This window comes from Rhineura floridana, chromosome 3, assembly GCF_030035675.1.
Source record: "Rhineura floridana isolate rRhiFlo1 chromosome 3, rRhiFlo1.hap2, whole genome shotgun sequence".
In the NCBI taxonomy this organism is placed as follows: domain Eukaryota; kingdom Metazoa; phylum Chordata; class Lepidosauria; order Squamata; family Rhineuridae; genus Rhineura; species Rhineura floridana.
The window spans coordinates 2,504,459-2,576,547 of NC_084482.1; the positions used below are offsets into that span (position 1 = coordinate 2,504,459).

The window sequence follows — 72,089 nt, forward strand, 5'->3', positions numbered from 1 at the left end:
TCCCCCGCTCTCCCTAATCCAAACTTGGACCTGGCAGCCCTTCAGATAGATTGGAGTTGAACACATGGCCACCTTACCACCACCTGAACTTATTTACCTGAAAGGAGGGAAGCAAATTCTCAGTGCCAGGTTGAGCCCAATCTGTTGTTCCCTTTACCTCATCTTCCAAGGCATGTAGCCTGGATATAAGTGATCTAGCATGAGTGATGCTGGACACAAGTAATCTAGGGTCAAATCCTTTGAGCGACCGCATAATATCCACTCAGCTCCTGGTTCTTTATATATATATAAATTTTATAACATTTTCAAACATTTTATTACACTGATAAATGTAATATCAATTTTATTACATTTTTGAAAATACAGAAAAACTCAACAAAAATGAAATAGCAAAAAGTTAATACAGACTCCTGGTTCTGAATCTAAAAAGTTTATTAAGGTTTAAGATAAGGGGATGGGAGAAACAAGAAGCATAAAAAGCAAATAAAACAGTTCTAAACAATACCCTACTCTAAACAAACTTCAAGAGAATCAGCAACACAACTAAAAGTTCAATGGCAGAGTAAGAAAACCAATCCTTTTTTCTCTCTCTCTCTTCTAAGGTGACAGCATAGACTGGGATGGGCAGACTTCAGCCCTGAGGATCTACTCCAAGGTCTACCAACCAGAGCAAAGTGCAAAAGACATAACAGTTAAAATTAAAGAACCATAAAACCCTGAGCACATACCACACCTAGGAATTTGTTTTCAGTACTAGAACTGAACTGAGATCACAGTTATTTCTGAGATCACCCCTGGTTACCTTTCTTCATTTCAGCACCCTGGTTTAGGAGGAAAAAGTCATTTTGTTGCTGTTACTGTTAAACAGTCAGAGATTCTTGCTGATCTACTGCAAATGAGCCACTGATCTACCAGCAGATCTTTATCTATCTTCTGTCCACCCCTGAAATAAACTGTACCACTTCAGAATGCAGGCTGAGGACCATATTTGTGACTACATCCCTGTGTAAAACAACAAAGCAAAGTTCCCTGCAAACAAAAATCTAGTTCAGAAGTGTAGAGGCTGAGCTTGAACCTTTCTCCTTGATATGCTAGTTTCTGTCAGAGGATCTCTCTCTCATGCACCCCCCTACAGTCCACTTTACCCCTCAGGATTTTCCCAAGTCATTTTTCTGCTTGTGCAACCAGAATTAGTTCAAAGAAGCAGTTGTTAGAACATGAAGTGGTGGTATACCAGAATATTCATTAACAAATCCGATTGTGTCTCTTAGGGCTTGAACAGGATTTAGAGGTGAATTTACTACAACCAGGATATTGTTAGTATCTCCCAATTGGTTGCATATTATTCATGGTTTTACATACACATTTTGAAATACAAAAACAAACATTTTTAGTACTTCTTACAGTGGAGAAACCTCCCCTCCCTGGACAATTCTTTTAAGTCCATCAAGTTTTATCACTATGGCCATTTGTCTTGTTCTAAGAGTAATAGACAAACGCCCATATATAAATAATAATACATAATAAAAATAAATCATAAATAATCAGTAATTAGTAATAATAAGCTTACAGTGGTATAAAGAAAAAGGTGAGCCCTAAAGGTGTTGAACCAGACTCAAGAAGACAAAGAACAGTCAACGAGATGTCTTCTGGCTATCGCCACTCCTTGCATTGTTATCATAGTCAATATCAGCCATGCTAATTATGAGTTCCAAATCTGCATTAACTGAGTAGGTGGGTTTCTATTCTTCTCCTGAGTAATTTGTAAAGGTAACGAAATCAAACCACTGCCCCATAGCCTTTCTTTGCTTGTCTCCTCTGGACTTTTAATCTCAGAGTAATTTTTTCAGCTAAAACCAGCTGCCAAATGTTATCAAATCCAGCCTGGCTCCTATCAGTTCTTTCCAGTGCTTGTTAAGCGAGCTGCCATGAGTAAGTGTGGAATCAGTTCCTTATTTTTAAAATCAATATTATTACCCATAAACATGCTGAGCAGGGCCAGCTGGGGTGTCCTATGCAAGGGACAATTTATTCTTTTCCAGATTTCAGAAAGACCATGTATTATTCATATTTTAAGTGCATTTCTTCTCTCATTTTCTGTCCCACCTTCTCATTATTCACATATGGCACAAAGAGTGGTGACAGAGGCTCAAAGGCACTTTTGGACCACAGTCCAACTGAGGATGGCTCTGAATTGAGGATGGCTCTGAAAATGTCTTTTCCATTTTTTTCATTAACTATGCTATATACCAGTGATTCTCAAACGGTGCGCCTAGGCACACTGGTGCGCTCTAAGAGGTGGCTAGGTGTGCCTCAAATATTATGAAAGTATATTTTAAAAATGAGAAGAAACCCATTTGTATTGGGTAAGTAATAGTTTTCTATACTTTACTTTTATTCATAGTTTAAAATACATTAATATATTTTTAATTTTGTACACGAAGTGCGCCAGAAAATGTTTATATGTTTTACAGTGTGCCGCGAACCAAAAAAGTTTGAGAACCACTGCTATATACTATTGGACTGCCTTCAAGTCGATGCCGACTTATGGCGACCCTATGAATTGGGTTTTCATGGTATGAGGTATTCAGAGGTGGTTTCACCATTGCCTTCCCATTGGCCTTTTTCAAACAGGAGACTTAACTTGCCCTTGACTTTCCTCTCACATTCTTCATGTAAATTGTCTGGCAACGGTGCTGTCAGCACAAGATGTTGGGCAGAAATCCAAGGCCCTTCCCAGCAGAAGGAGCAGCAGAACCCCCAATATATCAGGGCTGGTATATCACGTTTTGAAGTAAGCAAGTTAAGTAAATAAGTTTGAAGTCAGTGAAGTAATACTAGCCGTGATGGCTACGTTCTTCCTCCACTGTTAGTTGCAGAGAATCGCAGGCAAGGGAGAGCACTGCCGCACTCGGGCCCTGTTTGCCACTGGTTGACCACCGTAAGAAAAGGATGCTGGACTATGATGGGCCTCTGGCCTGATCCAGCAGGGCTCCTCTTCTGTTGTTAGGTACACGCCGTGTAACGTTTAAGTCCAGTCAGAGTCGAAACTGAATGACTGAACTGCACCACTAGCCAATGAAGCGGAGGAGGGACATTTGTAACGTCAGCAAACATTCTGGCCAGTGTTTACGTTGACGCTGATGTTGACGTTACAAAGTAAAGTTGATCCAGGCCTGCTTTGTATTTTGTTGCTTCGTCTATGACAACAACCTCGTAAGGTGACACATTCCTAATGAAAATGCGTTTTTTGGGCGATGTATGACGTCACCTCTCACCCTTTCATTTTTTTGCAGCTGGATTATTACTATTATTTTAACAAAACGCAACAGGGTGGCCAAAAGACTTCCAATCGCAGGAGTATTTGAAGATACGACGAGCTCGTCTTTGTTTCGCTCGGGACACTTAGTAGCAATGCACAGCATCGGTCGCTAGAGGGCGCCGTACCCACACGCATTCTCTGCCCGTGCGCTACGTGCGGCTGGCGCTGTTTTTGCCCGGGGCTGTTCCAGAGCCGTCGCTTTGCTCGCCCGCCCGCCTCCCCTTCGCAGCCCACGCTTGGACTCGTCTCATCCGCCGCTAGGGCGGGGCAGCTGGAGTTGCACGCCAGGGTAGCGGCTGTTGTTATTGCTGCAGAAGCGGCTCCTGGGTTGGGTAGAGGGAGACGGATTCCTTGGTTGTGCTAGACAGCGCGGAAATGCGGGTGGGGAGCAGCAGCAAGACGCCTGGGTTCTCTGCTCAGTCCTACGAGGCTGCACGTATGTCTGTGTTTTGCTACAGCAGGAAATCAGAGTCATAGAAGCTGGAAGGGCGTTTGATTGGCAGGAGCAGCGGAGCCCACTGCTCCCCTGGCCCCGGCGTCGCAAGACTTCCAAACGGGTTCCACACTCTTGCACAGACTTCCTGAATGACCTTGGGCACGGCTCTTGGCCTCACAGAGGAGGACATTTAGCATTACGCTTACCGATCCAAGGCGGTCGGTTCCTAAAATTTCTGTGCAGGACTGAAGGCTTTGGCCAAATATCCCACGCACTTTAAAAAGGCAGTTCTTTCTTTCTTGTTTGCTGCTAGTTTGCTCCTGCTTTGGAAATTTCCTGGGATCTGAAATGCAGGTGGAGTGTCCGTGCTTAACCCTTTCCCTGCCAGCCGCTCTTCCCCCTCCCTTTCCAGACCCTCATTTACCATTCAAACATGGGTTTGGAGCAGGACAATGACCGGAAGGGAAGTTCCAGAGTAAAAGTGGCTGAATAGACAAGGTTAAGCATCCCGTTCCCTCAAAGAGCTGTCATGGCAATAAAGGAGGTGTTGAATTAGGGCCACCAAAACTTTATATGCAGCTGAGGTAAAGGCCAGGCCAGGCGCCCCAGAACACCACCGCTCTGCTCTGAGCACCAGGCCTTGTTGAAAGGGCCATCCCTCGTTCTTCCTGCCACCGCTTTTTCCTCCTTGCTCAGGCTGCAGCTCAGCATAAGTTGAGAGGCGGGGGTGTGGAACAGGAGGGATCCACTGCCAGGATAGCTCCATTTCCTCCAGGCCTATTTATAGTTGAGCTGTACACATCAAAAGGCTCTGGACAGATGGGGACTTCCTGATGGGGGCTGTATCAACTGCCGGGTGCCCTCACGCCACCTTCCCTTCTCTCCTCCCCTCCCTCCGCCATACACTGGGCCAGATGGAGCCTGCGCAATGCAGCATCATGAAGTAGGCTCAGGCTGAAGACAATTCCTCTCCCCACTTTGATTTGGTGGACTCAAATGCAATGTGGCTCATATGGGAGAACTTCCTGGTTGATCATGGCCCATGTTAATTCCTGTCAGAGAGGAACTTCCGTTCAGACGTTTATCCTCATGCATCAAAAATAACTTGGGCTGGCCTTGAGGATCTTTGGCAGTACTGGCCTTACACATTTGCATGCTTGAAGCAAAAAACCCAAGAGACGCCAACACCTCACCCCACCTTCGCTCTGAACATGATGAGCTCATTTGTGATAGAAGCATATGTGTCCTTGGTGTGCTCACTCATCCCACATTTATCTCTGGTGAAATAAGCATTGCAGGGTTTTGTAGTGGTGTTTCAACAACCTGCAAAATCTGGCCTCCAAAAATGGTAATCTGCTCTTCTCATCTCCAACATTCATAATGTACTCGTGCAATAAAGTACAGGAAAATATAAACACACACACACATATATATATATACACACACTCTTAATGGCACTGTAAATTATTCAAGCACATATATCCCATCTAGATGAAAATATTGCTGGAATATATTTCACTGTTCTTAGAACTTGCTCTCATTCTATTACTTACACTTAGCTATATTATTATCTGTACTTGTTTCCCTTTCCCCTTCATTGTTAATTATATTTTGATTGGTATTGTACTTCAAATAGCAATATTTACTTTTGGGGAAAGAAATTGTCATCTGTCTCCAGCTTTGGTCTAACATGGGGAATGCTTATAAGTGAGAGAGTGGTGTCTCTCGGGGGTGGGGGGAGGGATAAGTAGGCAGAGGCAGCCTGGCAACAAGGCAAGACGAGGCAGCTTCCCCAGGTAGTGGGTGGACCTTGAGCAACATCAAGGGAAGCCATTGATCAGCCAAGGGAAACAATCTGGTGGAGAGCCCCTATTGAGAGGAGAGCACAGGCATGATCCTGTCCAGTTTGTTTCAGGGGACCTTGCAGGGGACTCCTTGGTGGATGGTGCCCCATCCTTCCATTGGGATCTCCAGGTGCTACAATGTCTTGCGTTGATCTTGAGGGCTTTGGGCAGTTCTGCCCCTGGAAATTTTCAGGCCTGAAGCAAGAGGTCCTGGAAACCTCACTCAACCTCTTCCTTCCCAGTCTGAAGCTTAGTTAAACAATACATGACCCTGGAAATAGGCATGGAAGGTGGGTGGGAAATCTACTTTTTGTTTTACTCTCATGACTGGACAACTGCCTTGCAAAATTCAGTTAAGTGCAAAGTTTGAAAGATCGCTGTGTTTTGGTACTCATGTTTTGCAAAGTGCAAATTTGGTAAATCTGGCTTGAAATGCAAACAATCAAATTTCTCACCCGTCCCTGAACACGTTTTCTGGGAAGGGAGTGTGCCAGTGCTGGAGACCTGAGGAGCCTTGACATTTTCTTTATGGGTTATAGGGCAAATCCTTCCCCACCTCCGTGCATCCTTGATCATTGTTTCCATAGGCCAGGAAGGTAGACTAGGAGACACGGTCAGGTGTCTTTGTTCTATGGATTATTACTCAGCCCCACGATAGTTAATGTCTGCATATTAAAGGATTAGACTAATGGTGCCTGACAGCTGGTTCCTAGGTGTTACCTCCAGGGCTGAAACTCTGTACGAACGTGTCCTTTATCCAAGTGGACAGGCTAGCCTCCCTCTCAATAACAAGGGCTGAGCACCCATCAAGAAGTTATGAAGTCCTCTCTTTCCAACCCCTACATCAAGCTCCAGATGTCCTTGGCTCACCCCTCTTCTGTGTCTCTCCCCCCCCTTTTTTTTAATCAATACATTTGTGCATTAACATCCTGGTTCCACCATCTTACACCTACAGGCAGGGGCGTGGGTAGAGGGACCTCTTGGGTTGAGCGCCGGCTCTGACATGACTCAGAGCAGGTGGGATCATTGGCACCACTCCTTTCCTCTAATCCTTTAATTGCTCATGAAGCCTGGACTTGCTGACAAAGTGCATGATGAGGTTGCGTCAGGGGAGCAGGAAGGTTTACTGGGTGCCCTGCCTGGGGAGACACAAAGCGAGGATCACTTGAGGTGTTTACAACATGGGGGAGGAGGTTGCACTCAGGGGGATGCTGTCTTGCCTCATGATGTCACTGAGATGGGGGGGTGGGGGAAGTGGTGCAGCGCAGTCAGGGCAGCCTTCATCCTATTGAAGGCAGTAGGAATAAAATCCCACTCCTCAGATGGAACAATGTGGCTACTACCAATCAGGTTTGCCAACTGCTCAGACAAGAAGGGACTGGCCTGCTCCTCTGCCTTTAACAGCAATTTGCTGTGAAGAAGAAAAAGGGCAGGTGGAAGCTGTTTGTGGCATGGAGATGAACATGATCGCCCACTTTGCCTGCAGATCAAAAGGCTCAGCAACAGGTGCTGACATAAAAGTTGATAGTACTTGTGGCCAATTAGGGTTGCCCACTTTTCTTACTTGCTTTGCCCTTATATCTTCACCTTGTGAGCATCGTCCCTGCTACATTCCAACCATTCTCCCAAGGAGCCCACCCCATCACCACCACTTGAGCTCAAGTCCTTTTCTTTCATCATGGTAAACCAAAAATGTTGTTTTTAAGAAATAGCAGCTGAATCCTCAGGATTCTATGGAACTCACCCAGTCCCTCAATTGGGGGGGGGGTTCATGTTCTTCTGACCTTCCATCCACTCTCCCGTCATGATCACAGATGCACTTATTCCAACCCCACAAGCCAGAACTCAGGAGTCCTGCTCTCCTGGATGCCACACTTTTAATCCCCTAAACCTGTTTTCTTCCTTTTTTTTTCTACATCTGGAAATCGGAGCAAGCAACTGACAACAATTTAAGGGTAACTGTTTATTACCAGCCCCCAAATATGGTGCAAATGTCCTTAAAGAGAGTTGCAGATGAACGGTAAAGCAGAAAAGGTGTGGAGGTTTGTCTGGGCACTGCTGTTGTCCAGGTGAGGCGGCAGCTGCTTCCTCAGGGAGGGGTCCTGCCAGTCACAGTGTTCCCAGCTGCACACATGTAGCTCAGGCAGTGCCCCACCACAGCGGTGTTGGGAGGGAAATCCAATCCAGTGTCCTCGGGGGCAGTGCGGGGGAGCACTTAGCAGCAGTCGAGTCTCCATGAGGCCTGGGCAAGACTCCTGTTCCTGCTGAACTGAGCCAGTTTATCCAAAGCAACTGAGTATCAGCTCAGTAGGCACGGGAGGCTGAGCCCTGTGAAGGAAGAAGCCGGGAACTGTCTCTCCACCTTGCCACTGGCCTCCCTCTCCACCTCAGAACAAGCAAGATCGTACCTCCTCCCCTGCTCCCCCCCCCATTTTCTGTGCCACTCCACAGTCTTCAGTGGTGCTATGAGAGGCAGGGCTTTGCGGCAGACATCCAGGGGCCCCCTCAGCAGAATGAGCAGGAGGGGAAAGTGCCCATACACAGCAGGCTTATCACATTTGGAAGTCAATGAAGTAATACACATTGCCATCTAAACAGAGAGGCAGAGGTCCCAAATCTTTTTGGGCCCAGGGCTATATTTGGAAATCTAAGAAAATGTAATCATGGGCACCACCAAATTCCCATTTCACAGAAGACAAAATGGTAACGCTCAGGAAACCTCCCCGCTGCTCCAAACTGGCCAAAACACTATGAGCATCCCAAAACAGACAAAAGGGAGAGCAGGTAACCTCCCCACTAAACACCTTTCACCTCAATTAAAAAATATAAATGTTAGGAGGGGCAGAGGGGCCATGGCAAGCACCATGGGCAGTGCTGAAGATGCACCATGTAGGGGAGCCCAGCATAAAACATTAAGCCCAGAGTTTGGAATTCCCTAACTGCACATGCCTTTACTCCTGTCCTGCTCAACCAGCTCTCTTGGCATCCCCTTCCTGATGAGGCTTATCTGAGTGTTGTTGGGAGGGAGAGAATCGACCCCAAGTGGCGGAACTTAGCCACTGTGAACATGGCTGATCCAAACACTGTTCACAGGTGGGCTAAGCCCTGCCCTTTGCAGTCTGAAGAAGGTCTTTCGCCTTTGACTCAATGTTCCTCGCTTATTGTGCCCACCCACCCCTACCTCAAACACAGGCACTCCTCACGTACAGCAGTCGTGTACATGGCCAGTTGCCACACAGCACCAGATGGGATCCCGAAACACTCCACACAGCTGCCTCCATCCAGGCGTGGTTGCTCACCCACAGTTGGAAATCCCTGGCAATGTGATTCTGAGCATCAAGATAAAATCACATCACCAGGAACCCCAGCTGGCAGCGGCAGCAACAGCAGGGAAAGGGAGAGATCCAGGGGAACCCTTTGGGCAGCCAGAGAGAAGACCACAGAGAGAGCAACGTGTAACATGGGGAGGGGCTCCCCTTTTACCAGCGGGTCATGAGGTGAGCACGTTTTGCTTCTCGCACTCCCCATCCCCAAGTCCTGTATTCGGCTGCAAGCCATCTGTAGGAAAAGGGGAGATGGAAGCAGTGAGACACACAAGTATAACCCCCAACATTTTCTGTCATAAAATGGAGAAACTGCAGCCTCTTCCTCCCTTGGGCATGATGGAGCCAGTTAGTTCATGCAGGGCCATCCAAGCTGACTCAGGCTCTTTTCCACGCCCCGTGCAGCTCCCTGGCAAGGCTACCTTTATGGCACATGTGACATTTGATGGGTTGGAAAAGGTTCAGAAGTGGGCAACCAGAATGATCAAGGGGATGGAGCGACTCCCTTACGAGGAAAGGTTGCAGCATTTGGGGCTTTTTAGTTTAGAGAAAAGGCGGGTCAGAGGAGACATGATAGAAGTGTATAAAATTATGCATGGCATTGAGAAAGTGGATAGAGAAAAGTTCTTCTCCCTCTCTCATAATACTAGAACTCGTGGACATTCAAAGAAGCTGAATGTTGGAAGATTCAGGACAGACAAAAGGAAGTACTTCTTTACTCAGCGCATAGTTAAACTATGGAATTTGCTCCCACAAGATGCAGTAATGGCCACCAGCTTGGACAGCTTTAAAAGAAGATTAGACAAATTCATGGAGGACAGGGCTATCAATGGCTACTAGCCATGATGGCTGTGCCGTGCCACCCTAGTCAGAGGCAGCATGCTTCTGAAAACCAGTTGCCGGAAGCCTCAGGAGGGGAGAGTGTTCTTGCACTCGGGTCCTGCTTACGGGCTTCCCCCAGGCACCTGGTTGGCCACTGTGAGAACAGGATGGTGGACTAGATGGGCCACTGGCCTGATCCAGCAGGCTCTTCTTATGTTCTTATGTGCACTTAAAAATGCATATATGGTGTAAAGGGGCTGTCAGGACCAAACACATGGCTGCATTTCACATGGCTCCTGTTTAAAAGCAAAAATACCTGCTCACGGGTGGGTGGGGATTAGGATGGAGACTGTGGTGGGCACGGGGGGGGTATTTAACTCTTTCTCCCCTGCCACACTCCTGGCACAAAAATGCCCCCCCTCCAAGCTTCCTTGGGAGAGAAGCTCCTGTGGGTGCCAAATAAAAGCTGTGGGGGAGCAGTTTTAGTGAGGGCCACACAGGAAAGGATATACCCCCACATGCACCATCCACATGGTCCTGATGCGCCCCCACCATGGCACTTGCGGCCATAACACATCTAAAGTAACATCTACTTTGGTCCTCTGTCTCAGGGAGCAGGACTAAATGCCTGCATTTATCGAAAATGACCTGGAATGCACCTCAAATGCACAAAATAGCACCTCTCCCTGGAAGTCATATTAACCTGTGGGGGCTGGGAGAAAAAGGGGGTGGGCGCAATGTGGATAAGCATTGCCTGACCTTCCTTAAGGTGGCTGAGAAAGGGCTGCCGGAGCAGTCTCAGCTTGTTGGAAGGAGCCTGTGATTGCTCATTGCGCCATGGGGCAGGGGGAGGACTGCGTTTCCCTGTGCCCCAGAGCCATGTGAACCACAAATTGGCCAGAAGGGAAAAGAGCCCGGTGCAAACGAGCAGGAAGGGGCGGCTTCTTCCCCAAGGGAGCCATTTCTCAGCAGCCTTAGGAGGTGCTTTTTCTCCCCATCCACCCACCCCCTACTAGAGTTAACCCCCCCTTTGCCAAAGAGCCAACTTTCCCTTTTGCCTTCTCCTCCCAACCAAAACTGGAGCCATTGTACCCAAGGATGTTAGGACTGGTCCTCACATGCACGTTCATCGTGTGTTGACTGCAGCAGGACTCTTGACTTGCATGTATGAATGAAATAGCACAGATGATAATGACCACAGGCCGACTTTTTCCTATCCTCAAATCTCAGCTCAGAAGCAATACTTTTCTATGGAGACAGCCCACACATTCAGCAGAGAGAATCACCTGATGAGGTACACAGGCGGTGAGAGATGAAGTATTGTACATGTGCCTATGAACCAGCCATTACAGAAGAGTTGGGACCTTTATTAGGCCACTGCTGCAGGACAGTGGGAGGCAGCAGTTCAGCTATAAAAGGACTCAGTACTGATTACTGAGACGCAGCCACCTCTAGGGTTGAGGGCTACTTCATGTAACAGGGACCTCTTTTGTAGCATTGAAAACCAAGCCTGAGGTGGGTACATAATGTATTAACTTGTTAGGCAGCAGGGCTTACCCTTTCTCCAAGCTGAATATCTCCAAGAAGTGCAGAATAGCCCACTTGCTATTACCTTCCACCCTTCTCTTCGCCTAGTCTGCCACAGCATTTTGGGAGCGGTAATAATACTTCTGGATATTCTCCGTGTCTGCCATCTGTCGCACGAGCTATGTCTGAGAATTTCAGGGTATCCTTAACCTTGGGATAACGTTCTTACCCATATATTGGCTGTGTTTTTGTGTGTAAAGAATTCTGCATGGGGCCTCCCTAATTCAAGGGCCATGGAATTGTGGAGAAATCCAACATAGCAATTTAATTTCCAAGGTACACTTTATGGATGGCATAGAACTTGGAAACAGTGGTGCCTTCAGGACAGGCCTGTGGGACAGGTGTCCAGAACACCACTCAGCAGAATGTACACTATTACCAAGAGCTCTCCCCGCCTCACGAGGCCATTTGAAATAAGTGAAATAACAAACGTTACCATCTAAAGAGGGTGTCCTTGCAAGACCATTAAGTCCAGAATCTAAAAAAGACCTAAGTATACTACTGTTTCAGTTGTAAGGATTGGTGATGTAATGTACCTTCAGCTCTGAGCACCCTAGGGTACTTTCTATCTTCTGAGGGTGCTTCCAAATAGGTGTTTATTGTCGGACTGGTGCTGCACATGCATGCACATATTTCACAGCGTCCACGATATCATTGCCATCAAAATGCCAGCCTGTATTCCTTCTGGCTTTAATCCAGATTTATCCTTTCTGTGGAAAGTCCAATAAGTTAAAACTGTTGCCAACAACCCATTTGCAATTACCTGTTTGTAGTATTAAGCCCCCATTTGGAAGCACCCTAAGTATCATTACTGTTGAGTCCTGACAAATTCAGTAGGGCTTACTTCCTAGCAGGCCTGGCCTCGCTGTGCCTGGCAGCTGGCAAGGTCTACTGCTGATGCCTACCCTGGGTCCCCCTTAACCATTTTCCCCACCACTTAACACCAGGTGGCCACCAATTTAATTTCCCACAATGCCCTTAATCATCAGGGGCCTTGTGGGAAAAATAAATAGTGGTCACCAGACGCAGCATGCCAGTGCAATACCAGGGCAAGCCTACTGGGGGGGGTGTAGGAAGAAGAAGAAGTAGAAGAAACCCACTGGGGAGGAGGCTCATTGGGAAGGCCACTATCATGAGTATGGGGAGAGTAGAGAGCCCCCTCAACCCTGGAGCTAGCCTTGCTTCGTCATATTTGTACTAAGGATTGTAGCCAAGGGAGACAACTAAATTAAATGAGACTCACCAGAGGTGATGAGGTCCTGGAGTCTTTGGATCTATGGTGTCTTGAAGGAACCAGTCCCATCCCCAGAACTTCTCTGTAGAAAAAGAAGGAAGGCAAGAGAGTGATCAGCCCTCCTCTGCTACTCTGACATTTGCTTCGGATGTTGCAGGGACTTGACACACCTTCAGGGGGAAGAATTGGGGAGGTGGGCCTGCCTCATGTCACCCACTCCTCCAGCGTCCTGGGACAGCGGGCCAAGGGCAAGCGGTGAGCTCCTGAATCAGTTGAAAGCAGACGTAAAAAACAGAGCATTCAAGAGCACCAAGATTATGTGGCAGCTCCGGAAACTCACTTCCCAACTGGGTGGGGCCCACAGGGTTCAGCACATTTACCAGCTTGAATGTTCCCTCCAGGCTTGCTGCTGCTGCTAATTCATTTTGTACAAATTGTTCCCCTGCAGTCTCAAGCCAGGCCTGGTGCACCTGGGCTAGAAGAAGGCTCCATCACAGACTGGCTTGGCAAAGCTCATGAGCCAGAAGCATAGCGGGGCAGAGGAGGAACTAATCTTTATTTGGGCCCAGGGAGGGGACAGGGTAGCCAGAAATACTGAAGTACCGAGAGAGAGGCAAGTGCTTAGAATAAGGGGGTGCCCCAGGCCAGGGGGCGGAAGGGGACTTGTATTGGGGAGGGTAGGAGAGGGCAGGGTGGGGGGCTTCATTTTTTTCCATTGAGCTGAACTAAACCAGCAGCCATCTGGCCTAAAGAGACAAGGCTGGTAGTTCAGAGAAGGTTGCAAAACCCCAGCTACGCAGACGTTATGCAATATTCTCATTCCAGCCTTTTCCCCCCAAGCACGCACCCCTTCCCAAATAGTGTTCACTCTCAAATGCTGTTACCCCTGTACACGAGGATTAACATGGGGCGCACAGCCCATTGAGAAGTTATTGAGGTACCCTCCCCACTGAAAAGGGCAGGACCTACGCTACAGAACCTCCTGACGGGTTGTACTGTACTCCCCCCCCCCGAATCTGCCTGCCTGCCTGCCACTGCTGCTTAGAAGCAGTCCCTTGAGGGCCAAGGCACCTGTTATACACAAGGATTTTCTTTGTTCTAGATGAACGCAAGCTCCAAGTTCCTTCCTTGCCCTTACAAACATGACAGCTTCTTACGTACTTAGGCCATTTAAGCTCCCTGATATCTCAGAGATGCTTGAAAATCATGATACTACCCCATGCCCTGAAGTATCTTGAGGAAGAGAAGACAAAGAAAAAGGACACCCCCCATTTATTACAATTAACGCCCCATCACCTGAAATTGCTTATACTAATTCACTGGCTAGTCCTCCTGTCGGTTTAAGCCTTTCCCAAAATGGTGTCTTCCTCATCAGTCCCTGTCAATGGTCAGGATCAGGGATGATGGAAGCTGTGGTCCAACAACATCTGGAGGGTACCAGGTTGGGAAGGTTGGTTTACCCTGTTGAAAGAGCACATCTTTTCCCCCAAAGGCTTTACCTATTAGAATACTCTGCTAATTAGGTTTCTATGACAAAACCTGGGAGGTAGCCTTACAGGGAAGTTCAGTGGGTTCACACACACCCCTGCATATGCAGGTACCGAGTAAATCATGACTATTCCAGGCTCACCCAACTGTTTAGGAATCTGATGCAGCTGACTAGCAAGAAGCAGTCCATGTAAACCTGTGTGTACACACATGCATGCATGTACACAGGTGCACCCGCGTAAAATGGCTGCTGTTAAAAGTCACTGGATCTGTTTGCAATGGCAGCGTGTCAGCCAGCTGGCATTCCCAAATTGTGGGAACTGTGACTGATTCAAAGGCACAGACCTCTTTTGCTAAAACAAAACAAAACAGGGTATCCTCTTTGACTTGTGAGGTTAGTTTTGCCATAGGCCATGCATAACATGTAGCAAAGTTTTCCATTTTGAATTGATCCCAGAGCAGGCCTTTAACCCTTCCTGTGACTCATGCTCTCCTGCTGAAATCCCTTTTCCTTCCCTACCCTGCTGCACCCAACAACCATGAAGCTGATGGTTTGAACTTCCAGCCTCCCACATCTGGTCCTGCTGCCTTGGCCTGTAGACCTAGCCACAGCCCTCCCAGCTGAAGGTGCCTCATTCCAGGCAGCCTCAAGGCAAGCTGAGCCTGTTGGATGTTTCTTTCCTGTTTGCATGAAGCCTGCAAATCCTAAAGCCAGCCGTGACTCCTGGAGCTGTCAACAACACTGCATTTGCAAAACAGTCAATGCAAGGGTAGGAAGTAGCCGAGGCAGTGGAAACCAGACTGCCCTGCACTGGAACCCTTAAATACCACAGGGGACAAGCTAGCAACGTTTCATTGTGCAGTGGAGATGTCATATGAAGGAAAATATTATTCTTGCTTTACATACAATGGCCTTTTACTAGGCCTCTGGGATGGTTCTGAAGAGAGGAAGAGCTACCCATAAATGATTCAACTCCTTTCCAAAAGTTTCTGTCTCCTCCCCCCTCCTTCCTCCTCTGCTACCCCATTGCAGGGCGTATCTCTTCCAATAGTGTAAAGTGTGGGACAGATTGGAAAATTATCACACTATACTAAAGTGGAACCATTTTTCTCAAAGCACTTTTCAAAGAAGCTGAATGAATTTGTGCTTGTTCTCACATGGAAAGCTTATTCATAATCATTTCACAAATGAAAAAAATAACATTCTTCTGTACATGAAAAAACGCTCCTCTCATATCCAGGATTACTGCCTGACACTCTCTCTCTGTCCTCCCTCTCCATCTAAAGGCTTTTCTCTGCATGCTGTACACTGAATTCATTTTGCCCACCCTCCTGCCCTGATTTCAGCAGCAAAGAAAATATTTGTCCTTTTTTTGTGAAAGATATACTATTGCAACAAAACCATCTTATTGGGTAAATTGCGTGTGCTTTAATGGCCATTGTGCTTGTATTGCTGTCTTTGTGTTTTTAATATAGTCTGCTCTGAGAACTTTTGGGGAACAGATAACAAATTCTTTACCGAATGAAGAAATACGTGAACATGATCTTTACCAGCTACAGCATCTAAGGGCCAAAGGAGACAAGACCGAGTTCACTCAACTAGCAATTGAATAAATGGCTTTTAAACAGGCCTCCCATCTGGATCAGGACCTCAGCAGAGGCAATATGCTAAAGCCCCCCGCCTTCACCCACCAGGGTCCCAGTCTGGTTCGGTTGCCTGATTTTAAAAAGCCATTCATGCAGTTGCCAATAGTCTGAATGGATTCTCATCTGGTATGGCTCTCAGATGGTACCAAAAAATCAGGTATGCTTCTGGCAAATAGGGACCACTGGAGTGTGGTGTAAGTTTATGTGTCTCACACCACAGTGGTTTGTTTGTCTACGAAGTGATAAATTGTTTCTGTGCTGTACCACATCAGTCTGCAAGTGAAGGTTCACATGATGGAATGCCTGCACATAAAACCCTGCACATAGAAAGCTAGCATGTCAGGGAGAAGGCTAGATTAGAATCCTGCTCCCTGACATCGTTTTCAGTCTGGAGAGAGAAAGAGAGAGAAGGTGCATCAACTCTTAAGAACGCCCACTTGTACAACGAAGATTCAGGCTGGGCACACCAAGGTCAAAGCAGGTGTAGGCTCTGGTTTTTATCAGAATGGCAGTGGTGCTGCTGGGGAAGGGAGGGTTGAACCCCTATCATTTGCCCAATTGAGATTGCCTCCTTAACCCTGCTGGGGGGAATGGCAAGATGGAACAGTTTGCTTTTTAAAAAACTAAGAAATCACAGACATCCCTTGCCACATCTGTTTTGGGCCTCAGTCAGCTGGTTTGTAAGGGTGCTTCTGCAGGCAGTGTCTAGAGAAAGATCCACACCATCCTGGCTGCGCTGGCCTGTCTGAGGGGCAGCTGGAGAGTTACAGAGGGAGGCATGCAGAGGTGGAGGTGCACAGCTGGGAAAGAGAGAACAGGGAGGCTCTTGGTGGCAGATAGGAAAAGGTGGATGGCAGCAGTGGCACAACAGAGGCAGCAGCAAGGGCAAAGGAGGCTGGTTGTATTTTAGGAGACAGCACAGAAGCGGTATTCAGTCCTAGAGGATTTCCTTTTAAAAGATAAAAGTGTAATAGAGCCATTTGCCTCCTTCCCCCACCCGGCCACCATCCAACTTCCAAAGGCACATTGCTATCCTGCTTCAGAGCAAAACATGACAAAGGTTGCAAAGCACTTTGCAAATTAAATATGCTAAGGGAATGTGGACAGCAAGCAGGAGGGAAGGAAAGTTCTGTCAGTTTCAATCCTCTCAGCTTCTAATTTTTCCATTCTTAAATTCAGTTCTCCACATTCTGTAGAAATTTGCGGGTTTTTTTTAAAATCCTCATGAAAATTCTTCAGCATTTTAGTGAGAATTTTGCCTAATCAATACATTTTTGTGCGCAGTTTTGACTAATGTACACATTTTTGCAAACAATTTATCCTCTTAATATGCATGTTTATATGTTATTCTCACCAATATATTTATTTTGTGCACGCTTGCCCCTAATATATGTGTTTTTGTAAACACTGCTTGGTTGGAGAAGTGCACTGAAAAATTTGGGTAAGTGTGACTTTGGAAGGATGGCTGTGTGTTGGTTCTCATACTGTTTCAGAAAGTCAGAATTTGATCAATTCAGCTTTAAATGTAAACTGAATCAAATTTCTCCCCGATCTCTACTAGGCAGTGATGGGGAAAGGTTTCTTGTCACATTTTGCATTTCATTTGCCCCCAGAGCACGAAGGCCATGCCTCAGAGATATGTGGGGAGGTACACTCTCAAACCTGTCTTCATGGCAACATTGCTACTCAGTAGCACCTGATAAAATGGAAGCAGCAGCATCACCTGGAGATATGAAGTGGTGGGGAGAAAGCTATACCTGTTTAATTTCTGTCTGTAGCTGTTAAAGGTACAAAACCTTTTTGGCTACAAACGGTGACTGTTCCCCCTCTCCCACTTCAAATGACTATTCTTGGATAAAGAAAACATTTTGGCTATGTGCTTCTTAGCTCAGTTGTTTCCTTTAAGAGGTTAAAAGCATTCTGTATATGCTCAGAAGCACTCTGCTGGGAGTTCAAGCAGTTTTAAAAAACACAAGGTAACAACCATATTTGGTGCCAACACATCTCCCTATAGATACAGAGAGATTGTGTACCACACCAACAGCTACAATATAATTTAAAACAGAGATCATTAGGCTTTCATCCTAATCCGAGTTTACTGTAACCTTGGAGGGTTCGGCTCTCCTGGTCAGAAAAGGTGGAAAGAGTGCAATCAAAAGGCTCAGAGCAAGACGTGAAATGAGAGGGACCCAACTTTTATTGCTAGTAATGGCATAAACACCTCACTACTTTAAAACCCCACACTTCCCAGTGCATTCTCCTGTCACTTTCCATCCCACAAAACATCTGATTATTTATTTATTTGGAAGCAAGTTTTTGTGTGTAAGGGCACCAAAACCACTTTAATTGTGCAACCTAAATTTGCCAGTATGTGACTGAATTCCACCTACAAATCTGTGAGAGTCTGGAAGGAGCCCAGAAACACTCCAAACTGCAACATTTTGTTACAGGTAAGTTCCCTCTATGACCACATTCACACTAAACATTTAAAGCAGTATCATAACACTTTAAATAGTCCTGGTTTCCCCCCAAAATTCCTGGGAACTGTAATTTGGGAAGGGTGCTGAGAGTTGTTAGGAGACCCCTATTCCCCTCATAGAGCTACAATTCCCAGATTTCTCTGGGAATAATAATAATAGTGGAATAAATGCCGAGAGGAAAGACACAAGTAGAGGGAGAGTACTATCTTCTGCCTACTTACCCCGTTTGCTGTAAAAATCAGACTTTAACTGTGATTGGGGCAGACCATATGAAAGGGGAACATGGGGTGTGTCACTGTGTATAGGCAATGCAAACACCCTTAAGAGAAGCTCAAAGCAGCTTGCAAAACTGCCCATGAGCATTTGTAGCAAATGTGGATAAGCGCAGGCTTTGCTTTCTGAAATGAGAGGTGCCAGGGCAATCTTGCACCGTGTTCTGACTGCAAAGTGGCATTCGGTCCTTGGCAATCTCTTCAAGGAACAATGACTTGGAATTTGCAAACTTAAAGTGTGTCCCTTGTTACAGGATAGGGGGTCACCAACTGGAGGCCTAGGCCCCCGGTAGATGCTGCTTGGGTCCCCAAGGCAAAAGAGATTTGCAGAAAATGGCATCTGTAGCAAAACGCGCACACACAAAACCTTGCTGGCAGGTCACTGGGGTGTGTGTGTCAGTCATCAAGGTACTGATCCATTGCCCTTAAACCCACAGACTGGCACTCTATGGAAATAGTTGCTGACCAGAGCTCTAGGGGTGACCAAATGCAGCAGCGTGCAAGGCTCCTGTGTTTTTAAGAGAGAGGGAATTTTGGCAATTGCAGTTTATCTCAGCTTTGCAGCACCATGACATGACAAGCACGTGCGAGTTTGCCTAAATCCCCTCTGCTACACAACTATGGAAAGGTACAGGAGCCCAACCCGTCTCCTTTGCACCTGGTCACTATACCTTACCTGGTGGTGGCCTCTGATATCAGAGCAGAATGGGAGCAAAGGAAGGCAGAACGGAGCTTGCCTTCCCCCACTCCAGCCATATCCCTCCCCCCGCCCCACCCAAGTCTGGTGTGCACATCAGATCAAAGCTGGCAGCTTCTGTGGTGACTTTGCTTCCGCTTTCTCCCTTCCTTGAAGGTTACTGAAGAGGGCTCACAAGGGCTGAGGGTTGAGTCATTGTGGATAAATAGGGAAACCACGTCCGTCCATCCAGGAAAGAGAGATGGTGTGTTTGTGTGAGCAAACGGTTCTTGCTCCCTCTTGCCTGAGGGTTGCAGATCCAGCTCTTCTCCCCAGCCTCTTAAGTCCGCTCCTCCCTACAGGATCCTGGGCCCCTGCCGCAAGCTCCCCTCCCTCAAGTCCTGTTAAGTCTTTGCCTAAGGAGCGGGTCTCTAGAGCAGCCCTGGGGTTATACTGTATGAGATCTATGTGGGGCACTGTTTGATAAGAGGCAGAAAGATTGTACTGTGGCCCCTTCCAGACTGTCACTATTTTGCAGCTGGGCTCCAGTCAACTACAAGCAAATTAACGTGGATCTGACACTCTTGCTCTTCAAACCCGCTTACAAAAACAACAGCCATGGGATTTTTATGGTAAGAACAGTGATGGGAAAGTGGACTGGAATGTGTGAAATAATGACGATGTCCTGTGACATCATACAAGCTCCAAATCAGAATGAATGCTCAATAAACTGCAGTGTTGTGTAACCTCCACATAAATGTTGTGCACAGAAATAAAAAGAAATGCTTAATAAACCACAATGTCATATAAGCTCTGCACAGTTTTTGTGGAAACAAATCAGGGTGAATGATCAATAAACAGGTTGTCTGGAAGAGCCCTCCAAGATCAGACAGTAACTGCAGATCTTGCAGGGAATGTTGAATGCCTGCTGCCATCATGGAACTATGGAACAGCTTACCTGAGGAGACACGCCTGGAGCCTACGGTACTTTCTTTTAGGCGCCAGGTTAAGACCTGGTTATACTCCCAGGCATTTTAACGTTCATGTTTTATATTCAATGTTTTTTACTCTACCTTGTTGTGACCTTGTATGTTTTATTGTAACTTTGTATTTTAACTCTGCTGTTCACCGCCCAGAGAGCTATTCGCTATGGACGGTCTATAAATAAATAAATAAATAAATAAATAAATGTACCCCAATGACATTTCCCTTGCAAAGGCTGGCTCTGTGGGTGGATTTTATGTCCAGGTTCTGATAGATTGAGATATCTATACTCTGGAAGAAGGCATTGCCATCTGTTTCTGCAAGTTGTTTTTGTGTTGGTATGTGTTTGAAAACCTGCAAAAACTGTTTAGCTAGAGAACGATAGAAAATAAATAATTGTGCATACCTTGGAAAAAGCTGCCTCTTGCATACCACCTTCACATCTCTTTTAATAAAAATTGTCTTACTAGCTCAAGATTAGCTAGTAAACCTTCACCTTTCCCTGTAGCATCTAGCTTGGCTCATTTGCTTAAGTTGCACCTTCCTGCAGTGCACGTACCCCCTGCATGCACCAAACTGTGATCTGCAACTGGGCAAAAAGATCTCAGAGTTTGGGAGGTTTGTGCCACTATTTTTCCCTTTCAGGACTGGGAGCCAAACCCCATCCATTTGGCTTCCACTTTTACGATGAATGCAATGGCTTCTTTCCACTTCCCAGACCTGGAGACCCAGAGACATAGGGCTTGGCATCCCTTCCATATAACCCTTCCCAGCTCTGATCAGACAGCCATCTCTGTTATTCTGGTTTTGCTCACAAAAACATAAGCAGAGGCCTGCTGAATCAGACCAAAGGCCAATCTGGTCTAGCAACTTGCTTCCCACAGTGGCCAGGCAGGTGCCTATGGAAAGCCCACAAACAGGGCATGAGGGCAGTAGATTCACAAAAGGTGGATGCCAGAACTCTTGGGCTCTGCTTCTGTCCCAAGTGGAAACTGTGGATCAGAAACTCTCCAGCATCTGGGGGAAGTGAAAGACAGATGGAGGATAAGGCTGGTTCCTTTTATAATAGCTTCCTGTTTCCCTAAGCACCCTGCTTCAGCCAACTCAGGCTGTTGCCCCAGAGCCAGGACTGGCCCAACCTAAGAGGTGTGCCCTAAGATTTCTCACAATGTGGAGCCACCATAGCTCGGCAGTTCAGCACATGCTTTACATTGAGAAGGACCAAAAGTTGCGGTCGTTGGCATCTCCAGTTACAAGGATCTTGGGCAGCAAGGCTGGGAAAGATCATTCTCTGCTTAAGACCTTGGTCAGGTAAAGCCAAGTGGCACAGACAATACTGGGGCAGCACAGACCCATGTGAGAGCCCAATATAAGATCTGATGATACCAGAAAAAGGCAACTTAATATTGTATGTCAGAGTAGATGCTGGGGTGCAACCCTTGGACTGCATGCAGTGGCACCCCCCCTCTCTCGCTCTCTCTGTGTGCTGCTGCTGCTGCTGCCCCTAAAGCAATTGATTAGGCAGTAGGGCTGGCCATTCCCCAGGCCCTAGCTGCTCTCTGACGGCCACCCCTTGTAAGGTGATAATGGAGCCATCTGTGTAAAAATAACCCTAGGGTTTGTCGGTTTTGTGCTGCATAGTAGGCAGAAAACATTGCACAGATTTTCAGGGTCCTGACAGGTCTTGGCACAGGGACTGGGTGGCACTGTCTAACCTAGCAGGGCATCCAGCTTGGACTCACTTATAGAGCCTCTCCCTTTACTGGCATCTTTTAAAAAAGTGCTGTTGCTTTGGCAGTGGAAGTGGCATTGTGTATTTATCCATGTTTTTGTACACACATGTTTCTGATCACATGCAGATGCATTTTCAGGCCAATCTGTTTCCTCTGTGTGCCCCTAATTTTCTTTGGATCCAGTAAGTGGATTGCTAAATCTCTGCTCAGCTGACTAATTGTGTGGAGGATAAACACATGGGGGAGGAGGGCAGGATTATTCTTCTGGCCCCATCCCCAAAGTACATCTGACCTTCTGCACAGGCCTACATGTGCACAAGCTGTATTCTGCATTTTGCAGGGTACAAATAGCGCTGACAGAACCTATTCACACACAGACAGGAAGCATAGAGGCTCTGTGCAGAAGTTCAGATGAATATGCAAATGTCAGGGTCAGCAGGTGCAATATTTAACCTCCTTTCCACACATTGATTAAACATCTATGCAGATTTGGCTGGCTGAACAGAATTTAGTAATTCCATCCTCTCTGCAAGTACAAATCTTTCCACTAGGTGGGGCTCTCACAGCCTGAGGAAGGAGAAGCCTTCAGGGATGGGAGGGACAGGAGATGATGACTTAGCAACTGCAACTGTTGTGTGCTGTTGCCATGACAAAGCAACAAGAGCAAGTGAGTGCTGTTCTCCTTGTGCCAATCCCTGCCCAGCCATTAGGAGTTGCAGGTGACTTGCATGGGGGGAAATTGCTTGTACAAATATTGATGTACAGCCAGCTTGAGATGCTGCTGCTCTCAGTTACCGTGGTGTAAATTCAGGGCACTTCTGTCAGATTACCATTCAGTGCCTGACCAGCATGCAGTAGTTGACTGCAAGTGGGGACGAGACCCCTGAAGCAGCATGACATCTGAAAGGTGTCCCCACATATGGACTCCCATCAGCCTAAGCCAGAATAGCCAATGAACAGGGATGATAGGGGTTGTAGTCTGCCAGATGCTGACATGTAGATTTTTAGTTTAAAAAGTTTAAACATTATAGATGCCCACATATATCCTCCATGGAAGAAAGGCAGGACCAAGGTGAGAAGCAAGCTTGTCATGAAGCAAGTAAGAGGTGCCATTAAGGCTGGCAATGTCTCTGGGAGGCAGACAGATCTGATCACTAGTGGACGTTCTCTGTTTACAAGCCACATGTATGGAAGCTGCACGCAGGAGCACAGTATGTCCCAGGCTAATTAGTATTAACATGGGTGAGGTGGGAACATGTGCGCCATGTTGATTTTTCACCTCAGGGACCAAATTCTCTTGGGCCTGCCTTGGCATCTCCTCAGAGTCCTGTAGGAATACTACTGCCCATCAAAGTCCAATCCTTTAGCCTGAGTTGCTGCCTAGGCAGTCACAGGCTGCTCGGTGTCGGTGAAGACAACTGGAAAGGGCAGTGGACTGGGGCGACTGGAGTGTGGCCATGCATGCCACGGCCTGAATGAAGGAATGGACCCCGTTTTCCATGGTCACTTTAGTGCTGTTGATGGGTGCTAAATCCCCATCACCTGCCTAGTTTATCAGAGCTCAGAGTATCAGCTGCAAATACATTCTCCCTGAGGCCCATGCAAAGAATTCCAGTGTTTGAATCTTTTGCATTTGGGTCCCTCGAGGCCTACTCTGGTTTTTATACTATATGTATATGGATATTGTTAATGTATTTTGCTTTGTAAATTAATTTGATATCTTTTTTATTGTACTTTGTGTATTCTATTGTAAACCGCTTTGAGATCTTTCAGATAGTAAGTGGTCTATAAATGGAAATATAAAATAAAAAAATAAATAAAATGCCTTCTCTGCCCTTAACAGGGTTCCCAGGTAGCCCTCATTCTAAGAAACATCACTTTTTTTTAAAAAAAGCGATGTGGTATGTGTGTCCTTATGTCACAACTTCACAGTGCCAGAGGACGTATTAGAAATACATCACTTCCTATACCTCATACTTCTGTACACAATGGATGCCCCTACATTCATAGCACTAGAATGACTCCCTTTTTTTTTTTTTAGTTTTACATACATTAATCCTTAATCCTAACCCTGGCAGCCTTCTTGAAAACAAATTAGGCCAAAACATTCCACACTTGTTACTTGTAATTATTATTTTCTTATTCCTGGAACTCAGGGTCACCCAATGTAGGCAATTGACAGTAGGTTCAGGACAGACAAAAGGAAGGACTTTTTCCCCACACAGTGGGTAACTGACAAGATACAGTTGTGATGGCCATTAGCTTAGATGGCTTTAGGGAAAGGTTTTGAACAAATTTATTGAGGATACAACAGGTATTAACTTAAGGGACTGGTCATCAATTCACCCCGTGCTTGTGAGCTTCCACTCCAAAGGCCTTTGGCTAGCCACTGTTAGATTGACCTTGGTCTGGTCCTATCAGGCAGTTCCTACCTTCTTATGTAGCCTAGATTAATTAATCCATAAAAGTGCAACCACTTTCTAGTTCTGTGTTTGCAATTATTACTAGCACAGACTAGGATCTTCACCCTAGAATGAGTATCCTGGTTGTTACGTGCAAAAGAGCATTTGAAGACAAGAAGATCTTAAATGCACTCATGGTGGGAGATACCCATAGTCAGGAATATTGGTTAGTTCTTCTCACTGAGATGGTAAATCTGTATTTATCTGTGTCAATCTTCAGACTGCAAGTTGGGGCTCACATGGTGAAGTGATACCCCAAACACAAACAAACAAACAAAACACCAGTTCCTGCATACAGAAAACTATTATTAGGAAGGAATGCTCTACCCTATCCTGCTTCCTGCGTATAAGCTTTTTATGGACATGGAATTTTTCTGTGGTGAAACATCCCATCATGTGAGCCCATATATGCAAAATCTAGGCAAAGGTTTACCACCTCAGTGAGAGAACTAGGCTTTGTCTTTATTTATTTATTTATTACATTTATATACCGCCCCATAGGCGAAGCTCTCTGGGCGGTTACAGTCTTCTGTTTTCACCCACCCACTCCTCTCTCACACACATTCCTCCACTATTTTGCGTCCTCCGTTTGCAGCAAAGAAAGAGACATGTTTTGCCCGAAGGTTTCTTCAGCTGGATGAACAGGTAACTCAGAGTGGTACAATTTAATTACACATGCTGGTTTATAGAACATGAGCAATGCGCCTAAATTTGTGCACTGTCTCAGTTTTAATTTCATGCATATAAGTGCACATGTGTATGCCTGTCATAACCAAGACTTTAAGTTTCTTTGTTTCACATGCTTTCTAGGATTCTAGGTCTTCAAAACTATGCTCTGCCATACATTCTCATACTTCCCCATTTTGAAGACCCCTCTGCAATATTTTCTAGGACACTTGCAGCCATATACAAAATGGTAGGTGAAATCTGGAGCAAGTTAAATGTGCCCACATCGTGTTGAAAATCAAAATCCTATTCAGTTCGTTCAAGTTGTGCTTGACCCACTAATTTCATCACTGATTTCATGATTTCAATTATTATTTCATGAGCAGCGCAATCCTAAGTATGTTTACTCAGAATGTAAGTCCAACTGTATCTAATGGGGCTTACGCCTGATCAAGTGTCCTTTGGACTGTAGCCTTAGATGCATTTAATATTTTTTTCTATCTGAGCTATATTTACAGCATTTATGGTCTTGGCCCAAAAAATCACAGGAATGGGCAGCTATTTAATTTCCTTTCTAAAAAAGTAAATCCAGTTGTTTCTGCTTCGGCATTCAAAAACTCCTCTTTTCAAGCAAGATCTTTCTGGCTCTAGTCTCTGTCCCCAGAGCAAAACCTTTTTTGTGTGTGTGGGGGATTTGGATTTAGCATAGAAGTGGAGTTGTGGAAAACATTTTTGCCATTATATAAATACTGTTGTCGAATTGCCTTAGAGACAGATCTTTGGCATTGAACTTAATTTCAAGACCAATTCACACAATCACATTGCAGCTTGGTCACCTGAAGTGTTTGCAATTTAGTGTGCAAGTTCAAGCTTTCTAAAGTTGGTTAAGCGGTCAAAAAATAAATATACACTCCATACCCATGACGAACACTTTAAATGACGCTTTGATGGCTTGGCTGGTATACAGTGTTAATAAAGAACAAAACTATACTGCAAACTTATTTTGGTTTTGTACCACTTTGACCATCATGGCTTCCCTCAAAGAATCTTGGGAATTGTAATTTCGTGAAAGGGGCTAAGAATTCTCCTTTCAAGGCTCATCCTTTGAGATCCACAGCTCCCAGGATTCCCTGGGGAAAGAGAATGACTCTTAAATCAATTTAAGTTATAGGCACACCCAGGGAGAATTCTTAGGATGCTGGTTTAATTCTTACACAGTGATGTTTTGAGCACCAGACAGTGCTCTAACCACTGGTGCAGTACTTAGACCATGGCACACTCTGGGTGGTCTTGAGCAAGTCATTTGTTCTCTCTTTAAAATACTACACAGAGTGAGGTTAAAATGCCACTTTGTGTTCCTTGGAAGGATAGGATAAAAATTAAGTACCTTCAAAGTGGTTTGCTAAACATGTTCAGGCTGGAAAGAAGTAGCCACCCTTATGCCCCATGGCTCTTTGAATCACCCTGCAATTGGACCAAACCTGATCACAGAATTGGCACAATCAGTTGGTTGAGCTGGGCACTTGCCAAAGCCTAAATCCATTAAGGAACCCAAAAGGAGCCAAGGCCACCTGCTTTATTCTTTTTAGTAAGCCTAAAGGAATTCCCATATTCTCCTCCCTAGCGCTGCTTAGCTTCAATAATGCTGCAGAAGCAGGTAGTTTCAGACCACTCACTGGGCTAGATGACTAGAGCCATGTCAAAAGATACCATGGAGGTATTCGCATGTCTCACAGTCTATGCTGCCACCCTATACCCAAGACAATTAAGTGGGCCTTCTTGCTCCAAGGCCCAGAAATTAACTGAATCAATCTCTACTCAGAACCTCTGGGTATTAGCTCTCATGTTTTACCCCACTTCTCCCCATTCCTGTCACCAGGAGCAGATGCCATCTATCCTGGTTGTCAGTTCCTCCTCAAATATTGCCTGAATTCCCAACCCCCAGATCTTTGTCAATCATAAACACTCCTTTATTCCACAGAAATGGCTTAATTCCAGAGAAACTGGCTTGATTTTTGTCCTGCGGGCTTCACTAAGCCCCATCCTCTCCAGTGACATCATTGCAGCCATAGTAACTATAGACGACTGTTCTTCAAAGTGGAAGGGCGGAAGGAGACCGAACAATATATGGCTTAACAATGAATAAGCTTGACAACACAAACACACCATGAGTTGGTGTCCCAGAGGAAATTGGAAAGGTTTTGTTGTTTGCTGGAGAAAGGCCATCTGAGGAGAGGCTGAAATAGGTGAGGCCGAGTGGATGCAAGAAGATAAAGCACACTTACATGACTACCTATGTAACCTCAGCTCATCATGGGTTGCCTTTATAAAGCCCAAATCCAACAGATAATCATGTGATTAAATCTTCTTGGGTGTCTCAATTCATGGGAGTAGAAATAATCTTAGAAAAGGGACATTGGATAGCGATGATGGGCCAAATTGATTTGAGGTTGCAGACCACTGTTCAGGGTTCATGAACTTGTTTTGTAGACCAACTAGCATTCTGGAACTGGGTAGTCAAGCAGAAATCAGCTGCATTGAGCTCTACACAGAAGTAGTTGCGTTAATCTTTTGGAGCAGGACAACAAAGAGGCCTGTAACACCTTAAAGACTAACAAAATTTGTGGCACTAGCTTTCATAAGTGAGAGTCTATGGGTAGAAAAACACTCACTGTTCTGCCAGTTCCAGTGCATCTCCACCTCTCTTCTGAAAATGGGGCCACACGATGCTAGTCAAACCCTGCCCCTTTTTACTGTAAAACTTGGTGGGATCAGCTTGTGTTGTTGTTTTTTAAATCAGCTCCAAAGAGATTTCACAATTGGTCAACAGATCAACCCATTCCCCCTCCAGGTGTGGCTAACGGAAATGCTTTGCTCTGGCAACTAGTGCGTTCACAGCCTAATTCATCAGATGAATTCACTAATAGGCAAAAAAACCCTTGTGGTTTAAGAACGTACCTATAGCCAACATATATTTCTATCAAATTTTAAAAAGCAGGAAAATTGGGCAGCTATAGTGAATGCACCAGGGGAGCAGGAAACCTGACCACCTCTCTGAGATATTGTACTGCCCTACAAATTTGCAAAAATGCAAACACAATTTGGGTTGGTCTTTCACAGTCTAATTCACTTCCTGTGTAGCTTGGAAGAATTTGGTAACGTGCCTCTGAGCATATGGAGAGTGGTGGCAACACCTGCCATCTCCAAAGATGGAGAATTACATTTTTGTATGTTTGTTGGGGTTCTTCTTACTTTGCTTCTTTTCTGTGTTACTAATGTTTCTACAGAGAATCTAACCTAGAAAATTATATTTCTCTCGTTATTCATCCCAGAAATCTGTGCCAAATTTATTTTTATTAATTTCAAAGGTTTCATATGATGTTGAACATAGCCTTTTGTGTTTCAAACTTGAGGTTTTGTTTTATTTCTATTTTGGATGCATTAACAGCTGAATCTGAAACTGCAGCTTGATGTAAAATCAGACTGATTACAATATGTTGCTACTTCAGCAATGACCCTAGCTGTTGGAAAAAACAAACTTGGCCTGCCCAAGATGCATGTTAGCAGCCTGCTATGCTTAAACTACTCCTCTTAAGGAAAGGTGGACATGGTCAATTAAAAACATAGAGCACACCGAGAATTTTGCTAGAATATATTTCATCTCCCACTGTTTTACCTTGTGCAAACTGAGACACTCCTCATGTCCATTGGAAACTATTCTGCAGAACAGCCAATTCCACAATTGTTTTTGAAGATTTTTTTAATGTTGCAAAGTGTTGCTGTACTTCACGTATTCACAGAAATAGAAGCAAAAGAAAATGATTTACTATAGGAAACTTCACTAAAATTGCAAAGTAAATCAAACATATTTAAAGTGACTATCTGAACTATATCAACTGTTCTAATATTGTTGCTTCCTCCCTGCTTAAAACAAGATCAGCACAGCACATGTCTTCTATTATTTGGGCTGACTGCAGGTGTTGCCACCACTTACCATATGCTCAGAGGCACGTTACCAAATTCTTCCAAGCTACACAGCAAGTGGATTGGACTGTGAAAGACCAACCCAAATTATGTATGCATTTTGACAAATTTATAGGGCAATACAATATCTCAGAGAGGAGGTCAGGTCTCCTGTTCCCCTGGTGCATTCACTATAGTTGCCCAATTTTCCTGCTTTTTAAAGTTTTATAGAAATATCTGTGGGCTACAGGTACATTCTTAAACCACAAGGGTTTTTTTGCCTGTTAGTGAATTTCTCTGCTTTTTAATCCGGGAGGTAAGAAATGGGATCCTGTGCAAATTTGCTGAGAATGGATTGATCATTTGCGTGCTTACAGAGTTCAGTGGGATTTACTCCCCTGCAATCATGCTTAGGATAGGTGATACCGACCACAGGGGATGGGGAGGGGAGAAGGGGGAGGGGAGCAGGCAGGAGGGGGAGGAGGAAGGCAGGTTTGATCATTTGCATGTTTATTGAGTTCAGTGGGATTTACTCCCATGCAATCATGCTTAGGATAGGTAAAACTGACCAAGGGGAGGAAGGCCTGGAATGGGCTGGGGAGAAGGAAGAAGGAAAAGGGGAGGAGAGGAGGAAGGGAGGAAGAAGGGAGAGGAGAGGGGAAGGAGGGGAAATGCCGGTCTGATCATTTGCATGCTTATTGAGTTCAATGGGATTTACTCCCGTGCAATCATGCGTAGAATAGGTAAAACTGACCATGGACGAGGAGGAGGGTGGGGGAGGGGAGGGGGAGGGGAGGGGGAAGGAGGAGGGGGAAGGAGGGGGTTGGAAGGGGAGGGAAAGGTGAATGAAGGGAGAGGGAAGGGGCAAGAGGGAGGGGATAGGAGGGGGGAGGGGATAGGAGGGAGGAGGAGGAGAGGGCAGGTTTGATCATTTGGATGCTTTTTTAGTTCAGTGGGATTTACTCCTGGGCAATCATGCTTAGGATAGGTGAAACTGACCTGGGGAGGGGCAGGGAGGGGAGGAGATTGGGTGGGTGGATACTAGGCAGAGGAGAAGCCGCTTTCCTTTCTAAAAGGAAAACATTGTGAACAGTATCATTCTTTTTCAGGGTTTCCCCCACCTTTTTATTCTACAGCAGGCACATGTAGCCTCCCACCCAAATTTAAACCAAAGCTGTCCCTGGCCACATCCACACCAGGCCTTTATTTCACTTTGGACAGTCATGGCTTCTCCCAAAGAATCCTGGGAAGTGTAGTTAGTGAAGGGTGCTGAGAGTTGCTAGGAGAGGCCCTGTTCCCCTCACAGAGCTTCAATCAGAGTGGCTGACTGTTAAACCACTCCGGTCACTGGAACTCTGTCAGGGGAATAGGAGTCTCCTCTCAATACCCTTCACAAACTACACTTCCCAGGATTCTTTGGGGGAAGCCATGAAATAATTGTCTGGCATGGGTGTGGCCTCCTGATTAGGCAAGCCCAGCAGCTATGTCTAGTGGTTCTTACTGAGCATGCCCAACCTTATTCAAATTCAATGCTAAATTTCTTAATTAAAAATCAGCCAGGCATTTTTTAATTTTTAAACTGCAGAAGATGAAGGTCAGAGTTTGGGGCAAGGTCACTAATAGGATTACAGGTACTCTTGAACATGGCTGATTTTTAATTAATAAGGTGTTGGACTACAACCTGGGAGACCAGGGTTTGAATCCCTGTATAGCCATGAAGCTCACTGGGTGACCTTGGGCCAGTCACTGCCTCTCAGCCTCATGAAAACCATAGGGTCGCCATAAGTCAGAATCGACTTGAAGGCAGTACACACACACACACACGAGAACTCTGACAGAAAAAGTCCAAAAGGGCTCTGGTTTTTTCTCTCTCTATTTACACTTTGAACTCTCTATTCTCTCTGACTGTTTTGTGTATCGCCATGAATATTTAGAGGGCTGTTAAGCAAGCATTTCTGAGTTCAGGACTATAAGTTATGTAAGGTTTTGTTTTGAAATGAGCTTATGGGAAGCATCACAATGGCATGGGGGTATTTTCAATTTAACATTGCGGAATACGAAAAATCCACGCTGACTGTAGTATACAGCCACTCTTGTGGCTGTATAATATGGAAGAGAATGGAGAGAAATTACTGAGAGTACCACTGTTGCAGGCAGGAGTGTAAGTTCCTTATTCCAGACAGAATGTAAAGCAAGGAGGAAGATTCCATTCCCTTCACTGGTAGGCAGATGGAGATCAGAGTTGGGAGGAATAATCTAAAGTGCCCCTTGCCAAACTAGACCTAAATCATTCCATGGGATGCTTGTGTACTTTCTCCTCCTGAAAAGGAGCTGTCAGGATCACTTACTGGGTATTAGCAGCATGGATGGAAAGATTGGTCAATTTCGGTTCCCTCCGTTTCTCATTTTTTTCAATCTTAAATTCAGTTCTCCAGATTTTGCAATTTGTGATTTTTTTAAAAAAATCCTCATAAAATACTTCAGCATTTCAGTGAGAATTTATCCTAATCAACACATTTTTGTGGGCATGTTTGACATGTACAAATATTCACAAACCATTTCTCCTAATATGATGTATTTTTGTAAATTATTTTCATTAATATACCTCATTTTTATCCATACTTTCCCCATATAAATGCAATTTTGTAAATGTTGTTTGGTTGGAGAATTGCATTGCAAAATTCAGATAAGTGCAAATTTTGAAGCTGTGCTTTGGATATCATATTGTTTTGGAAACTGGAAATTTGATAGGTTTGGCTTTAAATGCAAACTGAATTGAATTTCTCCCCCTCACTAATGGAGTATAACCCACCATGACATTTTCCTGCCCAAACCCCACCGCAACGAACAGGAAGTACCCAAAAGCCAAGTAATGCTTATTCCCATTCATTTTAACAAGGTTTATATAGAAGAAATGTCTGGTTAGTTGCTTTTCATGTTGATGAGTGGGAGGGTATGTGTGACACTTGGATTATCCACCTCAGGCACCAAAACATTTTGTCCTAGGGCAACAAAGGATTCAGACAGGTTTTGTTGTAATTAGGGATGGGGATCGGTAGCTGGTTCCTATCCGTTTCAATTCCAAGTGTCCGGCTTTCAGTACTGTTTCATGTTTGTGAAATTGCTGATTTGGGGTTTTTTCCAGCAAAACAATAAAGTAATTGCTAACAAAAATGTTAATGAAAATGCTTATGCTGTAGGCACTTGTTCTACTGTTAAGTCAAGAATGCATCAGCTTAAAGGAAAGCTGATTATGAAGACAATAACCTAAAAACTGGAGTTTTTTTAAAAAACAAAAACAAAAGTACGGATGACACCCACAATCCACTACAAGAAATCAATGCCAGTCTGAAAACAATGCAGATTGTCAGATTATGTCAAAATCTAGTAATAAATCAGATTTAGCAAACATTCTTCTCCATCCCTAATTATAATCAGTGGGAGTTGATTCCAAGTAATGAGTTTACAGTATTTTTGGCAAATAAAAATAAAGGATTCTAATTCTCCCTTCCCCCAAACTTTACATTTTATGGATAGGGATCTTAAAACCTGTGCTTCCAGATTCATGCCAGTGTAACTCTGAAATTGTTAAAAGAGTATCAACTTCATGATTGTTTAAATTATGGTGAGCCACTCCAGAGACATGTGATTTGGTTGTCTTGGGGGCAAAACTGAGAACCATTCATACATTGGTGCCTTGATCAATATGAGAGAGAGAGAGAAATTCCCTTTCCTGCTCTGAAAAACCATTCACCCCAGCTCTGAGCAGGGCTGTGGAGTCGGAGTCGTGGAGTCGGAAGCAATTTTGGGAGGAGTCGGAGTCGGTAGAATTGTACCGACTCTGACTTCCAAATAAATTTTGATTGACAAGAAGCAATTTTGGGTGGAGTCAGAGTCGAACAGTAGAAAAATAGAGGAGTCGGAGTCGGACAGGAGAAAAATAGAGTCGGAGTCGGAGTCAGAGTCGAAGGTTTGGCGTACCGTCTCCACAGCCCTGGCTCTGAGCATTTTATAGGACAAAATGAATGTGCAGAGAGAGACTAGGGACAAGTAGTGAGCTAAAGCTATCCAACATTTTTCATTAATACTTTTAGCAATCAAAAATATATGTTTTCTTCAGTATTACTTGCAAAAGAAATACATTATTAATTAAATTACCCTCATTTCCCCTCAGTGAAACCAACCTGCATCCAAATCTGAATGATGCAGCATTATGTCACCCCATTCGCTACATGATTCCTGTTTGGATGGGATTGTCCATCTGACTAAACCAGGAAAAAAGGAGTAGTAATAGCCAGAGGAAAAAAGACAATGGTTAAAAATGCTGAATGTTCACACCTTTATTCAATAACTTTAGGAGAAAATGTCACCCCACTAGAATCACCAGCTGCAACCCAGAAGCCAAAGTGGAGATTTTTTATTTTTGATTGTATTAAATTTTTATACTGCCCTTCCTCCCAGAAGGAGCCCAAGGCAGCAATTTTTTAGCACAGCACTTACACCCACCATTTGAAAATTCAACTTCCCAGGAACACAACCAGGAATAAGAGATGGTTTTTGATCCAGATGGAAGAAAACACCAAAAGAATCAAGCAAACTGACCCAAATAGAGAAGATAGCCATTGGACAAAAGGCTACTTTGTCAGGTAGTCTGGCCACTTGGTTCACAACAATCAACACAAGTTTCCTGAAGAACACCTGCCCTTACGGCTACACAACAGATGACTTTGGGCAGCTGATTAACAGTGCTCAATTCATAACACAGCGAAGCACTGTGAGCTGGACAAATTCATATACTGAACTAGGTAATTACAAATTTCAGCACCATCACAAGAAAGCACTTCAGGGAGCATCTAGTCCCTTAACCTTCTGAACCTGCAGGATGAATCTATATTTTGGACATCTCGACAGTCCTGTGCAACATGGTCTTTTATGACACAGCTCTTTTCACTGTTTGGAAACATTTGTTTTTAAAAGCTGTTATCCCAGGGTTTGCCTACCTTTTTGGACCAGTGGGCACATTTTGATTTTTGAGAGAGTGCTGTGGGCACTAGTCACAAAATGGCTGCCATGAGGGCATGGCATAACACAAAATGGCTGGCATGTGGGTGTGGCATAACACAACATTAGATAAAGTACTGCCATAGTGATGCTTTTTCCATAATTGTATTTCCATACTAGAAAAGGCTTAACCTGATGAATTTCTGCCTGCCATACAGATGCTAAAGGAGCCCGTTTTCCCACAATGCCAACCCAAAGCCTAACTCTAGGCTGCTATCCGGTACCTACTTACTGGGGAGTACGGCCCATTAAATACAAAGAGCCTCACTTCTGAGTAGCCATGTATACCATGGTACTGTAAAATAATTGAAGTGATTTCTTAATGAGTGCCTGGTCTTTAGCTCTTGGAGAGTAAGAGACATGCTTAAACTCTTGCAAAGTTTCCACCTTTTGCATTTGCCCTTTTGTGTGTGCATGTCTGGGGGGTTCTTTAATATCCACCCAATAATAATAATAATAATAATAAATTTAATTTCTTCGTCGCCTATCTGGCCGATGGCCACTCTAGGCAACTTACAAATTTGTTAGAATACAATTGATAAAATATAATAATACAATATAAAAACAATACATCTGCAGCAACAATATTAAAACTGGGCAGGAGGCATTACAGTTATAACAATTAACCCTCCCCGGATACCCCGAAGGCCTGCTGAAAGAGCCAGGTCTTTAAGGCTTTCCGAAACACATTTAGGGAAGAGGCGTGCCGGAGATCTTGTGGGAGGGAGTTCCAAAGAGTGGGGGCCGCCACTGAGAATGCCCTCTCTCTAGTACCCGCCAATCTGGCTGTTTTTGTTGGCGGGATTGAGAGAAGGCCCTGTGTGGCCGATCTTGTCGGGCGGCATAATTGGTGGCGTTGAAGGCGCTCCGTGAGATAAACTGGGCCGAAACCGTGTAGGGATTTAAAAGTCAATACCAACACCTTGAATTGGGCTCGGAAAACAACTGGTAGCCAGTGTAGGTCGAACAACACTGGTGTGATGTGATCTCGGCGGCGACTATTCGTAAGTAGTCGAGCCGCCGCATTTTGTATCAGTTGTAATTTCCGGACCGTTTTCAAGGGTAACCCCACGTAGAGCGCATTACAGTAGTCCAAACGAGAGGTGACCAGGGCGTGTACCACTAGTGGGAGCTGGTGAACAGGAAGGTAGGGTTGCAGCCTTCGTATGAGGTGTAGTTGGTACCAGGCTGCCCGGCTCACTGCCGAAATCTGAGCCTCCATGGACAGCCTGGAATCAAGCACAACCCCAAGGCTGCAGACCTGGTCCTTTAGGGGTAGACTCACCCCGTTGAACTTCAGGTCAATGTCGCCCAACCTTCTCTTGTCCCCCACAAGTAGTACCTCGGTCTTATCAGGGTTCAACTTCAGCTTGTTCCTTCCCATCCATCCACTCACGGATTCCAGGCACTTGGACAAGGTCTCCACAGCCAACTCTGGTGAAGATTTAAACGAGAGATAGAGCTGAGTGTCATCCGCGTATTGATGACACTGCAGCCCAAATCTCCTGATGATTGCCCCCAGCGGCTTCATATAGATGTTAAATAGCATGGGAGAGAGGATAGAGCCCTGTGGCACACCACAACTGAGAGGCCAAGGGTCTGATACCTCCTCCCCCAACGCTACCTGTTGGTACCTGTCGGAGAGAAAGGAATGGAACCACTGTAATACAGTGCCTCCAATTCCCAATCCCTCCAGGCGAAGCAGAAGGATACTGTGGTCGACAGTATCAAAAGCCGCTGAGAGATCGAGGAGGACAAGAAAGGTGGATTCTCCCCTATCTAATGCCCTCCTCAAATCATCTACCAGAGCGACCAAGGCTGTTTCAGTTCCGTGACCAGTCCTGAAACCCGATTGGTATGGATCCAAATAATCCGTTTCATCCAAGTGTGCTGACAACTGGTTGGCCACCACTCACTCAATGACCTTGCCCAGAAATGGTAGATTCGAAATTGGGCGGAAGTTATCGAATACTTGGGGATCCAAGGAGGGCTTCTTTAAGATGGGCTTTACAATTGCCTCCTTGAAGGCTGATGGCATCACACCCTCTTTCAAGGATGCGTTTACCACTGCTTTGATCCCCTCGCCCAATTTCTCTCTGCAGCTCACAAGGAGCCACGAAGGGCAAGGATCAGTAAGACAAGTGGTTGGCTTCACAGATGAAAGCACCTTGTCCACTTCCTCAGAAGGGAGAAGCCGAAACCGATCCCAATTTACCGGCATGCAACTGGCCAACTCTGGTTCATCCACTGTGTCCACGGCGCACGGGATCGAGCTCCGTAAGTGTTCGATTTTATCGGCGAAGTGTTTTGCTAATAAGTCACAGGAGGCCTTTGACTGTTCCAGGGGTTCCTGAGCAACTGGACCGACCAGGCTTGGGACCACCTGGAACAGCCTCCTGGGACAGCACTCCGCAGATGCAATAGAGGCAGCAAAGAAAGCCTTCTTTCCTACCTTTATTGCCACTTGGTAGGCAGCTACTGCTGCTCTAACCTGTGTCCGGACATCTTCGGAGCGGGATTTCCGCCACCGGCGCTCTAGTCGTCTCACCTCCTGTCTCAGACTACGCAACCGTGGTGTATACCATGGTGCTAGCTGAGTTCTATTCAGGGGGAGAGGACGTTTCGGAGCCACCCGGTCTAATGCCCTGATGATCCCCACGTTCCACTCCTTCACCAGGGTTTCGACCAGGCGACCTTCAGCAGGTTCCAATTCCCCAAGCACAGTCAGGAATCCATCCGGATCCATCAGGCGTCTGGGGCGGACCATTTTAATAGGTCCTTCACCCCTGTGGAGGGGGCATGGCAACGAGAAGTCCATATTTACCAGGTAGTGGTCTGACCATGACACAGGAGTGGCAAGAATCACTCCCAACTTCAGACCACTTCTCTCCTCTCCCAGGACAAATACTAGGTCGAGAGCATGACCGGCTACATGGGTGGGCCCAGTATTACTTAGGTACAGTTCCCAGGAAGCCATGGTTTCCAGGAAATCCCGAGGGGCTCCTATGAGAGCGGCCTCGGCATGCAAGTTAAAGTCACCCAGAACTAACAGCTCTGGGGACAATGCCCGTACAGCCGAGACCACCTCCAGCACCTCGGCCAGGGAATCTGCCGTGCAGCGGGGTGGGCAGTACACCAGCAAGATCCCTAAACTGCCCTTCGGGCCCAACCTCCAGTACATACAATCAACAAATTGAGTCCTATGGAGGGGAGGTCTGGCAAAAACCAAGGACTCTCGATAGATGACTGCCACACCCCGTCCCCGCCTTCCCACCCTCGCTGCTGTGCGTAACGGAAACCTGGCGGACACATGGCCTCTAGAATTGGAGCAGAGGCTTCGTCCAGCCAAGTCTCCGTAATACATGCCAGGTCTGCGCGCCCATCCAAGATCATATAATGGATGAGCGAGGTTTTCTGAGCCACAGACCTGGCATTACATAACAGCAGTCGAAGGTCGGTAGGAACCTTGCGTCCCCCAGTTTCCGTCTGGTTCTGAGCAGACCCGGAACATGGGATGGATATAATGCATCTGTCCCGTGTTCCCCTATTCTGGCATGGTCTACTAGCAGCACCCTTCCAGCGCCTGCCGCCCAAACTTCCTATAACTTGGCCCCCCACCTCCCTCTCCGGCTTGCACATGCCTCAATCCCTATCTGCTTATCAGCAGGCCACCCACCCTAATAAAATTAGTCCGGAGACCCGCCTCCGTACCCTATAGCAGCAGTATTTACTAATTTAAAATAAAGTAATTAAACCGATTAATTAATTAATTAAACTAATTAAATTACATCAAATTAAATTAATTAAACCCACACTTATGGCATAGGAATACTTGCAGAAAATAACTTAGAGGGACTATCTGATCTTGTGATGAACCCACAACAGGAAAGATGCATCCTGGTTGCTAGGGGAAAAGGAAGGGCAAACTGGGGATTACAAGGACTACTAGAAAATGAGACAGAAGCAAGAAAAGTGCACTAAAGGGGAGGACAAAATAGCAGCTCTTTAGAATGCCAGAGATTCCCAGTGCCTGGAGTCCAAACTTGTCAGTCACAGCTCTGACTTCACTCATTGGCTAATCACACTGACAAGCAGGAACAACCAGGCTGGCTTATTTCACAGAAATTGCTTAGAAAACTTTCTTTTTAGGAGAACAAGAGATTTTCTTTTTATTTTAAATGAAATGAAACTTTAAATGAAAGCTCAGAGTCTGGGGGCCTTGCCCAGGGGTGCCAATGAAGGCTTTTGCAAGGGCACAATGGCACCTGTGGGTGCCGGGTTGACAACCCCTGGATTAGCCTGTTCTCCCCAAGTCTCCTCTAAGGGCCTGTTCTGGTAGAACTTTTGCAAAGTGGTTGTTCTTTAGGTGCGCTAGCATGGCACACCAAGCTATACTGAACAAGGGAAGTCATGGTTGAGGTGCAGGGATAATTTTTGCACGGGAACCTCTTGCCCCAGTTGGAGAGAGGCAGCTATCTTAAGAAGTCATCCTTTGTCTGCTCCTCCCAGCCCAAACATCACAGCAACCACATTGTTACAGTCAAGTAAGAACACTCTGAAGTTCTGTTCCTTCATCTTTTCCTTGTGTTTTATTTGTTCCAACTATTTTTGTAATTTCTTCCTCCCTCTCTTCTACATCTTCTTCAGCTTAGTTGTATCCTTCTTAAACTGTGGAGAGAAGGGCTCCTGCTGAAATCTGAACAACATGGAAGAACTACAGGACTATAAATTGAGCAGCTGGTGGCTGTTTTGTTTTCTTATTTTTTACATACATTATTTCTGTTCATGCGACTCCGAATAGCACCTGCCTTTTTGCTTCCTAGACTCTGCAAGACCAGCTATAAACTAGAGCTGCAACCCAATTGAAGAAGCTTAATTGATTTATCATCTGAGTCTAGTCACCAAAAGTCTCATTGAGCCAGTGGGACGTATTTCTGAGTTGACGTGTACAGGACTTCACTGCCTACATTTGCATATGGGTGAAACAATATTCCTGAAGTAAGAAGCATACTTTCATTTTCAGCTGATGCACAGGCGTCACAGGAGGCATCACCTTAGAAGAGACATTCTCCCTGTGTGTGGGCAGGACTTTGGGGAAGAATTCTGGGGCCCCATTCAGCAGAATAAGTAGGAGACGTCCGCAGCACAGCAGGGTTGGCTTATCACATTTTGAAATTAGCATACTTACTGGGGGGGGGGGTAAAGACTTTTAAATCCAGGCCCTAGAGATGAGGGAGAAAGCCTCTTTTAAAATGATTCTTGCCATCCACAGTTCTTATAAGCACTCATGTGAAAATGATGTAAACTACCTGATTAATTCAGGGTGCCTTGTGAGTCAAACGTTTTTAATTGAGTAAAATAATTGATTAGTCAATTAAACATTGCATCTGTAGAATAAACCTGAAGTCCTAGTTTCAATATATATATTAGACACCAAGGATTTCCACCTTTTGATATTTATATATTTAGGACTCTTCTAGATGGCAGCTTTCCCGGTAATGGTCAGAGGCAGCCCTCCAATGAGACACGGTGAAACAGCTGCCTCAGTCAGCAGATTAAAGGTGGCAGAGCAGGAGATGGACAGATCTGACCCCCATGGGGGCACAATCCGTCTGGGAATTCGCATATGTAAGCCCCATTAAAATGAACAGGATCATATTTATTTACTTCACAAGTCCTAGAGCTGAGTCCTGGTATTGAAAGAGGCACTATAATGGAGCCTCGCTGAGGCCTCACTTGAGGGGCTGCAACCAGTCTGGAAGGGGAGGCACCTGTTCCTTTCTTCTAGTCTCCTTGATTCCTACCATGCTCCTTCCCACTTCTTTAACTGCCACAACATTTCCTTCCTCCTTCAAATCGCAGTTCTTCTCCAAAAACCTTGCCTGACTCACAAGAGCTTCAGCTTTTCCGCATCCTCTGATGCCAGACTATGCCTTCCATCCTTGAACCTCCTCACACACTTTGTTTCATCCATGTTGCATGTCACAGTCTGCCTCCATGTAACTGTGAGGTTAGTTACTGTAATGACAAAGCAATCAGTTACAAAGCCTTGGAAGAACAAATTACAAACAAGATCAGTGTTGATCCATCAGTGCTTTCAATGGCACATGCCTTTATACTTGGTACTTGGTATAAGTGTCATTTTGCCCTCAGATGCTCCCAAGCTATAAAGCTGCCAGGTTGCAACCTTGAGAACCAAGTGTTTAGCTGAAGATACACCAATGGAGCAGGCGTCCAGCTGGCGGCAGCAGCTGCTCCCTCCCTTTCTCTTCTGGTCTTTCCCCCCTGCAGTAGCACAAGGCAGGGAGGAAAAGTAAACACATGTTTTTTGGGTTGAAACCTGGCAGTGCCAGCTCCAGAATTTGGGGGTGGGGGAAGGCTCAGGAAAGGCATCCTCAGTGTGTTCCGTTAACCTGGAACCAATGGGATACACGGATGGAGAATGCTTCCCTCGCACCGACTCTGACTTTCTTGGATGCTCCACACAAGTCACAGTGGTTGGTTGGATAATAGATTCTTTTGTTGGGCAGTAGGCCAGTGTTGAGGCCCCAGCAAGTGCTCGACCTCCCCATCCTGGGAGCCTGCCCTGTCTAGCAATGCTGCCTCAATCACACTACAGGTTTGGTTTACACTGACTAACTGTGAGATTTTGGAGGCAACATTTGGAGAGAGTTTCTAGATAAAGGAGCAAGGGAAAGAAATGTCCTAGGAGGAAAAGGCAAGCTTGAAATGACAAACTTGAGTACGCCATGCACAGGACTAAGAAACCTCAGCAGAGGGAGCTTTGGTAGCAACTGACCAGCTCCTCTCCTTATGAGCATGGCAGGCCGGGGACCTACTTTAGTGGCTCCCACCTTTGCCCCCCAGGCAGCAGGCACAGCAGCAGCACACACACACACATACACACACCATTCAGACTAAGCAGGATTCAAAGCAGTCTCTGCTTTTGGGACTTTCAGATCTTACACGCTCTGCTCGGTGGTAATGGATCCAGCTGGCTCTCAGCTTCCCACGCCTGCCCTGGGCTGTCTAGCACACAAAAGGGGGTTTGTATTATAGTTGTATATGGAAAAGGGAGTTATGGCATTATACTAAAAAGGGACTGAGATCAAGGGCGAGATGGAGCAGGGAATTTGGAGAGGAGGGAGCTGCAACTGAAAGAGAATGGCAGTTGTTTGCAGTATTGGAAGCAAAGTTAAGGACATAAAGGGCGCGAGTCGGTGAAATAGAGATGTGGCTTGTCTAGGGCTGGTTCAAGACATTTTGGTGCCTGTGGAACAAAAGAAATAAGGCAACCCCCTCCTCTGACTAATTAATACAAGGCACCACCAGCCAGGAAGGTCTCCTGTGCACCCCACCCCACCCAAGGGGATAAGAGCGGTGCAAGGTCACAGTAGGAGACTGACAGAGACTGGGGTGTGTGCGTGTGTGTGTAGTTCCACATGAATTTTGCCTACCACAGGCACCAAAAGGTCTTGGGCCTCCCTGCATTTAGGAGAATAATTATAATATAAGCTGCCCTGTAGAAATGTGCCTGGTGTTGAAGGATTTAATAGCCGTTCCTCACTCACTGAAGTGTCAAATATATGATGGGGTTATTGTGCATGCACACATGCATAATCTATGTTAAAAAGTGTACTAATGTAATGCTTTTAATATTTTACAAACTGAAAAATGTCACTAGTCTTGGGATATGGATACCAGCCTTTTTTGGTAGCTGAATAAGTATTTGTTGCATTAAAGCAGCTGGAGTTGCTAAAAGGATGGTCTGAACGTATTGGAAATCTGCTTTCTTCTGCTTCAGTCCATATGTGGTAACACAAGCAAATGCTTTATTCTCAGAGGGAGAAATTGTGTTGTTTTCTTTAAAAAAGAAACAAATTAGATTGCCCCCACCCCCAGAGTTGTTGGTCCCCTTTTTTTGGATTAATCTGATTTAATTAACTGTTGGACTTAGAATGATGAGCATCTATGTTTATTTATGGTTTTGTTAATAGATACACTTACAGAAATACTTAGCTCAGAGAGGCACATGTGGTTTTTCAGCTGAGGCTGTGCTATATTTTTAAAGCAGTAAGCAACGGCAAGGAAAGGGAAGTAACTGGTGCCTCTCATGTTTGTGGACTAAGGCTGCAAATCCTATACTTATTCATTTAGAACTCAATGGAGTTTACTTCTGAGTAGGGATGGGTGAGAAATTCCATTTAGTTTGCATTTCAAGCCGAATTTATCAAATACACACTTTCTGAAACTATACGAAAACCAAAAGAGAGCCATCCTTCAAAATTCGCACTCATCCGAAGTTTGCAATGCAGTTGTCCAAACAAGCAAAGTTTACAACAGTGCATTTATTAGGGGAACGTGTGCACAAAATGAGTAACACAGAGAAATGTATTACACTAGGATAAATTGCTACAAAAATTGCCCACAAAAATGTAATTAGGAGAAATTCGCACTTAAATGCTAAAGAGTTTTCATGAGAATGTTTTTAATTGGAAATTTCTGCAGAAATGCGGAGAACCAAATTTAAGACTACAGAAATGAGAAACGGAGAGGAATGATATTGACAGATCCTTCCCTCTCTACTTCTGAGTAGACATGTGCGATTGCCCTGTAAATAAAGGAAGACCTTTAAAAGACAGAGATTGGGTTGTTTTGAAACGCTGTGCTTGTTATTCAGAAGTAAGTTCCACTGTGTTCAATTGAGCTTATTCAATCTCCACCTCTGCTTATCCCTGGCTCTGCCTGCCATTAGTTGCCCTCTATCCCACAAGCCCCAATGTGCACGAGTTGCCTGCCACCAAAGAGGTCTTCAGTGTAGCTTCTGACTGGTTATTTCAGATCGATATGTGAGCTTCAGCCTTCCACATCTTTGTAGCTCTTGTCTGTGTGTACCCTTCCATTCCATTTTGCTGTGTGTACCCTTCCATTCTGCTAATTCACTTTTTCAGTTTTCCTTCCCCCTTTCAAACTCCTGATTCTGGATCAATTAATTTTCTCCTTTCTAGAGCACACACCAAGGCTACGTGCACACTAATTGTTTCACAAGCAGTGAGACCATTTTGTCTGGCTGCGGTTTCAAACATATTTGCCTCTAGCTGGACACATCTTCCTTTCCCACTGCAGATTAGGACCGTCCACAGCAAAGCATTGGGCCAATCACTGGGACTGCCTGAGCCTACAGCAAAGCGTTTTCATTGGACACACCTGGAACGGCAACAGGGTTGATGGCCAATCAGTTTTGAAGTCTGTGTGAAGCTGACTTCAAGGTAAAATGTACTCAAGTTGCAACTTCGGAGGTTTTAGAGTAAAAAGGAGAGGGATTTTACTAGTGTTGTGTCTCCCTGCATTAAAAAAAATGGAGTTGGAGGCACACTGAAGCCAGCAAAACCACAAATGTGTCTCTGCCTTTACTCGCTGCCTTCTCAGACTTTCCTGTGCCCGTTTGCCTGCCCTGCTGTCACTTTCTACAATAAACGTGGCTCATCCAATGGCAGCCACAGGCTCATTCTGCCCACCTCACCACGTTGCCCGATACTAGAGAAGTTCAGCCAATCGTTGCCAGAGACTTCATTATCACTACCATCAGGACAAAATCCCCTAGTGTAATACAACCTACCTATATATATATGCATATATTAATTGTTTAGAAAAAAATTTCTAAATTAACAATAATGTTGGAATTGCAGGTCAGCATGAGTTTTGCAAGCCTGGCTGCCATCTTTTAAAAATGTTACTGAACATTAGTTACTCTCTAGACAAACTGTATGGCTAAGGATAAATCTTGGAAAAACATGTCCCAACACGAAAATTTAGGAATATTTGGATTTGCTTTGTTCTGGCTGTTGACTAAACTTTCTTTACTTCCTCTCTTGCTTCTCTGTCTCTCTCAGCCCACTGATCATGCTCTCTCTTTGAGTGCTCACTGGCTTTCATCACTTTTATTATAGAAACACATATGGAAAGTCTTTTTAAAGCCTTATTACACCCAATACTATGAAACAGTTTAAGGCTCAAACCTGTCCATGAGATCAACTCCATGCAAACACAACAACTATAGTTGCCAGAGTCCTGCAGTTAACACTCAGTTTCTGCCTGTAACAAAGTTATTTTCAGTATAAGATGGTTTTAATTACAAAAACGCAGGAGCTGATCCAGTTACTGGATGTAAACTGGGGAAATGCCACAGGTCAGAACAGATGTGTGTTAAATTCACATTAATCCAACCAACTGGAAATATAGCTCGGGGGTCTTTTGATTTCTTTTCTATTGCCCCTGAGGGCAAGCCAGTCAGCGTTACAGAGAGAAGGCCAAAAGCACTGCATTGTTCACCACCTATTGGTTCTCCTTTGAATAGCTCTACCCATCCAGGCAGCCCATTGGTTCCCTAAGGGATGGCCTGTCCAGAGCTTGGAAAAGTTACTTTTTTGAACTACAACTCCCATCAGCCCAACTACAACTCCCATCAGCCCTAGGCAACATGGCCACTGGATTAGGCTGATGGGAGCTGTAGTTCAAAAAAGTAACTTTTCCAAGCTCTGGGCCTGTCTATAAATACTTGCAGGTCTGGCCTGGCTGACAGCCAGATTCTGACCTTGGCTGCATTCACACATCATGCTAAGCCAAACCATCATTATCATTATTTTATTTTATTTTTATTAATTACATTTATATACCACCCCATAGCCGAAGCTCTCTGGGCGGTTTACAGCAATTAACCATGGCTTAGTGCGAACATGCTGGCTCTTGAGACGATCGCAGTTGCTCTGCTCCTCCTTCGGCCCTTTAGGTCAGTGCAGCAGTCTGGCTTAGCATGTTGTCTGAATCAAGGATCATTGTTAAAGTCTCTCCTCTTAATCACAATCTGTAGCCAAGGTCTGCCCTAAGGTTACAGGTCATGCATAAAGAGGAGAGACATTAATCATGATCCCAAGTTCAGATGACACGCTAAGCCAAACCATGATTTAGCTGCCATGCCTCACCAATCTCAAAAGCCTGGAGAGGAGCAAAGCAGGTGTGAGCTCCTCTCCAAGGGCCAGCACAGTCGCGCAGCCCCATGTCTTATGGCCAAACTAGGTGAAATCTTAAATGCATTACTGAATTTAATGTGTCTGGTTAAATAAATAAACACACAAATAAGCTGGGGAAAGGGGAGGCGAAAGATATCAGGATTGGGAACCAGCATTTGGGGATGGGTTTTTAATTCTTTTACCCCTTCTGTGGTCTCAGTTAAAATTATCCCTCCCCTAAGCTACTATGTGCTCAGGAGGGAAGCTGCTATAGCACAATATTAGCTTCAGAGGGGAGTGATTTTCATTGGGACTGATGCAGAGGGAAAGGGTAAGCCCACTCTGTTGCACACCATGGTCCAATCCTTATCAGTCCACCCGATGGCTGTTTGTTTTAAAATAAAATCAGGCAAGTTAAATCCAATCGCACATTTAATAGAATGGCTAGTTTTCTCTTTAGAAAGCAGGTAACTGCCAAACCTTTGCAAAGAGTTGGGTTAGGTCGTTGATCTCATGGGCAGAAACCGTGGAAGGGAAGGGGAGCTGAACCTTCTCTCTGCCTGCTTCTTTTCTCCAGGAACCTCCTCCCGCTAGCAACGTTCTTCCTGGGCTTCAAGACTAGAAATAAGGCCAGCTGGAGAGGAAAACAGCCAGGGGTAGGGTGGGCAAATGGATTAAGCACTCCCTCCACATTTGCTGCTGTTCTGCTTGAAATCAGCATATGCACCTGCCGCTTTACAGCTGTTTGGTGGAAACCAGCATCTAAAATCACAGGTTTGCTGCTGGATGCATCATTCTTCCAGAAGCCTGCCTGCCTGCCGGTTCTGCCTGGGCTTGCTACAAATAACCTGCCACAACGTTTCCCTCTGAGTATCCTATGCTCCTTACCCACAGCAAGTGCAGACTGCGCCCAATTTAGAGCCCTGCAAGTAGTGTGCAGTGTGCCACTTGCACAATCTTTCAATGTGCTTCACATCTCTTACCTTAATCTTACAGATTGCAAAATGATACAATCATCAGCTTTGCAGATTGTTCCTAGATATTTTAAATGCATTTTAGTTGCTTTTCAATACACAAAATGACTCACAACAAATATCAATTTGATATATAAAAGTTCTACACCAAAGCCAGAAAATGCAATGTGAGGGTCAGATGTGCGGATCTTATGCACGATTCCATGTGTCCTATTCTAAGGCTCTCCACACCTGAGAGCTGAAAACAACCCTATGTAGGGTGAGTAGGGAAAAAGATTTTGTCATCAGAGGCACAACCTACTGGGAATTATCCTGCGCATGCTCAGTTGAAATGAACATGAGTTGCACCAAAGAACATCAGTGAGGTTAAGATGGGGAAAATCTTATACAAGTGCAATAAATAAATAAATAAATAAATAATCATTTCATGATGGCACCCCCTGAACAGGTATGGACAAATCTGTTCATTTTAGTGTCTCATTTTTCAAATCTTAAAATCAGCTCTTCATGTTTCCAAAGCACTTCACAATTTTTTTAAAATCCTCATTAAAATTCTTTAACATTTTAATGTGAATTTCCCCTTGTCTGGGTTCCTTTGTATGCCATTTTGACTAATGTACACATTTTTGCATGCAATTTCCCCTAATATAATGCATTTTTATGTTATCTTAACTAATATAAGCACACTTTCCCCTTTTGCCACCCAAGGCTCCTTCTGGAAGAAGGGCGGGATATAAATCCAATAATAAATAAACAAACAAATTTTGTACATGAACTGCAGTGCAAAATGTAACTTTCATAGGATAATTGTGTTTCAGTTCACCTACTGGTTTGAGAAGTGCGAATTAGGTAATTTCTTGTTAAAATTAAAACAGAATCAATTTCTCCCCCATCCCTAGCCATGGATCACAAGGTGAGTGCTGATGCTTAATGGTATGGTTGGAGACTGGATTCCTGTGGATATTGTAATGTATAGTTCAATTCACACTTATGAAGCCTGCCTGTGCAGTTTAAAAACCGTTGGTTATTTTCTAGCAAAACTTTCTGTACCAGACCCAGCTTTGGCTCCTGTCATGTTTTCTTAAAAGGCGCTACTGCAGAAAAGAAGGGAGCACGAACACACACAGGAACAGGCAGAAGCGTTATCAAAATGGTGGTCGCCACATGTACAAACTGCAAACGATTTGGCCTCTTGCCACACTCATTTGGAATAGAGGCTTTTGCTGTTGTCAGTTCTTCCTGCAGCTAGCGCCTTAGGATCCAAATGAGGTCTAATGGCAGCCGTCACTTTGATGCATCTGCCCCGTTCATCTACAAAGTGAGAGGGTGGTGTCTAATTTTTATACCAAAAGGCATGTGTGAGAGATGGGTGACTACTAGACTACTAATCTTCATATCCCTATACTCTTTTACTACAGATACGTTTCTCCCTAGCCTGGCTCATTTCCCCTGCACCTCCCTGTAAATTTTATGATTGAATGGAGCTGATGACAGCCATATTGCGACTGATGCTTGCACATGTTGGCATTTGATTACACTGAAAAAAGCTGATCAACATCCTGCTTCAACCGACAGTTTGCAAGTTTACTAGACTACAGTGAGTCACAATCCCCGTGTTGGAGCATTCACAAAACCTGTCTGTCACATTGCCCAAGGAATCAACTCATTTCTTGTTTTCACCACAAAACTGCCATGTAATAAATAAATAAATAAACAAATAAATATTTATATCATGAACTGCACCTCTTGTTTTCTAAAAGGGGTAAATCTGGCACATGGGTTTGCATGCTTGCACATATTCAACCAAATCCAACTCCTGCTTTGAATCATCTGGAGAGACAAATAATTGTAGTCACACTTGCAACAAGACTCACCATTTTAGGTGTGGCTCATAAAGCACAGCTGCTGAAATGGCAGGAATGAAAGGTGCTTCCATTAATAAGAACATAAGAACATAAGAAGAGCCTGCTGGATCAGGCCAGTGGCCCATCTAGTCCAGCATCCTGTTCTCACAGTGGCCAACCAGGTGCCTGGGGGAAGCCTGCAAGCAGGACCCGAGTGCAGGAACACTCTCCCCTCCTGAGGCTTCCGGCAACTGGTTTTCAGAAGCATGCTGCCTCTGACAAAGAGTTTTCCAAATGCCCAGAGATACGAGGTCTTCTGCCTTCAAAATATTACTGAACCATAACATCTTGTTTTAAATTTATAATTTATATTAGTTTTCATTTTGTCCATTATTATTCATTTATTTACTTTTGCCTTATAGCTTTTGGGTTTTACATCTTCAGACTTTTCTTTGCAAGTGGGGAAGGATGAGTAGTCCCATTAATAAAAGGAAAGGCTGGAATATTTAACTATGCCCTCTTGTTATTGTTTTATTTTAAATGTTATCTTTAATCTTTAATGCTCTTCAGACACTCTTTCACAAGGTAAAACTAGCGACATGATCAAAAAGAAGACTAAAAGTCTGAGATTATTCATTTCTAAATTCCTGTTATTTTAAATCTAAATTCCACCCATGTCTGTGATGAAAATAGATCAACATTTGATTAATTTCTCCTAACATACACATTTGTATTGCCTAATACACACATTTCTGCAAAGCAATTTTCACTAAAATAATGCATTTTTTGTATATTATTTTCACTAACATGTGCATTTTTATTGATACTTTACCCCAGTATATGCATTTTTTAAACACATGCCTTGGCTGGAGAATACATTCCCAAATTCAGACAAGTGCAAATTTCAAAGAATGGCTGCGTTTTTGTTCTTGTATTGTTTTGGAAAGTGCAGATTAAGTATAATAGTCAGGTTTGTGGACTACACAGAATTTGCTGGTCCTGTGCACATGGACCAATGCCATTGTAACATCAGTCCAGTATTGCCTATTCTGACTTGCAGCTGTTCTCTAGGGGCCTTTCCCAGGCCTACAGCCTGGGATCCTTTTAGCTGGAGTTCCTGGGGGTTGAGTCCAGGACCTTCTACACACTCCTAAGCTACAGCCCTTCCCCAAATCCCTTACAGCTGCATGGGCTGTAACACAGGCTCATCTGCGCTACTCAGTACCACTGAAATGGCACTGGGATCTCCCACATTAGAGTCATTTGAACACCCCTGCATTTTCCCAATCTTTACCAAACACTCAAACCGAAACTCTCTCTCTATTTCTATATTTCTAATAGCATGGTGGCTGTGAGTTGCCCAGCTTGGGGGGTACACATGTTTGAGCGACCAGCAAATGTTGAAATGAATGGAAAAACTACAAAGGACTTACAAAACAGGGAGCTCAATTTTTTTAAAACAGATGAGACTTAATACCCTCAGAGTTACAATCCTTGCTCAGCCCATAAAGGACACTGTGGTGCTTGAAGGACAAGATATTTGATAATTTGCGTTTCCCTGTGTTTATTTTTATTTATTTTAAATATTTATCTGCCACTTCTCCAAGCAAAGCCTGTACAAACCTGCTTACAACACTGAAAACTACAAGTAAATAAAAAAATTATTAAAACCAAAAATAAAATAGAATTCACACACAAAAAGATCCAAAACTCCAGTAACATCATCATGTTAACTAAGATGGCGGTGGCCATGTGACCTCTAGACGAGTCTGCAGCGCCAGCAGCAATGCATAGCAATAAGGAAAGGCAAAGAGCTCAGCACATATGTAATGTTTATTCCATTCTTCCCTTCCCACCCTATGCTGGACAAAGATTTCATAAAGATGCTGCCTGGATTTTGGCGAAATAGGGGCTGCATATAATAGTTAACATGTGGAAAAAAGGAAGGAATTTGCTTTGGAATGCTAATAAAATGTGGGTGTTAGGGACAAAAGTTCCTGTTGAAACTAACATGGGAAGGGAGCAAGGCTCCAGCAACATTAATTTTCCTCAAAAGAAGCAGCAAAGGCTGCCCATCAATGGATCTGTATTGTACATGGAGAACCACATCTCTGGTGCTGCCATAGCCTTGAGCATGACTTCAGTGGGGTGCTGCTAGTTTCACTTCAGCTGGGAATCTTAAATGGACGAGTCTGCATCTATAGCATGTTGTATAATGCCATAGTGCCATTATGCAAAGCAGGAATTAACTGGGAGTGGTGAGGGAAAAACAACCATCCAGGCGGGGCGGTGGTGATTCATTCATGCTCTCACTGAGCACCAAAGCCAGTGGAAAATACCAGCTCTGCCACACCCAAGGCCTGCATAGAGACCACTAGGCCACTCTATATGCACACGGGCAGGGCCAACCCAAAGCTTTTTGGTGCCTGAAGCAGAAAATCCAAATGGCAACGCCTGCTAATTGCCGACGGACTATTAACTGTGGCGGCGTTCTCCTGCACAAGCTCCATTGGAAGGAGCTGCTGTGCTCTTGCGCAGCTCCTATTTATGTCAAAGGAGCTTGCAGGAAAACTTCCCCGTGGTTTCTTTTCCCACTGAAACCTGCCTCCCACTCTGCCCCCTTAATAGCTCCCCAGATTCTGTCACCCCACTTTGCCTTATAGTAGAGCTATCCCTACCCAAGGTCACACAGTTGCTGGAACTGGCTTGTGGATTCTGTTGGAGTGCCAATTAATTCCAGGGTCTCTGCAGTGGCCTATTGCCGACATGGCTAAGGGCACCCAAGAGATGATCCACAGTCTTCAAGCACTACTCACAATGTGCTTCCACAGCTGCCCTGTGTGGCTTCCTTCTTTGTTTCACCAATCCCTGCTTTTTTTTTCTGATGGCCTGAACAATCTGGGGACTCTAGCAATAAAAAAAGACTCATAAACTGGAAAATGGTGTATTAAAACACCAGCTCTGTCTGTCTACTGGATCAGCTTTGAAACATGATCTGAAGTTCTGTGCAGGGGTGCCTTTACCCCCTTTAGGTTATAACACACAGAGAGGCTCTGGTTCTAAATAAAATTAAGCATCCATGTCACAAAGCAGTTTTTTCTCATAAAGAGTTGGAGACAGGTCAGAGGGGGAGAAGGGAAGGGAGGGGAGGGTCAGAGGAAGAAATGCAGCACACTAATGCAGGTACATCACCTCACCACCCTGACCTATATGTTATTAATAGTGATTTATCAACAGCTGCTCTGGCAGTGCAGGCCACTGTGGTATCTTGGAGTACCACCCAAGCTTCCAAAGCAAACAAGTAAATGAGGAACTTATCTTGTGAGCCCCTCCCAGGCAACACTGAAACAAGGGGATACTTTGGGGAGGTTAGGAGGGGCAAAGGAAGGTAAGTTCTTGGGAGGAAGGACATATTTTCAGTGTCCAGTCTTGGTCCACATGGTGTGTGGAATCAAACAACAACACCCACATGCCGTACACCATGTACAACACACCCATGCATGGTGATTCCCCAACAGCTGTGGCCTGGGTTCTCTATGTAGTACACACCTGTTTCCACACTTTGCCGTTAGCAAGCAGGGCAGGACATGAAAAAGAGCAGAAATTATTTGGTGTAGAAGTGAGCCCTTCTCACAGGACACACACTCATGGTGCTCTCAGAAACCCAGATTGCCAACTGCAGGCTACGGCGGCTGGACTTGCATCCTTAGGCAGGACAAAGTTGGGAGTATGGTAGATGCCCTTCTACCAGGGCTGTCCAATGGTTGAAGACTTTCTAGATGATTATTTCCCTTTTTAAACCAAGTCATTAAGTTAATTTAAACCAACTTGCATTTTAATAAAATATCAGCACAGTTAGTGTCCCTCCCCGCTCTTTTCTTCCTTTTGGGATTTTGAAGGAAATGTGAATTTATTTATTTATTTTTATTTATTTATTTATTAAATTTATATACCGCCCGACTAGCAATAGCTCTCTGGGCGGTGAACATGAAGTACTTTACAATTTAATCAATCAGGTAAAAACCATCTTGAACATTTTTCTTTTTCATCCTCTATTATATTAATACACCAGAACCAAAATAACCCCAAAAGCATTATTATTCTGAAATGTTTTCATCAGTTCAAAATTGTGAATTATACTGTTTTTAAAAGAATTATTGTAATATTGCTTTTCTTATCACTGAATATATTTATTGAAATTTTCCCATCTCTTTGCACAGTTTGTGGTGTTTATTTGCCTGAAGATGTAATATAAAACTTGAAAAATAACAAGTGGGGGGAAATAAACAAATTTGCTCAGAAGCCTTTGCCCCACTGATTAAAATTTGCCACCACCAATTTAAATTGGCTTCACCAGTTAATCACCTAAAGCTGAAGCTGGCAGGCAAACTACTAATTAACCTGAGCAACGTTTCCAGCCCTGCCTTGTATCCATTGGCTAGCAATTCCTTCTCTGCACTGAAACTTTGAGGAGACACCACTTCACAATTTATATGGGGATGGTGTTTGCCACAGTTGTGTTGACATTACACTAGTGTTTAAACGCTATATAAAATGCAAACAGAAAACTCACATCTCCAAATTTTGTGTGGAGCCATGGTGGGTATATAGGTCCTTGAAAATAAAATAAAAAATATGTGGAAATAGCGGTAATAATAATAGTAATAATAATCCATATTATGGAGAGAGATCTGTGTCTAGCAGCAGCTCCTTGGCATATCTCCCCAAGTGTTCGGAAACAAGCGTCTTCCTGCCACACTTTACATGTCATTCGTGGCAAACATCAAAGCAGACAGAGCAAACGTGATTAGAGACTCTTCTTCAATAACAAAGAAAGGGAATGGACAAGTGTAGTGGCCAACCAAGGGTAAGCAAGATGCCATTTATTTCTCCCCTTTTCTCCTTTTATATAAAGTGCTATGGTTTGGGAGAATGCCTTATCAGCTACACAGCAAAGGGTGCCTCTTGTTTTAATGCCTGCCTCATTACTCTCTTGCATATAAGAAAGGCCTTCACATCTTGTCCATTAATAATTGCATGATCCAAAAACTCAGAGAAATTGAGCACATTCACCAAGGAAAACAAGGATTCGGCTGGTCACAATGTTGTGCTATTCGAGAAGCAGTGATGTTGGCAGGAGGACCAAAGACACATTGGAAGCTCAATCCCATGGTAAGAATCCCCATTTTCAAATCGCCTGAAGAAATTCACTTCCCCACTCCAACCTCCATTGAGGTACATCATGCTCAGATCCTGACATGCTCACAAATTTCCATAAGGGGTTGTATAATTTCATCTATTACTTTTTTTCTTTTTCAGGATGTGAATCCTATTATTTCCTCCATATACAGTTATTTGAAAGAAATATGGTTGTCGCTGCTAGACTCTGCTGAAATTGAGGCTAGACTCTCTAGGAGTACAAACTGGGGCAAGAAGTGACCATTTGCATCTGAACAGAAATTATCCACAAGAGACTTAGGGACAAAACTGATATGAAACAGTAGATCTGTGATCAGACCTCCTGACATCTTTTTTAAAGCTCAAAACATAAAAGATGATGATGATTGCTGCCAAGAGATGCTAGCATAGAGGGAAAGGGTTTAAGAGTCCTCCGCCACCCCACTGCTACCCTACACTATTTGTGAGACGATGGCTATAGCCACTTTTAAGTTTAAAAAAAGTTAAGAGAATGAAATAATGGTATACGGAATAAAGGCAGCCTTTCCATGAGGCAAGGTGGGGTAGCAGAAAAATCTGACGTACATCTGGCTCCTAATGGGACACATGTTCCTGTGCAAGCCTGACAAGTCAGATTGGTATGCCTTCTACAGGAGAAAGTCCGGGTGAATTCTGACCCACATTCATTAGCATTTTGGGGGTCTATTTGGGTTTCTCCCTCCAGGCACCATATGTCTTTGATAGTAAAAAGTTGAAGGACACTTATGTGACTCTTTCCAGACAAAAAAGAAGGGAGAAAAGAGTAGATGTAAACTTGCGTTACTGTGAAATACCTCTGCCAGTCCCTGGGCACACCAGCAATGCCACAAGTGTACTATCAACAAGCATGCCTGGGCTTCAAGAATGGAAAATATGAAAGGGAGTGGTGCTGAAATTTGCAAAGGACCATCCTTCCCAGCAGAAGCAATTTCGCGCGGAAAACAGAGAAGTAAATCTATGAGGAAAGAATGAATCATTCTCCCAATGGGTGTGAGCCAGGCGGTGTGTGTGACTGGTGCCATTTTGAGGGTACCACTGTGCTGACAAGGAAGTGCCCCCACCCAAAACTATGTCTCATCATGTTCCAATTGTCCTTATATAACTTAGCTGTGGGTGGTTATACAACCTCAAAGGAGACTCAACAGATGGGGAAGCCACTCAATATTCCCAGCCAAAGTTATGTTCTCTCTCTCTCTCTCTCTCTCTCTCTCTCTCTCTCTCTCTCTCTCTCTCTCTCTCTCTCTTCTCGTCTTTGTTCACCAGATTCACCAAGAAGGTTGGATTCTTTACCTACACCCTGCCACTTGCAGAAAAATGTTACCAAGTCTCTTTCTGACCCAGACATATTTCAATCCGACTGCAGTTTTTACAACATACTAATTCCTCTCATTTCCACATCCCATCATGCACCTACAGCAGAGAAATTACCTTAGCATTGAAAAAAGCACCCTGCATGACTGAAAACCAATAGATTCCAGGAAAAGGGCTGTCCCCTCACAGTGTCCAAAACATCCCATTGACTCCACCAAATTTTGCCGCTTCAGATTAAAGGGTCATCATATCATATGAATCATATCAATGCTGATTTCCACCCAAGCAGAATCTTCCCGCAGCACTGACATTCTTCTGTATGCCTGCTCTGGACAGGTACTTTCATCCTTATGAAAGCCAGAGTGCACTTGGCAGTGGTCAGGAAGGGCCTGTTGTGGAAACTGGGCAGATGCCCTCTTTTCATGCCAGTCAGTGCAACTGGCAATGTGGGGTTAAAGGGATCCATGTACGCACCTAACAGAGCAAGTAGCAGTGCTGGTTAAATTCTTCCTTCCAGCTTGTACTTCTACTAGGATCCAAAGAGTAAGAATCCAGTCTAATCAACTTTCGTTTTTACTTCCCCCCCCAAACAAATGCTACAAGGGGATTTGGGGTGTGTGTGTGTCAGGAGCTGTTCTTAGAACACCAAACTACAGCCCAAAGAAGACCCCATGATTGTGACAGTCTCCTGCCCTGCCTGCACCAGCCAGTCCCAAATGTGGCCCCTACAGTATGAGAATTCTTCTAGACTCTCCACAAGCTGCCTTCTGAATTACAGTTCTTAAAGAAAGTGATTTATGACTGAAAGCCCCTTCATTATGAAACCAAACACCGACCGAGTACATTTTGCCGCCATGGGGAGTAACTTCTAGACTGCACGCAATGTATGCTGAGATATTTAACAAATTGTAGCCGAAGAGCCAGATTGCAAGACACAGACAAAACTGCAAAAAGTTATCACTTACCTAGCAATCAGAAAATTCTTTGTAGGGAGGCTCCAGCTCACAGGTCTGTTGCTGTATAATTCCACCTTGAAAGAGAGAGAAAGAAAGGGCAAGAAGAGAAGATGAGAGAGAGAGAGAGAGAGAGAGAGAGAGAGAGGCTGTCTCCAGCTGCCAACAGTCTGGGCTGGGAACTTACCACCTAAAGTCACTGACTTTTAGTCAAAGAAGGGAAATCCTTTTTAAAACCTTAGCCCCTCCCATGCTAGCAATTACGAGGCCAGACAGATGAGAAAGGACGTAGGAGGGGCCTCTTTACTGTAATGTGTGTGCAGAAGGAATAACACCCTTTCACGTCTGCAAAAACTAGCAGCCAGCATTCTCGCTCCATGGTATTTGGGGCCGAGGAAGCCGGTATTTAGGGAGTCAAAATTATCCTGGGTTATGAGGGGAAGAGGAGTCAAGGTTATTCTAGGACAGAAAGAGAGTTGTCGGTCTCTAGGGTGGACTTCTAGAACACACAGCACAAGTTATTTGGAGATGGATTCTCATCCCAAAATTATTGGGTGCTGAATTGTTTTCTCTCTTTCACTGGACAGGTTTCCTTTTGAAATCTGGAAAGTAGGGGTTTTGACCTGGAATAGAATGTGCTTTTTATATCCCCTCTTTTAGGCCTGGTTCTCATGGAAGTAGTAAATCTGTCTCTGGCCTATACTTCAGGCTGCTGTTGGTGGTTCACATCCCTTGAATGCTCCCCTGTACAAAAAACAAAAACAAACAGCCTGCATGCAGAAAACTAGATGAGAGAGAGAAGGGTTCACTTTTAGCCCAACCTTCTACCTGCTAGTTGTCCATGTGCGGGGAATGTGTGTGTGTTAGTGTTAGAAGAGCATTTCATCATGTGGGAAATCTGAAGCAATCCAGCTTAACTACAGGTTTACCATCTCTGTAAGAACTAGGCTTGAGCCACTTTGGGGACAAAGGAACCCTGCATATGACTGGGGCATCTGGAGAAATCCATCCTTTAATAAGGCTTGCTTGCTTGTCACGAGGACTCTGTGTCCTCATTATCAATAAGCACCTTTTCCAGTTGTGCTATATTTGGTCTGTTTGTTTTCTGATGATGATCAAATTTTTCAGCCAAAACCAAATACCTACCAGGGCTTCAGTATAGGGGAGATGAGGAAGGCTGGGTCCAGTGTTGAGGGCCTCATTTGCTCTCCAGCATTCAACAGCTGTAAGATGAATAAAAGAATTCCCAGTTAGTGGAATTTACTGTTTTTCTGGGTCATCAAGATGCAAAGTCAGGTTTGGAGCTAATTATGGGCGCAGCCCCACCTCTGATTCTTTTCAAATAAGCTTGTGTAGAACCAGTTCTTACTGGATTATGTGCACCTTTCGTAGTACGTATTTTGGCTGTTCAGAGGATCAGCCAGCTAAAAAGAACTGTCTTTGGTTGAAGCCATCTGGCATGTACTTTCTGGGTTGGGTACAGTCAAGAGAATGTAGAACTGAAACAAGTAAGACTTTTTTCAAGTTCATGAGTCAGATTTGCATCTTTGTGAACAAGTCTGTAATCTGCTCTGTCTTTGAAGTCAGGAGTTCTGTTGTGATACTTCAGAAGCAGTTTCTAGGGCCTATAGCTCAGAAGTAGCACCCCTAGCTTTCATCCAAGGCATCAGTAGCAAATCTGAGGAATGACTTGAAGAACTGGGGTCAAAAGCAGAAAGATGCCCCCCCAATCTGAGTCAGGAACCATCCACATGACTTTTTACGTGGCAGATACCAAATTAAGCCCTTCCTAATTGACAGTTTTTGACACGGTGGTCAGTCTTGTGTTCCAATATACCCAGTGGCAGGAATTTCAAAGATTTTCTAGGGTCTGGTGAGCTGTGATCTTGATGAACTCACACACAAAAAAAGGCAGCTTCTTTTGGCTTTATCACCATGTTAAACACACAAATCACCCAAATCTTCCTTTTAATCAGCCCTTCGAATAAGGTGGTCCCTTAATTCCTGTAGCAGCATGCTAGGAAGAATAAAAGCTGTGTTTCAAGTCTAGGGAAGCTGAGTACTTCTTAGACTGACTCAGCCCAGACTGAGTGCAATGGTGCTATTGGCTCCAAAGGGTTCACAAGATGACAGAAGCCAGAATGCATCACCCTTGAACTTGGTCCTCAGGTGACCAGATGCACAGAAGGACAAACAAAAGGACTCCTGTACAGAATCAACACAATCATAGAGGAAAACTAGGCAACCTCCTAGAGCGTCAAAATTCCTGGAGCACCTGTCTAGGCTATATAAATGCCTTGGGGAAAGAACCCCAGCTTGCACTTTGGGGGAAGTGCATAGAGGCAGTCTTCCAAGGGCCATCACTAATAGCCTTCTGATCTCCATTGGCTGCCCAGAGCACCAACCCAGCTGTAAAAGGCAAATAAGTAAGAAGTGATAGACATTAAAAATGAGGATAAGAAAATAGTATCCCAGTCTATTTATTTATTGTATTTATTGTATTTATATACCGCCCCATAGCCGAAGCTCTCTGGGCAGTTTACAGTAACTACAAACAAATACAATTTAAAATACATCTTTTAAAAAACAATTTAAAACACAATTTTAAAATGTAAAACATTGTAAAACACATGCTAAACTTCTCAGTCATATAATGTGTACATTGTTACACTTCTTATAATTAGACACAAGAGGAGGGGGCACTATTTTAGTTCATCTATGGCAGCAAAAAACACTAGCTATGTTAATGATGGAGTTTCAGGAAACTCAGCTTTCTCATCCCTGTAAAATTTATTTATTTATTTATTTTATTTTATTTATATACCGCCCTAAGCCAAAAAGGCATAAAATGAGGCTGCAATTGATTAAATTTCCCTTCCTTACAACTCTTTAAGGTACCAGGCACCTGACCTGGGACGTGTAGGTCAGTAAAAGGCTAGGGATCTCAAACTGAGAATTCTCAGCACCATAATCAAACCACAGTTCCCAGGATTCTTTGAGGCACAAGATGACAGCTAAACTGATAATAAAAAAAAACAACTGAAGCAAGTGTGTTCTACATCGAATCCCTAGCCTAAACTCTGTGTCTTCGCCATGTCATTTCCCATTCCAATATCCAGTTGAACCATATCTTGGTATAGAAAGAACTGTCAGTTTCAATTCTATCCATTTATAATTTTTCCAAGGTTAAATTCTGCAGCCATTTGTAAATTTAGAAACAAATCTTCATGAAAATTATTCACAATTTTAGTGCAAATTTCCCCTACTAAACATATTTTTGTATGCAGTTTTGACTAATGTACTCATTTTTGCAAACAATTTTTCCTAATATAATATATATCTGTATGCTATTTTCACCTATACAGTAGGGCCCCACTCATACAGCGGGTTACGTTCCGGAAACCCACCGAAAAGCGGAAACCGGTGTAAAGCACAATTCATTTAATGGAATGTTGTGCGACGCCCAAAAAACACCGTAAAAGCTGAACAAGCGCCGTATGTGTGGGGCTTTAGTCTAATTGCATCTAATTGAGACCGCTGCATTAGCGAATCACCGTAAAGCGAATCGCCATAAAGCGTGGCCCTACTGTACATGCATTTTTGTAAACATTGTTTGGTTGGAGAAGCGCACTGCAAAGTTTGGATAAGGGCAAATTTCGAAGGACAGCCATGTGCTAACCAAATTGAATTTCTCCCCCATCCCAAGCCACACCATTGAAACAGCACTGAATAATCTATGTTCAGTACCAAAAGTGTTCTGTTCCCACATCAAAGATAAAAATGTGCCTCCTTTTCACTTTTAGATCAAGTATGGAATGCACACAAAATGTTACTTGTCCTGTCCAGAGAGGAGGCAGAGGCAAGCACCTGTAGCTGGAACTGGTGCCCCCCCTTTCTCTCCCTGCCATCTCCCCACCATGCAGCTGCACTTCCTCTACCCAACTCGCTGTCTGCAGCAAGGATAGATCCTGTGCAAGCTTGGGACCAGCTGCAAAGGCCTGAAGTCTTCAGAGGCTATCTTATGCTCCATCCTGTCAGTACCTCATTTGTCCCAGTCCTGAATGATACTGACATTTAGCAGTAGTTTTCTTCCCAAAGGTGTGCCCTGGCCTGTGTGGATCAAAGATATATGGTGTGTGTACAAGTCAGAGAGAGAATTTCAGCCGTGAATGGTGCACTTTATGTGCCCACCTCACCCTGTTCAGCTGCATTCTGATTTTATACTGGAAGTGAGCATATTCATGATCTCTTAACAGTTAAGGCATAACTTTTCTGTATAAATTCCAAAGTCCATATTAGGGCAATACCTTTATTAGGCCAACCAGAAGAGTTCTCGGGAACTCAAAAGCTGACACACTATTTTATGATGTTTTGGTTGGCCCAACAAAGGTATTAACCTAATATGGACTTGGGAATTTTTCTTATGGGCCAACATGGCTATCTTTATTCTATGTTAAGATATGCTGAGTACTGAGTATGTTTCCTTAAGAACATGAGCAGAGCCATGAAAGAGCCGATAAAAAATCTCAGCAACCAGATGACACCAGGTATCTTCTGCTTATCCCTGGCCTTTGGAGTGTATGTAACCTCACAGAGGACAGAAGACATCCGGGTATGCCCAGAAAAGACACAGCGTACTCCCAGTGCCCCAGGCCTTTGCTTCACTCACTCCACCCTGCTACCAACTTCTCCCCTTACTTTGGGTGTGGCCATTCTGACAGGCAAAGTTATTTGTGCCAACATGTACTTCTATGGCGGGGCTGCTCTGGGTTTGGTTTCCCATCCCCATTGTTACCCACCTTGAAACATGATGGCAGGAAGTTCAGAATTTAGAAATGAAAAAAGAAAACAAATAGTTTTTCTACTGGCATTACCTTGTAGGCATATGCCAATTTGATTTTCTTTTTAATTGCCCCATATCAATCCCCCCGCCCCCGCCCCCAAACCTGCATGCTGGTAAGAAATCCTGACAAGAAAAACATTGACTAGGATCCCCCCCCCCAAGAACTATAGATATTTGTGGTAGAAGGAACCTGTAGAACTCTCTAACAGATGATGATGATTATTATTATGTAAAAAATTGTGTGATTCCCCACCTCCATTTTACAGTATATACTTCCTCACAGAAAACATGACTACAGCTGCTGGGGAGTGAGGTCTGTACATGTGTGAATTAATAGTGTGATTATCCCACAGACAGAAGTCAAGCTTGGTTCAGATGAGGAGATTGTTTGGAACTGTTCCTTTCAGTGGAACACAATGACCCACTTTGCGTATAATGCTAAGCCAAAGCATGGCTTAGCCCCAGGTAGCACAGCAGCAGCAGGACTGGCGGAGGAGCACATCAGCTGCAATCTTCACTCTGGGAACCCACATTTCGCCAGAGCTTGGAAAAGTTACTTTTTTGAACTATAACTCCCATCAGCCCAATCCAGTAGCCATGCTGGCTGGGGCTGATGGGAGTTGTAGTTCAAAAAAGTAACTTTTCCAAGTTCTGCATTTCGCTTAGCATTACGTGCGAACCGGTGAGGCAGTCAACCCAAGCAGTGGATTAAAGCTCCAAGCTATATGTGGCAGAAGCCAGCACTTTTTTCTGTTAATGTATAGAAGGGTGTTTAAAAGAGTGTAAAACTAAGCGGAACTAAATTATCCTTCCTCTCCCATTTTACACACACACACACACACACACACACACACACACACACCTGTTTCCTTCAAGCACCTTTTTTCTGAGCCCAGCTGTAGTACCAGAAGTGAATCAGTCCAGGGAGAAAGGTGTTTGAAGACATGGAATGAGGTGGGAGAGGAAGGCAGGTTCTGCTCTTATTTATTTATTTATTTATTTATTTATTCAGTTTATATTCCGCCCGACTAGCAAACAGCTCTCTGGGCGGCAAACATAGCAACATATACAATAATAAAATTACAAAGTCAGTATAACAAATATAAAAATACACCATCTAAAATAGAAATTACAGCATTTACATAAATAACTTAAGTTAAAATGCCTCAGAGAAGATAAAGGTTTTAACCTGGCGCCGAAAGGATAATAGTGTCGGCGCCAGGCGTACCTCCTCGGGGAGACTATTCCACAATTCGGGGGCCACCACTGAGAAGGCCCTAGATCTTGTTACTATCCTCCGGGCCTCCCTATGGGTCGGGACCCAGAGGAGGGCCTTCGTAGTAGACCGTAGTGTACGAGCCGGTTCGTAACGGGAGAGGCGTTCCTGCAGGTATCATGGTCCTTCTCACCTGCACACCCCTTTAGAAGTTAAAATTAGACACACACCCCTCACCCTCTGCTTTATGTGTGAGTGGACATATGAATAAACAAAAGTGCCTTTTTGGGCCTAGGAATGGGAGACCTATCCACCACCAGAGAGTTTTCTGTACAAGCCTAATTTCAAATGAACAGGGGTTGTACAAGATGATGGCACCCCTGCACCCTATGAGAATGAACAGGAAGGCAATTAAGCGCCATTTCAACTTGTTTGGGGTTGGTGTCGTCATTTACACCAGTGGGTTTTTGTTTTGTGTGGGTTTTTTTGCTTGTTCCCAGAGGCAGTCATGAATAGTAAAGTCCACTGTTGCTAATTCTCTCATCCATTCCTCCACTGTCCGGCTGTGCCCTTTCCCAGCAGAAGATTGAGGGCAAACCCAGGAATTCCTTCCTCTGTGTGTTTTTGTCAGCCCAGTCGTCCGTCCCTGGCTTGCGTCAAGCCCTGGCTGAGCTTAGATTTCCTTCCCTGCGATAAGCAGGCTGCGCACGCACACATCGACACACACATACACACACCTCTCCATGGCAACATTACACACATAGACATTAAACAGTGTTTTACTTCGGAAGTCTGCAAAGCCGCAGGACGTCACTGTGGTTGCTGCAGTTATGTGAGGCCTATAATATAACACTTAATTCAGTGCAGGTTGCCTGGCGGGGAGTAGTAGGGGCTATTTTTTCTCTCCTAAATGCAAATCTTTGTAATCTGAGCAACCTTCCTGGCTGCCGCCACCACCCAGCCCCCCAAACCCTAAGAGGGCTATGTATGTGTGTTTTGTCACTTCCATAGTAACAAATCATGTTGTTGTCTCTGGGTATTCCCTGTCGTTTGTCATGTCCCTACAATCGCAAACGCTGTAGTTTCACTCCTTTGTGTTTTGTGGGGAAACTCATACAACCTGGCAGCTAAAATATTAGCTGCACCCAGCAAGCCACCCCCTCCCCAGTTAGTGTGTATGTGTGGGGTGGGAATGGCCTTCAAAAGTAAGTGGCTGTGTGCTACCAGCCTAAGTATGTGGAGACGCACAGACAGGCCAAGAAAGCAAGATTCTTACAGTATTTCTGCTCTACCAACTTAGGGTGGTTTTAATAGTAATGATTTCCCCTCCCAGGGAGGAACCTCTAGGAACTATTAGGAACATAGGAAACTGCCTTATACCAAATCAGACTATTGGTCCATCTAGCTCAGTACTGTCTATACACTGACTGGGAACAGCTCTGCAGGGTTTCAGGAAGGAGTCTCTCCCAGCCATGAATGGAGATGCCAGGGATTCAACTTGGGACTTTTTGCATGTGATGCTCTACCACTGAGCTATGGCCCTTCCCCATTGTGTGGGGGGCACTACTCATGTCTCACAGACACCTCTCAGCAACCCCACTTACAATCACACCTTTCCATACAATTCGTAATGTTCTTTGGATAATGTATGACAGTGAAACTGGTATAAAAGAGATATGTGTTGCGTAGAACTGTTTGTAATGTGGTCTGAGGCTCTGAGCTCTCAACCACAAAAGTTGGGTACACACTGTACCTTTAAAGCACATTCAAAACACATTCTCCCCACCTCAAAAATCCTGGGAACTGTATTTTACCCCTCACAGAGCTACAACACACCCAAAAAACTACAGTTCCCAAGATTCTTTGAGAGAGAGAGAGAAAAGTGCTTTGAATGTGCTTTAAAGGTATGGTGTATATACAACCAAATTCTCAGGGTAGAAACACACTTACTGTTTTGCTGGTTCCAGTGTGTCTCCACCTCTCTGTTCGGAAAATGGAGGCATACAAATCTAGTCAAATCCCACTCCTTTTTACTGTAAAACCTACTGGGAGCAGCTTGAGTGCATTTTTAAAAAAATTTAGCTTCAAAGAGATTTCACAACTGATTGGCAGATCAACCGTTCCCCCACCAGGTGTGGCTAATGGAAATGCTTTGATCTGATGACAAGTGTGTTTATAGACTCAACTGACTCCTAGAGTTGAGCATGTGGAGATTATCTATCAGCTCATTTGTGGACTGTGATATCCATTTGAGGAATGGATGTGACTGCTGAGTCAAAATGGTGCAGCAGATGAACAAATCATAGAGCTGAGCTTGGAACCACCAGAATCTGGACTGGAAGAGTTACATGATTTGCATTTGAGTCTTGACTGGATGTATAATTTAACCATGTAATGATTGATAACAGCTTTAGGAGGGATAGCCAGGGTGGGGCAGTGGGGATGGGTGAAATAACAATCAAATGCATGAATCCTATGATAATTAACACAGACTGTTCTTTTTGCATTTCATTGTCATCCCGCCCTCTTCCATATCCTTGTGTGTATTTTGTGCACCTAAAGAACCAGAAACCTTATGCCATTATAAATCTGTTGGACTTTAAAGTGCCACGAGATGTGTTGTTTTTATCTTTATTGATGGATCCTTCACTATAGTAGCAGCCCTGTAGCCAGCCTTCATTATTAAGTGGGGCAGCCGCATTTCTAGATGGCCTTCGGCTCCTGAGATGTATGTTTTCAGAACCCACGCTATTCTTGTGATTTAAATGTGTTTTAATTCATTTTAATATTGTATTTTAGATTTTGTAACCCACCCTGGGACCTATTGGTGAAGAGTGGACATTAAATAATAATAATTTATTATGCAGAACTTAAAAAGAAGTATTAGTTTCCTGCCAAATAAAAGCAGTGACACTTAAGTAAGCCCTGCCTAACTGCTTAAAAAAAGGATCAGAGGGGGAAAGAAAGAATTACAACACAATCTTTTTCTATGTTCACTCAAAAGTCCCATTGATTTTCAACACAATCCTAACCACGTCTACTCAAAAGTAAGTCCTACTGAATTCAATGGGGTTAACTCCCTGGTATGTGGAATTAGCATTGCAGCTTTACTCCCAGAAAAAAATAATATTGGGAAGGTTTTCAAAATAGGTTATGAATAAGATAAATAAGCTGCCCTCTTCAACAATCCAGTTAAATGTAAAGTTGTTTGACACCTTAATTTTTTATTTTTTATTTTTAAAAGATCCTCCGTGGCGCAGAGTGGTAAGCGGTGGTAATGCAGCCGAAAGCTCTGCTCACGGCTGGAGTTTGATTCCAACGGAAGGAGGAAGTCGAATCTCCGGTAAAAGGGGTTGAGGTCCACTCAGCCTTCCATCCATCCATGGTTGGTAAAATGAGTACCCGGCATATGCTGGGGGGTAAAGAAAGGCCAGGGAAGGAACTGGCAATCCCACCCCAAATATACGGTCTGCCTAGTAAACATTGCAAGATGTCACCCTAAGACTCGGAAATGACTCGCACTACAAGTGCAGGGACACCTTTACCTTTTACATTTTTTAAAACTTCTGTTCAAAATTTTTTTGAAAGATAAAAAGTATAATATACCACTTTTTGCAAGTAATTAAAAAACCTGAATGTGCACTTTTATGCCTACCAAGATCCTGCTGTGATTTTCTGTTGTAGTGCAATCCTACGCATGCTTACTCAGAAGCAAGTCTCAATCCTGTACAGAGAACGTACTCTTTATGCTGCTGAAAGCTATATATTTACTGAATTCTTTATGTGAGACAAGCAGGAAAAGGAAACTGTTCTCAGAACCTGAAATGAGGTTTAGCTATTGCTATTGTCAAGCACAACCCTGACTTCACTTATTGGCTGAAAACCTGAAAGGGCAGGGATTAGAGCAGCATGTACTAACAGACGTTGTGGTGTGTGTGATATTTTGGTTTATAATTTTTGAACAAGACCACCTAGACAATTTTTTTTCAAATGAAAGCTAAGAGTCCAAAGATTAAGGTGAGTCACCCAGAGAGGACCCAAAAAAACTGGAATCTCCAGGCGAAAACCAGACACCTGGCAACCCTAATTCTGCAAGGTGTGAGTGATGCTCTGCAAGCAGCTCTCCTAAAGGAAAGTCACTTGCTGAGCACTACCTGCACACAATCACCCCTTCTACCTAACATGTCAGCTTTTTCATTCTGCAGCATGTGGGTTATGCTCCACGAGCAGCTTTCCTTTGGGAAAGCTGTTTATCAGGGCCGGTTCTAAAGAGTAGCCAGGTGGGGGGCCGCCTGGGTGCCCCTGAGGGGCCCTTCTGCTCCCTTTTTGCAATCTGTGGCAGGATTGCTGCAATGGATTGCAGAACAGGAGCTTCCGCCTGCCCGCCATTCCCTCGCCCCACCTACCTGTCTCCTGCCTTTTAGCATTGCCCTTAATTAAGATGGCAGCCAAGGTTTCCCTAAGATGCTGAAGCCCCTGCCGCCATCTTGGTTGATGGCAGAGATGCGCGCGCATAGCACACATGCGTGCCATCAACCAAGATGGCAGCGGAGGCGGCTTCATCCCCTTAGGGAAACAGTGGCCGCCATCTTGGTTAATGGCAATGCTAAAAGACAGGAGACAGGTAGATGGCGGGCATGGGGGGCATGTACACATGCACACATGCTGGGGGCCAGGGCAAGCTGATGCCCAAGGGCCCCAGCATGCCTGGGGCCGGCCCTGCTGTTTGTGGAACATAATCAACAGCTGTTTGGTGAAGCAGTTGAGCAAAGAGTAACTCAGGTTAGATATTTTTTCAGATCACTTTAAATTATCTCTTTATTTCACCCTTTAGCAATAAGCACCCTGTCCTGCTCTACTCATCATAATAACAAAAAAACAATACTTCTAACTGCAGGCAAACAAACATGCTTCTTTGCTGCTGGCTGGACAGTGAACACAACTGAAACTGAATCAGAGCAAAGGAAAGTCCAAGGGATGAAATCTAACTCTAGCCCATTATACAAAGTTCTAATATTTAAGTCTTCAAGGATTATTATGTTACTATACAGGCTGTGTCCCCCCCCCCCCGATCACTTAAGTAATTATAGGGTGATTGTGATCATACAAAATTCACCCTCAATCAGGGAAAGTCTTGAGTGAGCAGACTCTTGGGGGCTCTTCCACATGAGGCTTTTGTTGTGCATTCGCCCTGACTTATTCACTGAAGTTTTCAGAGGGTTCTGTTAGTAAATTGCTCCTGTTCTTAAAACAAGCTATCATGCTTTAAATGGAGGCTGTCATTGTCCATCATGTCACAATTAAAAATACAATGTTCCCAAAAAAACATCCAGGGGGGAGGCAAAGTACAGCTTTGGGGTGAGGGTGGTGTACTTATTTGCCCCATCCTGGCTACAAGGGATAAATAATACTGAGGCCCATATTATGAAAATACTGGCAATTAAATATTACATATAATGGACTGCTCTTATTAGTACTTTTGTAACACATTTTGTATTAATTCCATAAATATTCAGGAATGCTGCTATAACCAATTCTTGGGATGTGAACACATGTGAACAGTACTCCAGTGGTGTGGTTCTTTTCTTTTAAAAGTGAAGCTGCTATGGGAAGAGGAAATTTAGAGCAGAGAAATGATGTAGGCAAGGGAGGGGGGAAGCGGGACTTTGCTGTTGCCCCACCCACCATTTCATTGCTCTGAATCTCCTCTCCAACACAGCAGTGCCCCTCCACCTGCCCTCATGGGGTTTCAAATACATGTTTGGTTTCACATGTAGTGTGTACAGAACCCCTGTCATTTTATAACTGAGATGGCCAAACAGTAGCCCATATAGGCCACATCTGACCCTGGATTTCCTCAGTTTCCCCCCTCACCATTCCATACTGGGAGTGCAGGGTATGCCATTGCCTTTTAGCTAACAGTCACTCCCTTTTCTGTCCTGAAAGGCGGGGCCCTTGCCAGAGAAGAAGCGATGGGACACCTCACACCAGCAGTCCAACGAGGCTTGAGGGGTTTGTTTGGTCTGCATTTTTAACTGAACAGACCTGGCTGTAGTTCCTGAACTAATATGTGGATCAGAACACAGTTATCCTTCCGTTTTTGCACTTCTCTGAATTTTGGTATATAATTCAGCTCAAAAGTGAACATTAAAATGTGTATTATAGGTTAAAATGTGTTTAAAATGCATATATTAGGATAGATTTAATTATTTATTAAAATTTATTAAATTGATATCCCATCCTTCCTCCCGAAGGAGCCCAGGGCAGCAAACACAACAATTTAACATAATTTTTTAAAATATTCTAAAAACAGTTACAGTTAAAACATTCTAAAAACTGCACATAAAAACATTCTAAAAACAAATGCAAATAAAAAATATTCTTCTGCGTAAGGTGCATACAAATAATGTATTTTAGAGTATAATACATACAAAAATGTGTACTTTAAAAAAATGTTGAAAAATAATGTTCATTTTTATGTGTCTGTTTTTTTAAAAACATAGCAAATTGATGTGGAAGCAGGATGGAAAGAATTAACACAGACAAAACACAGGCCAGAAATAGACTGATCCGTCCGTCCCTATGAGGGGTATCAGGAGGACTGCAAGAGTCGCACACCATTTCAGGAAATGAGAGATCTCCTAAAGGCCTTTGCTATCACACAGAGACTTCCACAACAACTTCTCATGTCGGAAAGAGAGGTGAGCTTGCCAGTGTCAAAGTTGTGTATGTTGTTCCCAGTCCCAACACTCACTTGGTGAAAAGCAGCTTGTGAGAAAATCATGCTGGAGCAGGAAGGAGTAATGATGATGTCATATGGATGATGGGGTAGGGAATCTTTCTCCTCCTGAGCAGCTTGGCTAGGCAAGGTATTTGGCCCTCTAGGCTGAAGAAGTTAGCCATCACAACATGGAACCTTGGGTTTTATATATATTGATAGTGAAGCAAAGCAGTGACCTTGGATAACTTGCCTTGGGTGGCAGTGGCCCTGTGGATTGGCTAAAAAAGACTGATTAATAAAGAGGGTTGCAACAGGAGGCAATCATTGGACTTGAGCGGGGAGGGGGGCAAGATTTGATCTCCGCTTAGTGTCCTTTAGCTCGTCTGCACAGAAACTGCTCAGAGGCTGATGTTCACACCTGCAGACTTGCTGAATGCACTCTGCAAAATCACATCAGTCACCACATGTACACTTCCAGGGCCACATGCAGAAGAGAACAAAACCCATTTCCAGCTGTGGATCAAACGAGATGTTATGGTGGCAGCCATTTTTTTTATTTATATGTGTGCCCTGTTCACCCATAAACAGTATAAAGTGAGGTCTGCTTTTAACATCAAGAGTGGCACAGAGGTGAGCGGAGCCCCGCGTTATCTTCTCATATTCCATAACTTTACTTCATGCACTTTTCTCACCCAGCCTGGCTCACTTCTAGAATTGGAGCCAGGCTGAGAGAAAAGTGCCTGAGATGATAGATTGTGGGGAATTAAGGGGAGGAAGGGCTCAGCTTCCCTCACCCATATATTCCTTTTAATGTTAATACAACACCTGCCTTACCCCACATTTTATATATGAACAGGAAAGATGTAAATAAACAACTGTGGTTGTGACCATCACACTAGTTTGACCCTTAGAATGTGCTTTTAAAAAGCTGAGGCAGGCAAGTTGTTTGGGGAAGAATCTTAACCACTATTTGAACAATATAGACTTTAATTCACTTGGATATGTCTCAAACTATTATTAGAGTAGTATTAACAGAATAAAAACAAACTTCTGCTTGTTTTTACTTGCTATTTTGTCTACTGAAGGCCCATATTAGGTAATATGGGCAACAACTAGTTACCTGAAATCAAATCTATTGTTCTTGCCTCTGATTCCTTTATTCTCAAGAACAATATATAATACATACTTATTTTGTTCTTTCCTGAAAAGTTAGATCTGATAAAGCATAATCCAGAAGCTTACAATACATTAGATAAATTAGTCTAAAGTACATTTTCAAAGAAAAGTAATTAATAGACCACTATCAAAATAAAAGGTGGTAGTGTTCCACTGGGCCTTTGCAAAAGCTGTTCAACAACTTTCATGAATTACCTGGACGTATTAATAATATGGTGTCTTAAAATTGTGATTGTCATACACAGACACACACACAAAGGGTTAAGCAGCACAAGTCTTCTCTGGAGTATTGCTGCCTCTCAATGACTGGCGTCACAATGGGTTGCTATGGTACATTCCTAAATAAAATTATTGGGAGGTTTTAAATTTCCTTCATGCTCCAAATCAGCATAAACAAGAGCAGAGGAGAACCAATGCGCTGAGCATGTGGGAAGGGAGATCTGTTCTTACTTTCTCTGTCTGGGTTTCTCATTTGTGAGTCGTGGCATGGCCTTTTTTGCACTCATATGTGATATCGATAGCCCAGTTCACACTGGCATCTGGAAATAGACTTTTTTCACCCAATATTCATGTGGTGAAATGACATTTTGAACGCACTTCCATACATTAAGACTGTAGTTAGCACAATCTTAAAGATGTTTCCAAAACATGATAAACCCTGTCGAAGCCCTGGTTGATCTTTTGAATATGGAGATGACCTGGGCAATTGTCATAATTGCACCTGAGTGTCCATTCATGACTAGCAGAGCTGAGAAAGCTCCATGGTATACCCCAGAGCTAAGAGCAATGAAGCAAGAAGGGAGATGGCTTGAGCGCAGGTGGAGAAAAACTCTCAGTGAATGTAATCGAACACTGGTATATGCTCATGTTCAAGCCTACTCAGTGGCAGAGAAGGCAGTGAAGAAAACTTACTGGTCTGAGTCCTTTGCATCCTCAGTTTGCCATTCAGCAGAGCTGTTAAGAGTGGCTAAGGGCATATTACATACTGGCCCTATGGAGGAGGTAGAGCCATGTTAAGTAAGCATTTTGAGGATAAAATTGCTTCCATCGAAATCCAGCCAGGTGAGGTGTCTGGAGCACTTTCTTGTCCGATGTCATTGGATGAATTTCAGGTACTGAGGTTATGGAAAAATTACTTGGTCAGGTTTGTCCAACTGCTTATGTCTTGGACCCTTGTCCTTCATGGCTGATAAAATCTGGCAGGGAGGGGACAGTTGGATGGGCCAGGGAAATAATAAATGCTTCTCTTCAAGAAGGAGTAGTCCCAGGCTGCCTAATGGAGATGGTAGTAAGACCACTCCTGAAGAAGCCTTCCCTGGACCCAGAAGATCCTAATAATTTTAGACCAGAGGCAAATGTCACCTTTCTGGGCAAAGTTTCTTGACAGGGTGGTTGTCAATCAGATCCAGGAACTCTTGGAGGAGACCGGTTTTATAGATCCGTTTCAATAGGGATTCAGGCATGGGTTTGGTAGAGAAACTACCTTGGTCATCCTGTGTCAGGAGAGAGACAGTGGGAGCATGACTCTGTTTCCTGACTCCTAACTGAGCAGAGCAGAGGGAGCTGTATCAGCTGGTCCACAGGAGAGGAGATACAAGCAAGCCAGCTTTCAGAGAGCGAGCGAACAGAGTGAGCGAACAGGGAGAGCAAACAGGAGTTTGACGAAGGACTTCGACAGGAGAGGTCAAGGGGGAGGTCCCCCCCAAAAAAGATTTTTTAAAATTACTAATTCTTCTTGTACAGCACACTGCATACCAGTGAGACTCTCAAGTTTACCCTGAAGTAGGATAAAGCACAGGCCACTCCAAAACAAGTAGTTAGAAAGAAACAAAAGGTAGAAGAGAGTATGAACGAGAAGGATACTCCAGTGGTTGTGAACTGCAAGGTGTGTGCCATGTTTGTTTTCTTGCCCGAGAACAACATGGCAACAAGTGGAAGCTCGTGGCACTGTTGGAAGAAAAAGTGAGAGGCCTGGAATGGCAGGTGGCCACACTGAGGACTATAAGAGAAGATAAAGAGTTCTTAAACAGAACATTGGAACAACAGCAGCAAAGAGAAGTGGAGGCGGAAGAACAACAGTATGTGGTAGCAGAAGAGGAGACTGCTTTGGAGAGGAACAACGAAGTGGAGGAAACTCCATGGGAAATGGTGACAGGAGCAGAAGAGCTAGAAGACACCCTTCACCAGTGGAACTATGGAACCGCTTTCAACCACTCGAGGATGAGACTGGAGAAAAATTACAGGAGTCTTCGTGTGACAACAAGCAAGAGGCTGAAGCTCAATCAAGCAGGGGCAATGAAACCACATCCCACAACAAGAAGAGATTAATACTAGTAGTGGGAGACTCCCTACTGCATGGGATCGAAACCAAAGTATGCCGAGAAGATCCGTGGACTCGCCAGGTATGCTGTCTACCAGGAGGACGGATTAGAGATGTGACGGAAAGGTTGCCATCACTCATCAAGCCCACCGACAAGTATCCCTTTCTCCTCATCCATGTGGGAACAAATGATACTACCAAATGGAGCTATGAAGAAATCACATCAGACTTAAAAGCTCTGGGAAGGAAACTCAAGGACTTTGGGGCCTAGATAGTTTTTTCATCCATCCTTCCAGTACTTAGAAGAGTAGAAAGGGAAAGAAAAATACTCTGTGTGAATGAATGGCTACTTTTTTATTAACAACTTGGATGAGGAGGTACAGAGCATGCTTATCAAATTTGCAGATGATACAAAATTGGGGGGCACAGCTAATACCATGGAAGACAGAAACAAAATTCAAAGGGACCTTAATAGGCTGGAGCATTGGGCTGAAAACAACAGAAT

General features: G+C 44.3%; 1 protein-coding gene and 1 long non-coding RNA gene across 3 annotated transcripts in view; one reads left to right on the forward strand and one right to left on the reverse strand.

Moving 5' to 3' along the window:
- Window positions 1–9,032: 9,032 nt before the first annotated feature.
- LOC133379152 (uncharacterized) lies at window positions 9,033–55,499 on the reverse strand. Of its 2 annotated transcripts, XR_009761125.1 has the most exons (4): window positions 55,321–55,499; window positions 12,578–12,650; window positions 11,871–12,044; window positions 9,033–9,160 (listed from the first exon to the last, which is right to left on the reverse strand). XR_009761125.1 is itself a non-coding variant. In XM_061613811.1 (2 exons), the coding sequence occupies exon 2, from the start codon at window positions 37,362–37,364 to the stop codon at window positions 35,913–35,915; it is 1,452 nt and encodes a 483-aa protein (XP_061469795.1). In that variant the 5' UTR covers window positions 37,365–40,018; window positions 55,321–55,499; the 3' UTR covers window positions 34,682–35,912. The 2 variants fall into 2 exon arrangements, 1 of the variants encoding a protein (XP_061469795.1); XM_061613811.1 differs by lacking the exons at window positions 9,033–9,160; window positions 11,871–12,044; window positions 12,578–12,650 and adding an exon at window positions 34,682–40,018.
- A 6,658-nt stretch (window positions 55,500–62,157) lies between these two features.
- LOC133382004 (uncharacterized) overlaps window positions 62,158–72,089 on the forward strand; it is an 11,694-nt gene continuing 1,762 nt past the window's right edge. The window contains exons 1-2 of the long non-coding RNA XR_009761767.1: window positions 62,158–62,199; window positions 67,871–68,068. This is a non-coding gene — a long non-coding RNA (uncharacterized LOC133382004). The remainder of the gene's footprint in view (window positions 62,200–67,870; window positions 68,069–72,089) is intronic.

Excerpts from the sequence above, each read along its gene's own strand:
- LOC133379152 (XM_061613811.1), bottom strand. The coding sequence starts at position 37,364 with ATGTATTACGGAGACTTGGCTGGACGAAGCCTCTGCTCCAATTCTAGA.